At 32.9% G+C, this 72,089-nt stretch overlaps 1 protein-coding gene across 4 annotated transcripts; it reads right to left on the bottom strand.

Moving 5' to 3' along the window:
• Positions 1-16,138: 16,138 nt before the first annotated feature.
• Positions 16,139-70,878, bottom strand: LOC141393950 (uncharacterized). 4 transcript variants are annotated; one of them, XM_073967599.1, is made up of 6 exons: positions 69,573-70,848; positions 37,528-37,978; positions 30,638-30,753; positions 30,051-30,572; positions 17,368-17,527; positions 16,139-16,276 (listed from the first exon to the last, which is right to left on the bottom strand). In XM_073967599.1, the coding sequence occupies exons 1-6, from the start codon at positions 70,050-70,052 to the stop codon at positions 16,212-16,214; spliced, it is 1,794 nt and encodes a 597-aa protein (XP_073823700.1). In that variant the 5' UTR covers positions 70,053-70,848; the 3' UTR covers positions 16,139-16,211. The 4 variants fall into 4 exon arrangements, 3 of the variants coding, with proteins under 3 accessions (XP_073823700.1, XP_073823701.1, XP_073823698.1); XM_073967600.1 differs by lacking the exon at positions 16,139-16,276 and adding an exon at positions 16,325-16,681 and having other exon boundaries at positions 69,573-70,878; XR_012410217.1 differs by lacking the exons at positions 16,139-16,276; positions 17,368-17,527 and adding exons at positions 29,040-29,110; positions 29,304-29,673.
• Positions 70,879-72,089: the final 1,211 nt, after the last annotated feature.

The following is a 72,089-nucleotide window of genomic DNA, read 5'->3' as shown; positions in this document are numbered from 1 at the left end:
AAAATTTCAACAAACGTGGATTTTTTAAATAAAATTTCAACAAACGTGGATTTTTTAAATAAAATTTCAACAAACGTGGATTTTTTAAATAAAATTTCAACAAACGTGGATTTTTTAAATAAAATTTCAGTTCGTTTTGAAAAACGTTGTCAGTTCGTTTTGAAAAACATTACTCTCTGTAATAGAGGGTAATAAATGAAGTTGAGCCAATGGGGGAATACTCCACTCAAACAATCGAAAATGAGATTGAACTTCAACAATAAACAAAACAAACAAAAAACAGCCGAGGCACTGGCGAATGAATGGAGCTTTGTTAAAAAACAAAAAAACAAAATTCCAATAACAACCTCACAGGCAACTGTGTTGGTGTTCTTTTCAACTCACAGAATTCGAAGAATTCTTAGTTGATACGTGCTGACATGTTGCAAAATATTTTGATTTTGGTGTTTCTTTGGAAAAGCCGAAAAGTGAGTGTGATTCTCATTCATATGAGAATACCAGACACTTAAAGAGTTCGGTTTTTCGCTAAAAAGGCATCATTTCAAAAACTGAGAAGCCAATTGATAATTCCCTTCGCCGGGATGAAATCATGATATTGGTAGCGATCAGTAAAATTTTGCAACACTGTCAGTTCGTTTTGAAAAACATTACTCTCTGTAATAGAGGGTAATAAATGAAGTTGAGCCAATGGGGGAATACTCCACTCAAACAATCGAAAATGAGATTGAACTTCAACAATAAACAAAACAAACAAAAAACAGCCGAGGCACTGGCGAATGAATGGAGCTTTGTTAAAAAACAAAAAAACAAAATTCCAATAACAACCTCACAGGCAACTGTGTTGGTGTTCTTTTCAACTCACAGAATTCGAAGAATTCTTAGTTGATACGTGCTGACATGTTGCAAAATATTTTGATTTTGGTGTTTCTTTGGAAAAGCCGAAAAGTGAGTGTGATTCTCATTCATATGAGAATACCAGACACTTAAAGAGTTCGGTTTTTCGCTAAAAAGGCATCATTTCAAAAACTGAGAAGCCAATTGATAATTCCCTTCGCCGGGATGAAATCATGATATTGGTAGCGATCAGTAAAATTTTGCAACACTGTCAGTTCGTTTTGAAAAACATTACTCTCTGTAATAGAGGGTAATAAATGAAGTTGAGCCAATGGGGGAATACTCCACTCAAACAATCGAAAATGAGATTGAACTTCAACAATAAACAAAACAAACAAAAAACAGCCGAGGCACTGGCGAATGAATGGAGCTTTGTTAAAAAACAAAAAAACAAAATTCCAATAACAACCTCACAGGCAACTGTGTTGGTGTTCTTTTCAACTCACAGAATTCGAAGAATTCTTAGTTGATACGTGCTGACATGTTGCAAAATATTTTGATTTTGGTGTTTCTTTGGAAAAGCCGAAAAGTGAGTGTGATTCTCATTCATATGAGAATACCAGACACTTAAAGAGTTCGGTTTTTCGCTAAAAAGGCATCATTTCAAAAACTGAGAAGCCAATTGATAATTCCCTTCGCCGGGATGAAATCATGATATTGGTAGCGATCAGTAAAATTTTGCAACACTGTCAGTTCGTTTTGAAAAACATTACTCTCTGTAATAGAGGGTAATAAATGAAGTTGAGCCAATGGGGGAATACTCCACTCAAACAATCGAAAATGAGATTGAACTTCAACAATAAACAAAACAAACATTTCAACAAACGTGGATTTTTTAAATAAAATTTCAACAAACGTGGATTTTTTAAATAAAATTTCAACAAACGTGGATTTTTTAAATAAAATTTCAACAAACGTGGATTTTTTAAATCAAATTTCAACAAACGTGGATTTTTTAATTAAAATTTCAACAAACGAGGATTTTTTAAATAAAATTTCAACAAACGTGGATTTTTTAAATAAAATTTCAACAAACGTGGATTTTTTAAATAAAATTTCAACAAACGTGGATTTTTTAAATAAAATTTCAACAAACGTGGATTTTTTAAATAAAATTTCAACAAACGTGGATTTTTTAAATAAAATTTCAACAAACGTGGATTTTTTAAATAAAATTTCAACAAACGTGGATTTTTTAAATAAAATTTCAACAATCGTGGATTTTTTAAATAAAATTTCAACAAACGTGGATTTTTTAAATAAAATTTCAACAAACGTGGATTTTTTAAATAAAATTTCAACAAACGTGGATTTTTTAAATAAAATTTCAACAAACGTGGATTTTTTAAATAAAATTTCAACAAACGTGGATTTTTTAAATAAAATTTCAACAAACGTGGATTTTTTAAATAAAATTTCAACAAACGTGGATTTTTTAAATAAAATTTCAACAAACGTGGATTTTTTAAATAAAATTTCAACAAACGTGGATTTTTTAAATAAAATTTCAACAAACGTGGATTTTTTAAATCAAATTTCAACAAACGTGGATTTTTTAATTAAAATTTCAACAAACGAGGATTTTTTAAATAAAATTTCAACAAACGTGGATTTTTTAAATAAAATTTCAACAAACGTGGATTTTTTAAATAAAATTTCAACAACGAGGAGTTTTATAAAAAATTCAACAACGAGGAGTTTTATAAAAAATTCAACAACGAGGAGTTTTATAAAAAATTCAACAACGAGGAGTTTTAAAAAAAATTCAACAACTTGGATTTTTTAAGAGGAAATGTCAACAAGGTGGATTTTAAAAGGAAATGTAATCAAGGTGGCGTTTAAAAAGGAAATGTCAACGAGGTGGAGTTTAAAAAAAACAACGTCGACTTTTTTAAATAAAATTTCAACAACGTACATTTTTTAAATACAACTTCAACAGCGTGGGTTTTTTAAATAGAACTTTAACAACGTGGATTTTTTAAATAGAATTTGCAACAACGATAATATTTTTGACAAATATTCAACACTGTTTATTTTTTTAAATTTCAACTACGTGAATTTCTGTGAAAATGTTCAACACTGTGTTTTTTAATTTCAACATCGTGGATTTATAATTAAATTTCAACAACTTGGATTTTTTATTAAATTTCAACAACTTGGATTTTTTATTATATTTCAACAATGTCTAGTTTAAAAAAAATAAGTTCCTACAAGTTGTATCGTGAACGAGACTCTTGCCGTCTCGTTATTTTAAATGTCTCAATGTCTGTCATTCATTTTGCTCCAGAAAGTATTGGTCATGAAATATTTTTCTTGTTTCAAGCAATTAATCAAAAAATTACTGCAGCTAATCGAACAGCGAAACGGGACAACAAAAAATGCAATGATCAAAAAATTATTGCAACAAGAGAGTGGGAAGAAAAACGTAGAAAAAAGTGCTTGGCAATCAACGATGCCATTTGAACGAGATGTGCATAAAATATGCCTAATTTACCCGCTAAGCAAGCCGGCAGGCATCAGGCACAGACAAACTAAGTAGCTTGCCGGCATTTAACTGCATCATCGCCTCGTCATCAGTTAGTGTAACCAATGAACGATTCTGGAAACCACCAGCCAGCCAAGCCAAGTAGCCAACTATGACACAAACCAGTCGTAATGATATGACAAGCATTGATATGAGACTGAGCAAAAAAATCGGGCGGCGAAAAGGAAACGAAATCAACACTGGCAACCACCAGGGCCACAAGAACAAAAAAGTAAAACCCAAAAAGTAGCAAAAAATTGGCGAAAAATACAATTTAAAATCAATTTGGCTCTATTGCTGATTTGGCGTCTTTTACTCGTTGGTTTCGTTATTTTTTGCCTTTTTGTCTCTGTGGTAATTTTCAAGGGGAGGAGGCCAACGAAATGAAAACATGGCCAAGTCCTAAAGAAATCATAGTAAGTACAACGATAACCAGGCAGAAAGACAGCCAATGGCGAAAAAATGAATGCCAGAAAATTGGTTGTTTTGAGACACACAAAAAACCAAAAGAGCATTAAATGCAAAAATTTAGCAAAAGGGAAAGAAAACAAACCAAAAAAAATCAAAGGCAAATGTTACAAAAACTATGACAATTTTCCATGTCGATAAGCAGTAACAACTGCGGACTGTCATAGGAAAATGCACATAAATCTATAAAGGAAATAATATTTTTAAAATGTGATCAAAAAATTATTTAAAAAGGTTCAGCTTTTGTTGAATACATTTTCTGTTGGAAAATTAACTATTATTATACCCTACACCACTATGTGGAAAGGGTATTATAAGTTTGTTTTGTAACACCGCGAAATTTCGGTCCTAGACCCCAATGTGGTATATCAATCCTCATATCTCGACAACTAACTTATTTTGATCCTATTCGAGTGTCTAAATAGTAAATCCACCAGTATTTTAGGGAAATCCGGAGATAATACCCCATTGGACCTGTAGTACAGTTTTCGGGCAATTTTGGCACAAAATAGGGTTTTATTTAACCTTCTAACTTTCTTTCGAATTTTTTCGGTTGACCTGGATTTGAGGTCTAGAGACTACAATGAGTGATCCTTGATGCACGGGAGTAAAATATAGCATCATGTTATTCATAAATATGGGCGAAGCCTTCATATCCCTGCCCAAATGACAGATCCCCCTTGGGTATAGGACTCATTTCAGTTCACTTGGGTAATTAATCTCGTGTCAATTCGAGTATCTGATATTGAACCCATACAAACTATTTCTTTGAACCCCGCTTGAACCCTACTTTTTATCGCCGAGTCCGAACGACGTGTCCTAAGAAACCGCATGCAGACACGTTTTGAAATACTTAGAAAATGTCACCATCATTACTGAGGGGTAATTTGCCACCGTTGAAAATTTCATGTGGCCTGGCCCGGGCATTCAGCATAAAAGTCGGGTGTACATACCACCACGGTGGCACCATTTTTGAAGAATAGACTTCGGAGCCATTTATTATGTAAAAATAAATATTAAAAATATTTAATAAGTAAACAAAATCATTACGTATCTTCGTTTCTAATATGTATTATTAGAGTGGATCTATATTTCTACTTCACATTCGCCTTGTACGCAGAATGTCAAAATTGCAACGGTGGCAAAATACACTTCAGTAATGTTGGCGACATTTTCTGAGTATTTCAGCCATATAAAACTTCTCCAAAAGTGGTGTCTTAGGACACGCCGTTCGTATTCGGCCATAAACTGTACGTCCCAAGCTTAATGTGATAAGGTGGCAGAATCGACAAAGTTATTTCTTACAATAAGCTTATTTGTTCCATAAATGAATTTAGATTTGATGAAAGCTAATTCCCAGGGGCAGTGGTATAGGGTATCACATGGTCGGCCCCATCCGACTATAACCTTTGCTTACTTGTTTTTATATTAAATCGCGAAAATAGTATCTGACCCCCTTTTTTCTATTTGTTATTAAATAGCTGATAAAAAATAAAAAAGGCAATATAGGATTTTTTTCTATTTCGACCAATATTAAAGATGTTATGAATATTTTTTTGCGTATACCCAGCAAAATGTCCCAGCAAAATGTTCGAAGCCAAAGATGCTATTCAAGAATGGGTGCAAGTGAAACGGAATGTCATTTTTCAGCATCTTCACTCATTCTTTTTACAAGAGCGTGACCCCCAAAAGATGCAATTCATTTTCAGATCCTAAGCATGTCATCTTTACTAACTCGATGGAATGGCATCTTCAACAATTCTTTGGCATGGCATCTATACCAATCCGTTGGCATGGCATCTATACCAATCCTTTGGCATGCCATCTTAACCAATTCCCAAGAATAGCACTTTCACTAATCTTTGGCATGCCATTTTCACCAGCCCTTTGGCATGTAATTTTCTCGTCTTGTTCGGTTAATGGAAATGCTGTATTGAAAAATGATTTTCATTTTTTTATTTTATTAACCCCCTGTTTTTGTAACTAATTTTTGTTCGTTCGTCTATATTCGTAATAATTTAGGCATCCATGGCTCAGCCCCCAGATGACATACGGACCTAATTTTTCGTAGACGCGTTCCAAATATAATTAAGAATTTCTTTTTTAAAAATCAGAGCTCTACATTTGCGCTAAGGCGAGTAAATCGCTCCACAAAATTTGACAATTCGTGTGAGAAGAATTAAAATTTTTACAAAAACAGGGGGTAATTCAAAGGAATTAATGAAATAACTATAATTTATTTATCATCATAAAGTTTACATCTATAATTGCAGTTTGTTCTCGTTGTTGTAACAGTAGTTAATATGTTTGTATTCTCATTTTTCTGCTTAATCTCACTCTGGGTCTATCAGAGTGACAAAGCTGCAAACTTCAGTTTCTTAGCAGGATTGGTAGGGCAATTGAAAAGAAGCAGTGTGTCGTGGGGGCCTCTGCTGTATGCTGGGCAGATGTTTTCCACGGGCAGATGTTTCAGTACTTGCCCTATAGGAATTTTGACGGCTGCACCATCCCGAGCGTATTGACCCAAAACTACTCTGGTTTGCCCTGACAGCTGGCGCTTCTCAGCTGCGATAGATGGTGGATGTTCTCCAAGGACCGCATTCACACAATAACTGTTTACTGCATCTGCGACTGCATTCGTGTGAATGCTACTTAAACCTGGTTGAAAGGCTTGTTGATCTAGAGGTTCTGTTCTCTCTTGTACATTAGACTTCTCTTTCTAGATTATGAAGACCCCCTGGCTGCCTGGGTCTGTGGTCTGAATTCTGCTATCATCGACCATGACATTCAACTCTATTGTTCCCAACTCGGCCGCCCAGGTAGTGAACAGAGTGGCCGTAGATTTATTGGCTGGTATTTGCATATTCCTCGCGTGGAAAAAATGGTAAGATCGGACAAAAAGGAGCTCAGTCTTTCACAAATGTCGTCAGGGAAGGCACCTTACGCCAAGATAGTACAATAATTCGCATACGTTACGAACTCAATGCCGTCTGCAGCGTTTGGAATTCAGAAGAGGGTTTCTTCACTCTACGGGTCTTGGACTTCTTGATCCTAAATTCTACGTACTACTGTCATCCATCGGCAACTGGAAAGTTATTTCTGATGCTGGAGGAACTAAAGCCACAAGGGTCCTTGCTACGGGCGACAAAGTCGGCCTGTAAGATTCACCTTTGCTGGCATCCTTTTCGGGCTTCAGTAGCTGGCCTATTTTCCAGACTTCGGGAACGATGTGTTTGGCAAGCGACAGTTTGTAAATTTAAGTGAGAAACTTGACTTCCGGCCGTCCCAGCTGTTGCAGTCTAAACACCGCCGCTGCACGCAACAGAGTTTACTTCCTCCGCAACAGGTTTTGATTCATCTTACAAAAGGATTTTACTTCCCATCAGTGCAGTGCAGATTTCGACATTGACTCCAACTGCAGATTACTATTTCGTGAATTTTATTTTACAACGTTTTGGAAATGTTTGTTGTTTTGTAGGGATCTACAAATGGACTTGTTGAGCAGGGTTCTCTAGAGCAGGCAAGGAAACCTTTATAATTGGTCAGTTCCTTTACTTTTAAAAATGTTAATTGTTGCAAAAATGGTAAGAGTGGTGAACTGCTCTCATATAAATTGTATGCTTTTAAAAGTAAGGAAACACTTTGCGGGTAAAAACTGGTAACCCCAGGCACGTAAAGGAACACGACTAATACCAAAGAGTGCAGTCCGACTCTACTTTTAGCTCAATGATTGGGACTTCCTAGCATAATAAATCTTACATTGCTTTAAATTTACATATTCAGATAAATAAAAGAATATATACATTAGGGATATAACTTTTTGCACTTTTTTGCAAATATCAAAAATACCACCACATAGCCGTGTAGAGCATGAAAAACTATTATGAAAAAAGGTGTAATTTTTTCTCTATCGCGAAAAAAGTTTCCGCACCAAATGCATGGAAGTTCAGTAATGCATTTTTTAATTTTAGCTGTTATGACAACATATTTGCTTTTAATTAAAATTTTTATTTTTTTGTAATCTAATTTAAAATCATTATCAAAGCTTTCTGGACCAATTTGTTCTCAAATCGCGCTATTTCGGAGCATTTTATGAATTTTTGACACTATTGCAGTTTTTGCTTTTTCTTTATAAACTCGTGAATTTTATGTTTATATTTATTGTACCTATCGGACAAGAGAATATGGTGTCATTTGCAACAAATTCGCGAAAGTTACAGACAGTTTTTAATGACTTTGCCTGTGAGAATTGTATTTTTGTCTATGAATATTTATTCAAACAAAGCAAATTTAAAATTATAAGTAGAAAAAATATCAGAAGGGTTTTAGTAATTACAGTCGGCGCGGAAACTTTTTTCACCGAATCGATCTTAGAAACGCGTTTTCATTATTAGGACAAAATTCCCCACGTGGTACTGGTGTTGTATTTTTGTAAAAAACATATACGATTCTCACAGGCAAAGTCAACAAAAACAGCCTGTAACTTTCGCGACTTCGTTGCAAATGACCCCATATTCTTTTGTCCGGTAGGTACAAAAAATATAAACATAAAATTCGCGAGTTTATAAAGAAAAAGCAAAAACTGCAATGGTGTCAAAAATTCATAAAATGCTCCGAAATGGCGCGATTTGAGAACAAATTGGTCCAGAACGCTTTGATAATGATTTTAAATTAGATTACAAAAAATAAAAAATTTTAATTAAAAGCAAATATGTTGTCATAACAGCTAAAATTAAAAAATGCATTACTGAACTTCCATGCATTTGGTGCGGAAACTTTTTTCGCGATAGAGCAAAATTGACGTCGTATTTCATAATAGTTTTCCATGCTCTATACGGCTATGTGGTGGTATTTTTTTGGTTATAGCCCTAATATACATGTGTAAAAATGAAAACACAAAAGTCATATCTATATGATCGATGGAATGGGTTCAAATGCTAAGGAAAATATCGGATCTACCACGACTTCCTTTGAATTGGTTCAAATGCTGATGAAACGATCGGATCTTTCACGACTTCTTTCGAATGGGTTCAAATGCTGATGAAAAAATCGGATCTTTCACGACTTCATTTGAACGAATGCAAAAGATCCAGTGAAATCATGGCATCTCATGGAACCACTTCCATAAAATTTTGCTGGGGTTCGATGTCATTCAATCATGGGTGCAAGTGATCTGGCATGTCATCTTTTTAGCATCTTCATCGATGAATTTTATATGAGCGTGGACCGCAAAAGATGCTATTCATTTTTGGATCCAAAGCATGTCATTTCCACCAATGCATGTCATTTTCACCAACCCTTTGCAATGACATTATCATTACGACGAGAGTTTTAACAACGTTGGTTGTGATTTCGAGTCACCAACAACATCAAGCCTATTGTAAATAATTAATTTTATATATTTAGAAAAATGTGTATAAATAAAAACTCAAAATTCAACCCTATTGGATCGATGGAATGGTTTCAAAAGCTGATGAAAAGATCAGATCTTTCACGACTTCCTTCACATGGGTTCAAATGCTAATGAAAAGATCGGATCTTTCACGACTTCGTTTGAACCAATGCAAAAGATGTCATGAAATCACGTCATTGCATGGAACCACTTCCTTCAAATTTTGCTGGGTAGTTTTTAAAGAATTCGACTTTTTCAAGGAGCGATAACTCTGGAACCGTTAGCCAAAAAATCTGAAAATATACTGAAATATTTTGCTAATGCTAATTATATTTTTGAAAAATGTCCGATTTCACTTAGAAATCCCCATATATTCTTGATCATCATAAAATTTCTCCTAGGATGTTTGGTATAGAAAATAGTCTACGTTTTGATATAGACTCATTATCACACAGAAATGGCTTAAAGTTGGCATTTAGCCTTCATTGGGGGTTAAACCTTTCCACGTGAAATTTGACGGTATGGTTCCACATCTTCATATAACCCCCATATAAAGGTAAGTCCTGATTTTGAAGATTGTGGCTTAATTTTTTTTATTAAGTCTTCGCTGGTAATATACCTGCCATAGAACGGAACCTCTCGATTTTCGATATTTTAAGGATTATGGTCTCAATATTCTACGTTGGGGGTAAAAAACTTACCGCCTGAAGTTCAGCAGTGTAGGTCCATGTTTTGATATAGCCCCCATAGAACGATACTTCATGAGTTTCAGTTTTTTTCCAACCAATATGGCTGAAATTTGGTATTTAGTCTTTGTTGGGGGGTACAAAACTTCCCACCTAAAATTTGTCTTGATATAGCCCCCATAGAACAGTACATCCCTATTCTCGGTATTATGAAGACTGATGCCTCAATATCCAAACGAAATTGCTGAAATTGTTATTTAGTATTCGTGGAGTATCCAACTTCCCCCTTTAAATTTGTCGGTACTTCCCATTTTTCCCAATAACCCACCAAAATGGCTGAAATTTGGTATTTAGTCGTTGGTGGTATTCAACTTCCCCCCTTCAATTTGTTAGTCCACGCCGTCATATAGCCTCCATAGAACAGTACCTCCTGATTTTTGGTATTTTGAAGGTTGTGGCTTCAATATTCCACCGAAATGGCTGAAATTTAGTATTCAGTCTTCATTGGTGGTACAAAACTTTCCCCCAGAATTTTCTAGGTGCAGGCCCACGCCTTCTTAGGTTCGTTCTTAGGTTGTGGCCACAACAACCCACCGAAATGGCTGCATTGGAGGTAAAAACCTATCGACTGAAATTCGTCGGTATAGCCCCCATAAAACGGTACTTCCCGATTTTCGTAATTCTGAAGCTTGTGACTTCAATGTCCCACTGAAACGACTGAAATTGGTTACTAAGTCTTCCATGGGGTAATACAATATTCCAGAAGAGAATTATCAGTAAAAGTCCACTTCTTAAAAAATCAACGTTTATTGAAAAATATTTTTAAGAAATCCACGTTTATTGAAAAATATTTTTAAGAAATCCACGTTTATTGAAAAATATTTTTAAGAAATCCACGTTTATTGAAAAATATTTTTAAGAAATCCACGTTTATTGAAAAATATTTTTAAGAAATCCACGTTTATTGAAAAATATTTTTAAGAAATCCACGTTTATTGAAAAATATTTTTAAGAAATCCACGTTTATTGAAAAATATTTTTAAGAAATCCACGTTTATTGAAAAATATTTTTAAGAAATCCACGTTTATTGAAAAATATTTTTAAGAAATCCACGTTTATTGAAAAATATTTTTAAGAAATCCACGTTTATTGAAAAATATTTTTAAGAAATCCACGTTTATTGAAAAATATTTTTAAGAAATCCACGTTTATTGAAAAATATTTTTAAGAAATCCACGTTTATTGAAAAATATTTTTAAGAAATCCACGTTTATTGAAAAATATTTTTAAGAAATCCACGTTTATTGAAAAATATTTTTAAGAAATCCACGTTTATTGAAAAATATTTTTAAGAAATCCACGTTTATTGAAAAATATTTTTAAGAAATCCACGTTTATTGAAAAATATTTTTAAGAAATCCACGTTTATTGAAAAATATTTTTAAGAAATCCACGTTTATTGAAAAATATTTTTAAGAAATCCACGTTTATTGAAAAATATTTTTAAGAAATCCACGTTTATTGAAAAATATTTTTAAGAAATCCACGTTTATTGAAAAATATTTTTAAGAAATCCACGTTTATTGAAAAATATTTTTAAGAAATCCACGTTTATTGAAAAATATTTTTAAGAAATCCACGTTTATTGAAAAATATTTTTAAGAAATCCACGTTTATTGAAAAATATTTTTAAGAAATCCACGTTTATTGAAAAATATTTTTAAGAAATCCACGTTTATTGAAAAATATTTTTAAGAAATCCACGTTTATTGAAAAATATTTTTAAGAAATCCACGTTTATTGAAAAATATTTTTAAGAAATCCACGTTTATTGAAAAATATTTTTAAGAAATCCACGTTTATTGAAAAATATTTTTAAGAAATCCACGTTTATTGAAAAATATTTTTAAGAAATCCACGTTTATTGAAAAATATTTTTAAGAAATCCACGTTTATTGAAAAATATTTTTAAGAAATCCAAGTTTATTGAAAAATATTTTTAAGAAATCCACGTTTATTGAAAAATATTTTTAAGAAATCCACGTTTATTGAAAAATATTTTTAAGAAATCCACGTTTATTGAAAAATATTTTTAAGAAATCCACGTTTATTGAAAAATATTTTTAAGAAATCCACGTTTATTGAAAAATATTTTTAAGAAATCCACGTTTATTGAAAAATATTTTTAAGAAATCCACGTTTATTGAAAAATATTTTTAAGAAATCCACGTTTATTGAAAAATATTTTCAAAAAATCCACGTTTATTGAAAAGTATTTTTAAAAAATCCTCGTTTATTGAAAAATGTTTTTAAAAAAATGCACCTTCATTAAAAATATATTTTTTACAAAAATCCACGTTTGTTAAAAATATTTAAAAAGAAATCCACGCTTATTGAAAAAATATTTTTAAAAAAATCCACGTTTATTGAAAAAATATTTTTTAAAATATTCATATTTTTCAAAAAATCCACGTTTATAGGAAAATATTAAAAAACACGTTTATTATTATATTTTTAAAAAATTCACGTTTATTGAAAAATATTTTTTAAAAAAATTTACGTTTATTGAAAAATATTTTTCAAAAAATCCACGTCTATAGGAAAATATTAAAAAAAAAAAACACGTTTATTAATATTATTTTTTTTTTAAAATGCACGTTTATTTAAAATATTTAAAAAAAACCCGTTTGTTGAATAATATTTTTAAAAAAATTCATGTTTTTTTAAAAAACGACGATTAATAAATTTTTTTTAAAAAAATCCACGTTTACTTAAAATATTTTTAAAAAAACCCGTTTGTTGAATAATACTTGAAAAAAAAAATTCATGTTTTTTTAAATGTTTTTTAAAAAAACGACGTTTATTGGACAAATTTAAAAATCCGCGTTAAAAACATTTTTAATTATTTTTTGTTTTTCAAAGTAGTCAGGCTTAATCCCATGGTCGTTGTTTTAATATTTTATTAAAACAACATTCAATTTATTAGTGGGATAAAAATTGGCGATGTTTACCAAGGGGTAAGGCAGGGAAGACTTGTTGAAAAAAAGAAACATCGCCAATTTTTCCCACTAATAAATTAAAAGTTGTTTTAATAAAATATTAAAACAACGACCATGGGTTTAAGCCTGACTATTTTGAAAACAAAATATAGGTCGTCATCCCAAATAAATCAAGTAAGTACGGCATTAAGTTCGGCCGGGCCGAACTGGTTATACCCTCCACCACGATTTGTATTGAAGTAAAATGGAACAATTTCCCTTCGTGTATGAAGAAGACAAAATTCCAACTTTCAGCAATGTGGCTAATTTTCACAATAATCTCATTCAGGTACCGCTCTGTAGAGGCTATATTAAAACATGGACATGTACCGACAAATTTGTGGGGAAAGTTGTATACCCCCAACGAAGTCTAAGCACCAAATTTCAGCCATTTTGGTGGATTATTGAGGCCACAACCTTTAAAATACCGAGAATAGGGTGGTACCGTTCTATGGGGGCTATATGAAGGCGTGGACCTTAACCGACAAATTTCTGGGGGAACGTTCTATACCCCCAACTAAATTTCAGCCATTTTGGTGGATTATTGAGGCCACAACCTTTAAAATACCGAAAATAGGATGGTACCGTTCTATGGGGGCTATATGAAGGCGTGGACCTATACCAACGAATTTCAGGTGGAAAGTTTAATACACCCAACGATGGCTAAGTACCAAATTTCAGCCATTTTGGTGCTATAATGAAGCTAAAACCTCAAAAATACCGAAAATCGGGAGGTACTGTTCTATGGGGGCTATGTGAAGGCGTGGACCTATACCAACAAATTTCAGGTGGAAAGTTTTATACACCCAACGATGGCTAAATACCAAATTTCAGCCATTTGGTGGTATAATGAAGCTAAACCCTCAAAAATACCGAAAATCGGGAGGTACCGTTCTATGGGGGCTATATCAAATCGTAAACCGATATTTCCCATTTTAAATACCAACCATCCTGGAAGTAATAAAAACTTCTGTACCAAATTTTGACGCTCAATCTTAAAAATTGCGTGCTGTATCTTAATTTCAACAGACAGATAGACGGACGGACAGACGGGCATGGTTAGATCGACTTAGAATTTTATGCTGATCAATACTATATATACTTTATAGGGTCTCCGACGAATATTTCGATGTGTTACAAACGGAATGACAAATTTAATTATACCCTCCATATGGTGGAGGGTATAAAAATCCACGTTTATTGAAAAATATTTTTTAAAAAATCCAATTTATTGAAATAAATTTTTAAAAATTCCACGTTTATTAAAAATATTTTTTGAAAAAATCCAAGTTTTTTAAAAATATTTTTAAAAAAATCCCCGTTTGTTGAAAAATATTATTTAAAAAATTCACGTTTTTTTAAAATATTTTTTAAAAATTCCACATTTATTGAAAACTATTTAAAATCAACGCTAAAAATATTTTAAATTATTTTTAACAAATCCACGTTTATTAGAAATATTAAAAAAAATCCACGTTTATTACAAATATTAATTATTACAAATATTATTATTAATATTAAAAATAATCCCCGTTTGGTAAAAAATATTTTTTTAAAAAATACACGTTTATTTTAAATATTTTTTGAAAAATCGTTTATTGAAAAATATTTAAAATCCACGTTAAAAATATTTTTAACAAATCCACATTTCTTACAAATATTAAAAAATCCAGGTTTATTAAAAAAATATTTTTAAAAGAATCCACGTTTATTGAAAAAATATTTTTAAAAAATCCAGGTTTATTAAAAAAATATTTTTAAAAGAATCCAAGTTTATTGAAAAAATATTTTTAAAAAATACAGGTTTATTAAAAAATATTTTTAAAAAATCCACGTTTATAGGAAAATATTTTTAAAAAAAATATACGTTTATTAAAAATATTTTTTTTAAAAATCCACCTTTATTGAAAAACATTTAAGAAAGTCCACGTTTTTTTAAATTATTAAAAAAACAACGTTTATTGAAAAAATATTTTTAAAAAAACGCGTCTGTTGGAGAATATTTCTTAAAAATACACGTCATAAAAAAATTTAAAAATTCACTTTTTTCAAAAATATTTAGAAATGTTTTTTTTTAGTCCACGTTTATTGATAAATAAATTTTTAAAGGAAAAAATATTTATTGAAAAAATATTTTTAAAAAAATCCCCGTTTATTAAAACACTATTTTTAAAAAAAATCCACGTTTATTAAAACAATATTTTTAAAAAGAAAACCACGTGTATTAAAACAATATTTAAAAAAAAAATCCACGTTTATTAAAACAATATTTAAAAAAAAAATCCACGTTTATTAAAACAATATTTTAAAAAAAATCCACGTTTATTAAAACAATATTTTTAAAAAAAATCAGGTGTATTGAAACAATATTTTTAAAAAAATCCACGTTATTAAAACAATATTTTTAAAAAATCCACGTTAATTGAAAAATATTTTTAAAAAATTCACGTTTATTGAAAAATATTTTTTAAAAAATTCACGTTTATAGGAAAATATTTTTAAACAAATATGCGTTTATTAAAAATATTTTTTAAAAAAAATCCACCTTTATTGAAACACATTTAAGAAAATCCACGTTTTTTTAAATTATTAAAAAAACAACGTCTGTTGAAAAATATTTTTAAAAAACGCGTTTGTAGGAAAATATTTTATAAAAATACACGTTATAAAAAAATTAAAAAGTGCACTTTTTTGAAAAATGTTTAGAAATTTATTTTTTAATCCACGATTATGGATAAATCAGTTTTTAAAAAATTCAGCTTTATTGAAAAATATTTATTAAAAATTTAAATATTTTTTAAAAATATAGAAAAAATTATTTTTTATATTTTTAAATTTGTATGTGAATAAATATTTTGTATAATTTCTGTGGAATAATTGTAATCCAGTGTAAAGCTAGTTTTCGGTTATTTGAAAAATTTTTGCCGTTTTAGGTCTTGTGGTTCCAAATTAATATAATTGTTTTGCTATTATTTTTATAATACTTCCAGGCCTTATCTCTCTCCTTCGCCGCAACAGTAATCCTCATACAATTTAATTTCTCGAAGAAAGTTAATCTGTCCAAAACATACATAATGTAAAAAAGTGATTGATACAGATAATTTACCTTAATAAGCCTTTTAAAATAAAACACAATTTTGAAAATGAACACAAAATTTATTTGTCAAAATTAAAATGGGATTTCCAATTACAAAACATGCAATTTTTTTCAATAGTACGGATCTCGAAATTGTGGATTAGAACCATAAGCAACACAACTGCAAGGATAATTACCTAAGAAAAGAATAAGAAATAAAGCAATAAAACGAATCGAACACAAAATGTGGTGGATTAATGAAATATTTATTTAAAAAATTAAATTATATTGCATATTAAAAAATAAACAGATCAAAAAATTACAAGAACAAGGACAAAATTTAAGGAATATCTTAGTTAATATCATTTGGGAATATTGCAAAATGTCACTGGGTAAAATTAAGGCTAAAAAATAAAACTATAAGATTCGTCGCTTTTTTCTGTGTATTCGAGTTTTTGGTGGGGAATATGTGTGGGATCGGAGGGGATAAAAATTGGATTTTCCTACTCAAATTCATAATTGCACAGTATCCGTAATCAATCAATTGTGTATTGTTCCGGGAGCACGAGTCCAAACTACTTGACCTAAACTATTCACAACCACTGTGAATAAATACAAACAATAGAAATTATTATTTATTAAGGGACAATTTTGAAAAAAATACACATTTCTACACACACATAGACAGAGAAGATGCAACATGTTTCTGAAGGAAGACACTAATCGGCGATGCAGTTAAGAAAAGCAATGGGTGTAAGTGAGAACAATTAGGTTACAATATTTTTCATTTTTTATAGATAGCTGTTCAATTACAAATACATAGATACTTATGCGTGTATGCATAGAAGACGAAGTGGGTTAAAATGAAATTGTTTATTTTATTAGAAGACCTATGGATCTTTTCGATAGAATAACCATTAGGTCTTCACATTCAATTCTCATAAGAACCCTTTTCATCAATCTTTTAAAATTCCTCTCTAAAAAAAAACAGAAAAAAATAAATGTGTATATTTAATGTGCGTGCGTGTTGTTGCTTTATATGTATGTGAGAATTACTTCGCTTGCTGTAAATAATGTGTAAATAATGAAATTTTTAACTTATTATTGGTGATATTGTAATATTATTATTGGTGATTATGTAATATCTAATCCCCATTCTTTCTTTTTTTTCATTTTCTTGATGATGATCCAACCCGATTTTACACATTTCGTTTTACACTTTTCAAAACTTATTCATAACGTTCAGAGGCCAACACCCAATAAACACAATCCAAAAATTTCAACTTGCCTCTCGGCTTGCATTGCAAATGATCTTTGATGTACTGGCATGGGCACTGAAATTGTCCACAATGACGTCCTGGTTCCAGTGGTGTTACATCAACCAAACCTCTTATGGCTTCTCGTCCCCAGCGCGATGCATAGCGTAGGAAAACTTGTACTGCTTGTTCCTGGAATTTTATTTATTTATACAGGTTTTGTTTACAGAAGTAAAAAAAATATAAAAGAAATTAACACGATAACAAATTATTAGAATGAGGGTGGTAGTAGGAAATAAAATGTGGCAGAAGATTCTTTTGTTTTTGTGATACCGAAATATGTTTTTGGTGGCAGAACAGTCATGCAATGTGATGAAGATGAAAGTTAAAATTATTATCTTAAAACCAGAAGAGAAGACACGACACAATAACAGAGAAAATAACAAAAAATTTAATACGTACATGTATCCTAAAACGTTGTTTAATACCCAAATCTTTAATTGTTAATAGCCTAAAAGTATGCAGAACACTACTTACAACATACATATGTTATATGATAAAAACCATCTGTATTATCACAAAATCTAAAACTAGGAATACATGGTCTTTCTGAGCTTTCTTAGGTATTTTGTGAAATCCTAGTGTTTTAACAAAATGTCATAGTATAAACTAATAGGTTTCTTGTGCTTAATAGAGATATACACAAGTAAAAAAGTATCAGTCGGCTTTGCCGACAGAGATATACCCTCAGCCTATGTGAATTGAAATATTAATCTACGGACAGATCGAATATATTTCGGGTCTTTTCAGAATTTTGTGGCCATTTTGTACCTTTAAACTTGCCGACGATAATGTGGATTAGGATTAAAGTTTTGCGGAGGGGCTACTTAAAGGAATAGACGACCTAGGAAGTGGATCTGATTTTGAGAGTCATATCTTTTTGATATGTATTGGGCACACTAGTCATTTCAGTGGGTCTTCATTTCCAAAGCATCTTCGAAGAGACCCTAAACTGCATATCGACATGAATGTTGAACTTTTGTGGGGGAGGAACCCTAAGGGGAAGAAGAAGTTCTCGTGCTCTCCAGCGACTACATATAGGGGTTTTTACACCTTTCGGGCTGTTTCCTCAAGAAGAACGAACTTGTCCCTGAAAAAACATTTATCGTCGTAATTGAGGTAGCGAATGCAAGTTGCTTCAACAGAAATCAAAGTGTCTCGAGAGCAGATCTTAAAGTGAACCTATTCGAAATTTTGTGTGGGAGGTATCCGAGGGAGTTGACAAATATAGTCCATATTTAAACCTGATCTATATCTGGTAGATGTATTAAGATGTGTAAAGTATGGACCAAATCGTTCACTCAATTCAAGAGTTATCGTGCGTACAATTTTTCCGAATATTTTTGAACTTTTGTGGGAGAGGTACCTGATGGAATGGACCGATTTGGATTATCTTCGAACGTAAACTATGTTTGGACAAATTATTACGGAAACCAAATTTTGGACTGAATCGGCAGATCCGTTCGAGAGTTATTTGCGCTCAAACCATTACATGCGGTGTCATAGGGGGTTTTCGCGGGGTTTCAGGCTATTTTCTTAGGAAGTATGGACTTCCTTCAGATGAAACTTGCACCGTCGTATAGGGGGCGGTGAATACAAGTTGCTACAACAAAAATCATAGCGATTCTAGACCATGCCCTAAACCGAACTTTTCCGAAATTTTGTTTGGGAGGTGGACCAATCGAGTCCATATTGGAACCTTATCTAATCCTGTTAGAAAATTTACAATATACAAAGTATGGACCAAATCGGTTACTCCCTTCAAGAGTTATCGTGCGCACAAATTTTCCGAACATTTTCGAACTTTTCTGGGGGAGGTACCTGAAGGAGTTTGGACAAAATAATAGGAAGGCCAAATTTTTGACCGAATCGGTTAATCCGTTCGAGAGAGAGAGTAATAGAAAGCTTATGTGCAAATTATGTGCTTTATCTAAGACTGCCTTGCGGACATATTTGTCAACTTAAAATTTTATGCTGATCAAGAATATATATACTTTATATGGTCTCCGATGAATATTTCGATGTGTTACACACGGAATGACAAAGTTAATTTTATCCTCTATATTAAGGGGTTAATTATACCATTAACTTTTATCTCAAATAGTACTTTTTGAACACATGGAACTTTTAGGACATTACTTCTAATTCCTCCTTAATCGTTTTTTTTTTCACACTAATGCAGTATAGAGACATGATCGGCCCTATTATGGCCGACATTTTTATACCCTATACCACAATGTGGAAAAGGGTATAATAAGTTTGTTTTCCCAAAAATTCATGTAACGCCGCGAAATATTCGTCGTAGACCCCTCATGTGGTATACCAAACTTCATATCTCGACGAGATAAAGCGATTTAGCGATGTGTGTCCGTCCGTCCGTCCGTCCGTCTGTCTGTCCGTCCATTAAAAATTGTAATCAAGCTAGAGGCCGCAATTATGGACCGATTGTCACGAAATTTTGTATGGAGGTCGGGTTTGGACCAGAATAGAACTGATTAGTTTTTGGCGATGATCGTGAAATGTTAAAGGGATGAAATGGACCAAAAACAAAATTTTTGCTCGATTTTGTAGCCGCTCTGTAGGTCGCAATAATAGTCCGATCGGCGCGAAATTTTAAACGTAGTTTTGGTTTGAGATGAAGAAGTAGCGTGCAAGTCAACGGTATGATCGGATAATATTTAGCGGGTTAAATTGATCAAAACTTTTGTGTGAAAATTGGTAAAATTTCTAATGCACATCTTATAACTTTATCCCAAGAAGACGCGTTTAGTGGTATAGGGTATCACATGGTCGGCCCCGTCCGACTATAGTCTGTTCTTACTTGTTTTTTTTGTTTTTCAAGAGCAAGTCCATACTTCCTTAAATAATGTCCCAAATACTTAAGAGAATCTGATTTCACTAAATAAAATTATAATGAGGACAATTAAATAAGAAATGAGTATTGGGAGTAAGCACGTCCTTGCACTCAGATGGTCTGTCTGCTGTTCAATCCTTTATAAGAACATCAACATTTTCGGGGGTGGCAAATCCCCTCAGAGTAATGTTGGCTTACATTTCCGCCACGAAAAATTATCTACAGGCAGTGTCGTTAGACAAGCCGTTCGGACTTGGCCAAAAAATTATGCCCCATATAATTTAGTTAATATGAATCGGCATGCACTCATTGATATGACAGAAGCTCCCTTGTCACTTCGGTGGGATGATATGTATATATTTGTTGCCTCATAAGGAATCCTTTAAACATTTGTGACTCAGACTCAGATTTTAGTATCACAAAGTCGTTTAAAACCGCTTAAAATGTGAAGGCTTCGCATTGGCAGTCGGTTTATGATCTTCTAATGCAAACCTTGGCAACTTCTATAGAAGACATTCTGAACTTCATCATGAGGATCTTCTATATAAAGATCTTCTGGTATTTTATACGAAGAGTTATAAGCAGGGGTTTGGTCTCATATAAGAAGGTCTTCTTCATTAAGAACACATTCTGCTTATAAAAGACCATACGGCCTTTTATAGGATGACAATATGCTTAAAAAAGACAACCTGGTAATCTTCCAAAAGAGCTTCAGCCAACAGACGACCATCTGGTCTTCTACAAGATTCTCACAGAAGACATTCTCAAAGAAGGTATTGTGGCCTTCTATAAGAAGACATTCTGGTTTACGGTAAGAAGAACATTCTATATGAAGACCATCTGGCATTCTATAAGAAGACCATCTTCTATAATAATACCTTGTGGTCTTCTATAAGAAGACCTTGTGGTCCAATATAAGAAGAACTATTGGCCTTCTATAAGAAGAACTTGTGGTCTTCTATATAAAGACCATCTGGCCTTCTATAAGAAGACCTTGTGGTCTTTTATAAGAATACGTTGTGGCCTTCTATAAGAAGACCTTGTGGCCTTCTATAAAAAGATTTGTGGTATTCTATAAGAGGACCTGAATAATTATAAGAATATCGTCTGATCTTCTACATGAAGATCTGATTCTGATTATATCAGGTCTTTTTTAGGAAGTTGAAGACGATCCGATTTTTCCGAATATATAACACTTTCTCACAGAAGTCATTCTCAAAGAGACCTTGCGGTCTATTATAAGAAGAATTTCTCATCTATTATAAGAAGATCTCCTGATCTCATAGGAAGACTTTCCGTTCCCCGAGGAAGACCTTCTGGTCTTCTGTAGAACACCTTCTGGTTTTCTAGAAGAAGGCCTTCTGGGCTTATATAAGATGTCTGGGTTGCTTTATTACGACCTTCTGGTCATCTATAAGAAGAACTTTTGTCCCTGTAGTAGAAGACCATGTGACTTCCTATAGGAAAACTCTGTGTTTCTGTTAGAAGACATTGTATCTTCTTAAAAAAGTCCTTATCTTCTAGTCTTCTATATGTCTTCAGTCAGTCTTCCATTAGAAGACCCTCTGTTCTTTTACAAGAAGAACTACCGGACTTCCATTGAAGGTCCTACTAGTTTTCATAAGGAAGAACTTCTGTATTCTATAAGAAGACTTTGTTTCTTCTACAAAAACTACTTTCGGTCTTCTTATGGAAGACCACAAAATCTTCTACAAGCCTCCTTAGAAGACATTGTATCTTCTTAAAAAAGTCCTTATCTTCTAGTCTTCTATATGTCTTCAGTCAGTCTTCCATTAGAAGACCCTCTGTTCTTCTACAAGAAGAACTTCCGGACTTCCATTGAAGGTCCTACTAGTTTTCATAAGGAAGAACTTCTGTATTCTATAAGAAGACTTTGTTTCTTCTACAAAAACTACTTCTACAAGCCTCCTTAAAGTTGTCTTAATTGTTGGCTTTAAGATGACTCTTTGGTATTTTATACGAAAACCTTATGCTCTTCTTACTGATGACCATGTGGTCTTCTATAGGGAAACCATGAATCTTCAGTCAGAAGACCTTGTCTCTTCTATGAGAAGACATTGCGTTCTCCTTGTAGAAGACTCACTTCTTTATGAAGACCTTCGGGTCCTCAAACAGATTACTTCTAGTTTTCTTTATGAAGACATTCTATAAGATAACCCACAAAAAGATAACCTTCCAGTTCTCTTAGGAAGACCCTCTGGTCTTCTGTAAGCAGATCTTGTGACTTTCTATTAGAAGACCTTTTGAACTTAAATAAGAAACCTTGTTTCTTCTGTTCCCCTATAATAAGGTTCCCTTGTCTTTTTTGGAATGATCTTTGATTTTCTCTTTGAAGATATTCTAATATTCTGTGAAAAGACCCTTCTAGTTTTCAATGAGCAGAATTTACAATCTTAAGTCGGAGAAGGCCTTATTTAAAAATAACGTCAATGATAATATCATCTGTGAAAAGACTTATTGCATTGTATGGAATATTCTGATCGTTTTTTTGACCTTCTGATCTATAAGAACACAATTATATGTTACATAAGAAGTCCCCTCCCTGTCTTTTATAATGGATTAATATGGATACCTTTTGATCTTCTACAAAGAAACCTTCATTCCTCTACAAAAAACTTATTATCCAGAGTCCAGAGATTCTAACTTTAATGAAGAATAATGTATAATATTTTTTGAGAATATTTTCATTTTATATGTGTTAGTTTTATAAGTGAAGAACTTCTGCTCTACTATGAGAAGACCTGCTCTTCTTCTTTTAGCGCCTTTTGTTTCTTTAAAAATACTTAGTGTCATCTGTTCTTTTCATTTAAAAAAGTTCGTGAGAAGGCCTACTGATCATCTTTGATTTTTAGGTCTTCTGAAAACGTTCTTCAGATAAGCTTCTGGTCTTCTATAAGAACGTCTTGTCTAAAAAAGGTCTTTGGTCTTCTGTGAGAGTATCTTACAAACTTCTGTAAGAAAGTTTTCTTTAAAAATGCCTTCTAGTCTTTTATGAGAAATCCATTCCATCTCGTATAGAAACTGTGATCATTTGAGCATCTGGTCTTCTAAAGAATAAAATCTGCTGTAAAAGATGCTGCATATTCGTCTGATCTTCTGTAATAAAACATCTGATTTGCTATAACATGATCAATCACCTCTGCTATGTGAAAACCTTTTGGTCCTCTCTGATAAACTTCATGTCATCTTCGCGAACTCCTTCAGCATTCTTTAAGAATACCGTTTCTTTTGGTTTTCAGTGAATAAGTAACTTCTCTTATAAGAAAAAAATGTGGTCATCCTTGAGAAGCTTAACAGAATAAATCCTTCCTACCTCGTGTAGGGACTGTGACCTTTTGAGCATCTAATATACTATGGGAGATACTTCTGGTCTTCAATAGCATATCCGTCTGATCTTCTATAATATAACATCTTTTGGTCTTCTCTGATAACCTTCAAGTCATGTTCGTTACCTCCTTCAGCATTTTTTGAGAATACCTTTCTTGGCCTTCTCTGAATAAGTACCTTCTCTTATAAGTAAAAATCTGGTCATCCTTGAGAGGCTAACAGAAGGCCAGAAATTGTAATATTGTGGTCTTCTAAGGAATTCTTTCTATTTAAGATTATTTCCTTTCTTCTATACAAATGTCTACCTACCGTAAAAATACCTTATGTTCTCATTGGAACTTCTTTTTTTTCTAGGAACACCTTTCTTAAGAGGAGGTACTTCTGGTCTTCTGTAAATATTATATCTGGATTTCTATAGCACGACCCACATATCTTCCCTACGAAGGCATTTTCAGATTCTTTGATAATACTTCGGATGAGAAAACATTCCTGACTAATATGAGAAAATAGAGGTATTAGAGTTCTTCTGAAGCTCCGTGGGAAAACATTCTGAACATTCTCTCGAGACCACTGTGACAAAACATTTGTGATGCTTGGTGTCTCATTGAAAATTGTGAAAAATATATTCCACAGAATCCCCTTATGACGTCACCGATTTTAAATTGGTAAATGTTTAAGTTTAAATTTTTTTGAATTGTAAGTTGGTAAAATCCGCTTTACGCTACCGGGCTACTGTAAAGCTGTACCAGATTAAGTGGAATTTTAGGGCCGTAATGAATTAAAAACAAGTAAAATAGTGTCAGTCGGCTTTGGCGACAGATATATGTATACCCTCAGCCAATGTGAAATGAAACTTTCACCTACGGACAGATCGAATGTATTTAAGGTCTCTTCAGAATTTTGTGGCTCTTTTTGGACATTTGAACTTGCCGACAAAAATGTGGATTAGGAATTAACAGCACTATGACACAAATGTTGAACTTTTGTGGGGGGAGGTTCCCTTAGAGAGGACCGATATGGGCCATCTTAGAAGTTGAAACTAAGTTTGGATATAATATGACGAAGACCAAATGTTGGACCAAATCGGTTGAAGAGTTCGAGAGTTATCGTGCTCTCCGACCGCCACATATGGTGACATAGGGGTTTCTTAAACCTTTCGGGCTGTTTTCTCAAGAAATATAGACTTGCCCCAGAAAAAACTTTTACCTCGAAATGGAGGTAGCGAATGCAAATAGCTTCAACAAAAATTATAGTGATTCGAGAGCAGGTCTTAAAGTGAACTTATCCGAAATTTTGTGTGAGAGGTACCAGAAGGAATAGACAAATATAGTCCATATTCGAACCTGGTCTATATCTGGTAGATATATTAGGATGTTCAAAGAATGCATTACATCGGTCACACCCTTCAAGAGTTATCGTGCTCACAATTTTTCCGAAAAATTTTGAAATTTTGTGGGGGAGGTACCTGAATGAGTGGACCGATATGGCTTATCTTCGAATTTAAACTAAATTTGGACAAAATAATACGAAGGTCAAATGTAGCCTCCACATCGGCAGATCCGTTCGAAAGTTATCTTGCGCTTCAACAACTACACACGGTGTCATAAAGGCTTTTTGCATCTTTCATGCTATTTTCTCAGTAAGTATGGACTTGCCCGTGATGAAACTTGTACCGTCGTATGAGGGGAAGTGAATACACGTTGTTACAACAAAAATCAAAGCGATTCGAGAGCAGATCCTAAACTGAACTTTTCCGAAATTTTGTGTTGGAGGTACCCGAAGGAGTCAACAGATTGAGACCATATTGGATCCCCATTAAAGTCTGGTAGAAATTTCCCGATGTGCAAAGTATGGACCAAATCGGTTATTACCTTCAAGATTTATAGTGTGCACAAATTTTCCAAACATTTTCGCACTTCTGTGGGGGAGGTATCGGAAGGAATCGACCGATATAACTTATCTTGGAACTTGAACTAAGTTTGGACAAAATATTGGACCGAATCAGTTGATCCGTTCGAGAGTTATCGTGCCCTCCAGCCAGCCAGACAGACGGACGGACTGACATGGCTAAATCAACTCCAAATTGTCTGAAATGGATTTCGTCCAAACATTCTTGGGGCCTAAGACCATTATTATTTTGATGAGGCACATTTTGCCCGTATGAAAATGTATATGGCGAAAAACAAAAATTTTTTACAATCGATGAATCCGAGTTTCACCCTTTCAGAATTCGCGAACTGTTAACATATTCTATATAGTATGATATACATTCTTTAAACTGAAGTGTTTTAGGAGGAATCCCATAAGGTCGACCATTGAAATTAATTTACGTGGAAGCTGTGTTGGCATCAATATAGAAATATAGGTAAAAATGGGTTGAAGCCAACAAGTTTTTTTATGCTCCCTTCCGATTTTAGGCTTAACCTTACATTTTATAGACATATGCCCAAAGAAAGACTCAAAGAATACTTCATGGGCAATATGATACTGGTGTATCATTTTTCGATATATCCACTGCATCCACCTAAAATTGATGCTGACATTTTGAAGCCGGAATTTCGGGGTTTTTTTGAATTGTTTTAATAATTCGGACGCGCAACAAGATAATATTCAAAACTCACATTAGGATTATAAAACTCGTGATTTTACGTCGTTTGGTGCATATCTCATGGGTGTGCTCCTTACAGCATCCTAGTAATTGGAGTCTAAAGGCCAATATTTGATGCGTGATTTTTTTTAAAAACCTTTTTTTTGCGTTTAAAATTTACAAGTGCCATTCAATTTCCTTTGTACCCCGCGTGAATTTAGTTTTTTTTACGCGACGGATCTAATGAGACCTTCCGCGATCGAATCCATCCACTAAAACCGCGGATATAGATACCCTGAAAATAGGAAAAGCAGCAAAAAATTATTTCGACAAATCCGCGTACTAAACCGCGATTTTCTTGAAATTTTTTTACGTAAATGGAATCCTTTATACGCGATTATAATATTTGCGAAAACGCGTGTCATAAATTACAGAGATTCGCGTGTAATATGGGTTTTTCACCAAAAATAGAATGTGGAGGCACATCCGCGGTTCTTGAAGAATCTAATTAAAATTGGTATATTTGGACGTATTTTTGATAGGCGCTGACGAAACCGGATGCGCATCAAAATCGTATGCACATTGCGCGACTTTTACCAACTTTAAGGTTTTTTGCAGTGTATGATGCAACTGGTGGCACACAATGGCCCCTGAGTGAAACATCGAAATATGCATAAATTTTGACAGAGATTGATTCGCTGTATCCAAAAACGGATGCGCATCAACCGACTTTAACTAATTCGCGAATAACAGGCTTTTTAATTATAATATTAATTGAATGATTGTAATTTCAATATTACTCTTAATTTCCTACCCTTATAAGTTATCACAGTAATCAGTTAAACTCTTGCGATGGTAAACCATATGTTTTGATGAAGTTTTAACAGTATACATTCATTATTCTATGGGATTTTAGCAAAATAGTTGGAGAACTCCCAAATATTTTTTCTAATTTTTAGAATCAAACCAAAAAAATATTTCCAACAATATTTTCCAACAATAAGTTTTTCTCTTTTGTTGTTGCTATAATATGCAATTTATGTACCCAATCTCTATTAATTTGGTATCATGTTTTTCTACGCATTGTCTAGATTCCGCATATATTCTTTAATTTATTTTTTGAGGGCTTGTACGGATTCTGGGACAGGATAATTTGGATTTACTTCAAAATTTTTTTATTATTTGTTGACTTTCCGCGAAAATAATAATAAATTTAATAACTATTTAATTATCTACGAATAGATATGGACTGCTGTTAACGATTTATGCATACATTTTCTCATAACAACAAAAAAGATATTTTTAAATATTCTTTCTTTATATGAAAATAAAAACCGCTATAACTTTTGCGCGCATTGGCCAATTTCGTGAACGCGAGCAGATTTGAAACCGGATTTTTTTCCTTTACCTCTGTACCAAAAATCGTAGATGTGCTCGTAAAAAAAATTTTTAATTTTTTTCAAATGGAATTGTAAAGGAATTTTGTTATTCGCCATATACCCTCATTAGCATAAATGCTGAGAGTATAATTAGCTTTCTATGATGGTATTCCATGAGAACAAATTCTGCTATGAGAGACTGTTTTACGTGCGCTTCTATGTAAATTATGTAGGTCTTCTTTTTTAATTTTCTGGACTTCTGAAAGTAATCTTTCCAGTCTTGTACGAGAAGGAGAGAAGACCTAATGATCGTCTCTTCTATGGAAGACCTTCTATAAAATGGGCTTCTATGAAAACGTCGTGTGGTGTTCTAAGAGAAGGCCATTGTTCTAAGAGAATGTCTGCTGTGAACAGATCTTCAGATCTTCTATGAAACCTTCCTCATCTAGAATGAAAACTCTGATCAGTTGACTTATGGTCTCCTATAAAAGAAACTTCTGTTCTTATGCAATTGAAAGACATTTTTCTTCAGTAAGTACTTCTTGTTTAAGTAGGAGACCTTATTCTATTGACTAGCCGTGTGTTCTTCTGTGAGAATAACTTGTGGTATTTTATGAGAAAAACTTCTCTTCATTTAATGGCCTATTTTACTTTTCTATGGGAAGACTTTATGCACATCTATGAAAAGATTATCCTTCCTGAGATAGTTTTGTAACCTTATGTGGGAAGATCTTATGGTTATGGGCAAGAGGACATTATAGTCTTCTACGAGATTCCATCTTCTTCTTCTTCTAAGAGGAGAACTTCTAGTCCAATGAAAGCACTTCTAAGCTTTCTATGAAAAGGCTTTTTGGTCTTTTATGAGATATCAACAGCAATAATTTTTTCTATGAAAATGCCTTATATTGTTCTGAACAGACCTTCGCGTTACTGGTTTTATCTTTATAGTGGTCTCTTTGTGATATTTCTGAGATGACTTTTGGCCTTCTCGGTTACATTAAAAAACACTGTAGTCTGTGAGAGAAGCAGTTAGTTCATATAGAAGTTCATCTATGAGAAAATCATATGGTCTGTGGTTGGAAAACCCCTCATCATAAGGTTGTCCTATCTGCAAGCGGTATTATTAGATACGATGTTTGGATTCGGAGATAAAAAGGAGGTCACATATCATAACTAAATATAAAATCGGAATTCATTGATATAAGAAAAGTCTGCCCTTATCCCTCAGTGATCTTCGTGAGAAACAATTCGTTTTGTTTCCTATAAGAAAGTCGATTTATCTACTATTGCTTCATTTTTTGGTCTACTAACTTAAGATATAGATACCCTACTAAAACTATAAATGTGTCACCCATATTTGCTTTTATATTCAAGCCTAAAACAATGCACCACTCATTGCATGTTATTCTACCACCATTACCATATGAAACCTAACACCTTTTTTTTGGTGAAAATTTTAAATAAAGCCATAATGTATTTTTGGTCCATAATATATTTTTGCATTTTTTGGGTTAAAATTTAAATATTTAACATAAATAGTGTAACGACTACATATAATATGTTTGTAATATAGTAAAAGGATAAATGTGAAGAATAAAAGAAATAAAATATAAATAAATGAAAAGAAAATAATTACGAAACAAAACACAAATGAGAGAAAAGAACAAACCAACAAAAAATAGAAAAAAAAAACTTTAACTTATTCTTGCGTGTGTTATTTTCTTTCTTTAGTGTTTTTACTTTTGTTTAGCAATTCCGTGCGATTTTGCGTGTTTGGTTTTAGTTTAGTTTGTGATTTTTTTGTTTTAGCATTTCTTTTTCAATTGTTTTGCTGAGCTTCGTGTCTTTTGTTTGCGGTTTTGGTTTTGTTGTTATTTCTTTACAACCAACAACTCAGACAATTAAGGCCGCAACATTGATTGCGTTGCAGGTGAATTTTGATTTTATTGCGTAGAACTTCTTCCTCATATTGACAGGGGCAGATGGATGATTGCAGATGACGAGGCGTTTCATGGACGCCAGCCTCTTGAACAGTCCAATCGAGACGACGTCTTAAGAAGTCTTTGCCCCAACGTTGCAAATAGCTGAGGTAAAGCTCTTGGGCCACAGCCTAAAGATTTGTAGATAATAATATAATACAAATAAAGGTGGTAGTGATTTGATAAACATTTTTTTTGGGCAATAGAAAGTTAGGAGGTTAGGAAGCAGGGCCAATGAAAGCAGGGTGCATGGCCTCATAAAGAAACAGTGTCATCCCTAAGGAACCCAGGTTCCACAAAAATGACAATGTCCTTTTAATATGAGAAGCACCATGCCTTCAATGGTCCTGCATCTTAAGAGAGATAATAATAATTTTTTAAAAATATTAACATAAAGAGGTTAAAAGCTTTGAAATTTTGGTGTGATTGTTTTTGTGCGAAAATATTATTTACAATCAGAAAATAACCTTATATCTCAAACATAAAAAAAATCAAATTCTCTACACACCTGTTTCCTTGAGACCCTCACTGGTGTACTGCCCTGTATAACAATGTCATTCAAATCAATATCCAATTTCGACTCCCAGCCAGCCTTAATGCGTTCACCACCATTCTGCTCGGTATGCTCCAAAAATTCATTGAGAAAACTCACACAGGGTCCCGAATCGAAATACAAGAAACACAAATTCACCTTATGACACGAAATACGACCACGATCATCCAAAACCAAAAGGATTTTATGTTTTATCAATTGCTTGTTAACCCGGGCCAGACATTTTTCTAAGCCACGAGCCAAACGCAACTTCACCCACATACACAAAAATATGGCAGCAGCATTTAGGAATAGCCAACTAACACCCAAGGAGAATAGAGCTACTCCTTGTAGGCCAGAGAAGAGGAGAGTCAGAAGAACGGTGAAGGCAAACAGAATCCAAACAACCAATATTCGCTTATAGCAAATATTATACATTGTAAAGCGATAATCATTAACCAATGTTTCCATGGCGTGAACATATTCCTCAACGGTGAGCTGTAAGGAGGGAGGGGAAAATTAGTTATTATTTTATGTTTCAGGCGAAATGTTCGAAATCTTACAGTTAATCCTTGAGCCATAAGCTCTTCAGGTACCAATTCAGGTCGGAAAATTGCTGGTGTCACCCATGGAAATTTGGTATTGGCCGGTAGCAGGGTTACAATCACATCGCCATTAGCTGGAAATAAAAAGAGAATGTTATATAGTGAGAACCTAAAAAGTTAGACAATGAATTGGTCTGAGATTCGTCTCCGAAATAAACCCCCCATACAATCTGTAAAACCGAAGACCTTCAAAAGCAGTGAAACCTCCTCTTAAAGGAATTCTTTACGCAGAAGGAATTAAAAAGTCTCAATTGCCATAACAATAACACCATCATAGAAGACCTATAATGGTCCAACAATTATCTTCAAGAGCTCTCAAATGCCCAGAAATGAGTCCCATAATACAATATACATTGCACAGTGGTCCCACTTGAGTGCCAACAATAGTTCTAATCGAGCTACCGCCTAAAATTTTAAACGTTGGTTTATAACAAGCCGAAAAGATAGAAACCCATTATTAGTGGATGTAGGTCCATATTTGGCTATAGCTCCCATAGAAAGGTAACGCCCGATTTTTGGCATTTTGACGATTTTTGCCAAATTTATGATTTGGATGTTATTTTGCATTTTAAGTTCTGAGTGAATAAACTACCTCCTTGCAAAAAATATTCAATATAGGTCCACGTTTAGGTATAGCCCCCATATAAATGTATCCTCAGATTTTTGGTATTTTGAAAATCTTAGCGAAATTTTCCAACTGATTTGGCTGTTATTTGGCATTTTGAGTTCTGAGTGAACCAAATACCTCCATCCAAAAAATGGTCAATATTGGTCGGTTTAGGTATAGCCCCCATATAAACGTACCTCCCGATTTTCGGAATTTTGACAATTTTACAGACGTGGTATATAAGGAATAACTTAGCGGGTGAAGGTGGGGGCAGCTGGAGTTTTTTTTAATCCTAAGCTAGAGACTATCCCTTACTTACTTACTTAGATGGCTTTTATATTAAACAGAACGTCTTGTTCCATAAGCCGAACTAAGAATAGATTTCCAAATGCACCGATCTTTTACTTTACTTCTACAATTTTGGATGCCATGTTTTGTGATATCTTCTTTAACTTGGTCTTTCCATCGGAGTTTTGGCCTTCCCTTGGGGCGTATACCGTCGAGTGGCTCGTATTCAAATGCCTTTTTGGCGGGGGCATCTTTATCCATCCTACTGACATGGCCAAGACAACGCAATCGTTGTAGTTCGATACGTTCTACTATATCGATGTCGGTCGGCTGGTATAGCTAGGGGTTCACCGTCATTATCGGGACAAGCAGTTTCGTCTTCCAGCATGTGAGTCAGTTGAGCAGAATAGGCTTGTGCTATATGTTGTGTTTGCAGCTTCTCAACATCCAGCTTCCATCCTGTGTTAGATCGCACTTTTGCCGCAACATTAAGGCGAGTGCGTACCTTTGCTCCTACAAGGAAATGGTCCGAATCTATGTTCGCTCCTCGAATCCATCGGACATCTAACACACTGGATGAGTGTCTTCCGTCTATCACAACATGATCAATCTGGTTTCTTGTTTTCCCATCTGGGGATATCCACGTGGCCTTGTGTATGTCGAGGTGTTGGAATCTGGTACTGCTCACTACCATGTTTTTGCCGCTGCAAAATCGATCAACCGTTGTCGGATGTTACCTCATGAAGGCGGAACTCTCCTATGAATATTGTAGTTTCAGAATAAGCAAAAACTTCCCAGGTGTAAGCACCTTCCATTTAAAGTTGGTTCAAGAGCACCGTGTTTTGTATGTGAATGATAAAATATTTGAAAAATGTAGGTGAACAATTTTGAGTCTTGTAAGGACTCCATATGCTTGTCCCTATGAATGAAGCATAACCCGGACAGAAACCACTTTAAATGAAAAATGTATTAATTTACAATGATATAAAAGTGGAAAAAGACCTAACGGATGCATATTTTCCATTGTTGTTGTACTCTTATATCGTCGAAATTTACGATTGATTAAAAAATTATCACGTTCGATTATTTCTCTCCACTATATTACATCAATGTACGCGAACCCAGGAAATTATTGCTAATTAATAAATCCTTCATTTAAAGTGCTTTCTCTCCGTTTTATGTTACTTTCCTATCGAAAAGGATACGGAGTCCCTATAGGACTCAACCTTTTTCGTCTAAACTTTTCAAATATTTCATTATTTCCCATTTGACTCAAATTTTTATACCCTCCACCATATGGAGGGTATAATTAAATTTGTCATTACGTTTGTAACACATCGAAATATTATTGATCAGCATAAAATTCTATGTCGATTTAACCATGTCCGTCTGTCCGTCCGTCTGTCTGTTGATACATCAAGATACAGCTCTCAATTTTAAAGATAGGGAGTCAATATTTGGTACAGAAGTTTTTATTACTGGCAGGATGGTTGGTATTGAAAATGGGATATATCGGTCCACGTTTTGATATAGCCCCCATAGAACGGTACCTCCCGATTTTCGGTATTTTGGAGGTTTTAGCCTGATTATCACACCGAAATGGCTAAAATTTGGTACATTTGATTGGTGGTATAAAACATTCCCCCTGAACTTTGTCGGTATCGGTCCATGCCTTCATATAGCCCCCATAGAAAGGTACCTCCCGATTTTCCGAATTTTGAAGGTTGTGGCTTCAATATTCCACCAAAATTGCTGAAATTTGGTATTTAGTCTTCAACGTGATATAAAAATGCTCGCCCAAAACTTGTCTGTACAGGTCAACACTTTCATATTGACCCATTTCCAACTAAAATTCGTCGGTATAGGTCGACGTTTCGTTTTAGAACGGTACTTCCCGATTTTCGTAATACTGAAGATTGTGACTTCAATATCCCACCGAAGTGGCTGAAATTCGTTATTTAGTCTTCCAAGAGTTATAAAATATTCCAGAAGAGTATTATTAGTATAGGTCCACGTCTTCCTATATCCCCATAGAAGCTTACTTCTCGATTTTCGGTATTTTTTAAGTTTTAGCCACATTCTCTTACCGAAATATAGGAAATTTAGTATTTAGTCTTCTTTGAGTCTAAAAACTTTCCATCAGGAATTTGTCGGTATAGATCGACGTTTTGAAATAGCCCCCATAGAACTGTGCCTCACATTGTTTGACCGAAATTTAGTATTAAGTCTTCTTCATACACGAAAGGAAACTAATTATTCCATTTTACTTCAAAACAACTTGTGGTGGAGGGTATGACAAGTTCGGCCCGGCCGTTCTTAACGCCGTTCTTACTTGTTGTTCATTATTATTGCATTTAATATTATTTTCCTCCAGAATGCGAACATTGTGGTAAATATTTATGGGTAAAAACGATGAAAGTATGCTACGAAATGTCACCTGGGATAAGTCAAGAAGTAAGGTCATGTGTTTCAAATTTTGTTTGGAATGTGGTAGGGTAAGATTCGAAAATACCAGTTACTAGTCCAATGTGACATGCAAAATTAATAAAAGTTTATTATTTCCGATTAAAACTCAAGCGTATCTATTATTCTGAGCAGCAAATGTACTGACGTTACATTTATTAATTTCAAATGAAACTTACGTTGGTTGTTGATTACTATACTTTTATGACATTGAAGACATTGAAGAAAATCATATTCCAACTTCTTTAAATAAATATAACCGTTCTTTTGAACTTTCAATAAGAATAAGCAACATGTATCTATTATTTTGAACAGGTGTGTACTTCTCGTATTCAATATTTGTTTCTTCTGGTGTGACCCTCAAGTGTTCTATGTACATACCCTTGGTTCTTCTGTATAAAACTTTTAAGACTACCTTCTCGTCTCGTTGAGCTAACACGACCTAAGCAGTTAAGAGTCTGTTCGAAGATCCTTTGGAAGTTTATCCTGTTTACAGCAATATTATGTTTTCCGTGGAGAAGTTCATGCTTCCTGGCATACTAGTCCAAAAGTTAAATATTGACCCACTATGACCACTAATGACTAGTGGGCGATATGACTTCCAAATCAGATCCACTTCCATAATGGACTATGTCGGTACATTCCTTAAGTACCTCATCCGCAACACTTTTCAACTTTAATCCTAATCCACATTTTTGTCGACAAGTGCAAATTTCTAAAAAGGGCTACAAAATTCTGATCTGTCCGTAGATGAATGTTTCAATTCACATAGGCTGAGGGTATATTTTTATCGGCAAAACTGACTGATACTTTTTTTACTTGTTTTTACAGTCTTTGGTTTCGAAGTTTTTCGAGCACAAATTACAGCTACTTCGGTCAAAATCCTCAATTGTTGAAAATTGTTGGTGGATGAGTTTTGTGACCACCGCACAGTAGATGCGCCCAAAGAGAAAAATCAAAAAGTTCATGCCATCATTTTAAATAAGATGCAAATCGCTTCTAAACATTCCAAATTTTTCAAACTCAGCTCGTTTTATGCCGTTATCAAGGAGCAAAAGCCCTCAAACATGACTAATTTTGGACCAGTTTTTGAAACAAAGGGGTATTGCTCACGCTTTAACTCGAGTTGAATGGTTTACTAAATTTCCTAAGCATCATTTTCCTACTTATAAAAATACCTCTAATTTACAAGGGTTGCCAAATATTTTAGTTTTAATATTGGGCAAAATAAAAATATTTAATATAGATGTATCCTTAATGTTTTAGTTACTTTCCAAGCATATGCAAGAATCGCCTCTTGTACCAAATTGAAGTCGAGGGTAGATCTCAAAACTGTTTAGACTTTTTGCGGTCATTTGCGGTTTAAGTAGTTTAATATGCAGTAACAAATCTTGGTACCGTATTTTAGAAAATCCGGTTGAACAATGGTAACAGTAAAATACTTCAATTCAGGATGATTCGTTACATGGAAACCACGCGAAAACGTTTTGTAGGTCACTAGAGCCCATTGACAAAAATGTCAGTTCGATATATTATCTAGAAGTATTTTTGTCACACCTTCCCATGTAAGTACCACCACTGTGCACTGGGAACCTCACATGCAAAAATCCCCCAAGTACCTCCGGAGGTATCGTTACATGGGGGCTGTACCAAAACAAGGCCCGATACATGGAACACGGGCAACCTTAAATACCGAATTACAACTAGTTCGGTTAAAAATTATAACTAAAATCCTCAAAAGTTTTGTGACCACTGGGAACCTCAAATGTCAAATTATTTCGGACAAAAAACCGACTAAATTCCTCAAAATACCTGAAATCCGGATCCAAAACCTGAAAAGGTAAAGCAAATCTTCGATCTATGGAACATGTAAAATATAGCGTTCTAGCTCTATTATTGTGGACGCTAGAGTGATTACAACAGATAGACGGATGGACATTAGGGTTATAACTTTTTGCACTTTTTTGCAAATATCAAAAATACCACCACATAGCCGTGTAGAGCATGGAAAACTATTATGAAATCCGGTGTCAATTTTTCTCTATCGCGAAAAAAGTTTCCGCACCAAGTGCATTGAAGTTCAGTAATGCATTTTTTAATTTTAGCTGTTATGACAACATATTTGCTTTCAATTAAAATTTTTATTTTTTTGTAATCTAATTTAAAATCATTATTAAAGCGTTCTGGACCAATTTGTTCTCAAATCGCGCCATTTCGGAGCATTTTAGGAATTTTTGACACTATTGCAATTTTCGTTTTTTCTTTATAAACTCGCGAATTTTATGTTTATATTTATTGTACGTATTGGATAAGAGAATATGGTGTCATTTGCAACAAATTCGCGAAAGTTACAGACAATTTTTAATGACTTTGCCTGTGAGAAATGTATTTTTGTCTATAAATATTTATTCAAACAAAGCAAATTTAAAATTTTAAGTAGAAAAAATACCAAAAGGGTTTTAGTAATTACAGTCGGCGCGGAAACTTTTTTCACCGAACCGATCTTAGAAACGCGTTTTCATTATTAGGACAAAATTCCCCACATGGTACTGGTGTTGTATTTTTGTAAAAAACATATACGATTCTCACAGGCAATGTCAACAAAAACAGCCTGTAACTTTCGTGACTTCGTTGCAAATGACCCCATATTCTTTTGTCCGGTAGGTACAAAAAATATAAACATAAAATTCACGAGTTTATAAAGAAAAAGCAAAAATTGCAATAGTATCAAAAGTTCCTAATATGCTCCGAAATGGCGCGATTTGAGAAGAAATTGGTCCAGAACGCTTTGATAATGATTTTAAATTAGATTACAAAAAAATAAAAATTTTAATTAAAATCAAATATGTTGTCATAACAGCTAAAATTAAAAAATGCATTACTGAACTTCAATGCACTTGGTGCGGAAACTTTTTTCGCGATAGAGAAAAATTGACAACGGATTTCATAATAGTTTTCCAAGCTCTACACGGCTATGTGGTGGTATTTTTTTGGTTATAGCCCTAATGGACATGCTATATCGACTCAGAATTTTATCCTGCTAGAAAAAACACCAACATTGTTTATTCAATCTTTCTCAGAAGGAACAGCGTTCATATACCTCTTTCTTATATAGCAGACCTTAATAAGTTTGTTTCCTAAAGAAAATCTATAGCAGTTAATTTTCCCCTACAGAATATTAAAATATCTCCTTACTATGGAAGACCTTAAAATTATCATCTTTCAAGAGAAGATCTTTTGAAAGGTTGTTTTGTACAGAAGACATTTCCCACAAGTCTTCATTTACAGGAGGATATGAGTGAGTGACCTTAAAATATTGAAACATTTCGGGTCCATACCTTGACCTGATCATAAACGGGTAGCTCTTGTGATAATAAAATGTCAACACGTTCCAAGAAGTGCCATTAAAGTGGATTTAAGCGATAAACATTACAACACGATGTTATTGCAGTGCATCGTAATGTAACTTCCCCAAAAATATACAACTTACCGAAACCTTCTCGTATCCGTCCAGTAGATAATTCAATTGTCCGCATTGGTGGTTGAGATTCGACAGGAATTGTGACATTATTGGTTCCTGCTACAGCAGCAGATGATGATGAGTGTGATGGTGCAACACCCAATGGTCCAAGCTTATTACTATAATTTGGTTGATGATGTTGCTGTTGGTGATTATGATGGCCGACAATATTGTTATTGGAAGACGTTGTTGCATTATTCTGAATGCTAGCCGAAGCATTAGGAATTGTGGATTTTTGGTGATGTTGTTGTTGTTGGTTATTATTTTGGTAATGTTGTCTTTGTTGTTGCTGGTGTTGATGTTGTTGTGGTGATGTTTTAACGGAAGCATTCAAATCGACATGTGTACTTTCAGTTGTTAAAACGGCTGGGGCAGCAACATCCGGTATAGAATGTGATGAAGACGAAGGTTTTGGGTGGTGCTACAGGAAATAGAAATGGAAAGAAAGTTATGAAATAAATCAATAAAAAGTGCATTGAAGTAATTACAATGGTTAGGTGAATTCAAGTGCCGATGACAAATCCCCATAAATTCATAAATGCAACCAACATAAGTGCATATGTGGCCCCGCTCTACCTTGAACTATGCCATTTTCTTTTTATGGTCTTTATTTCTTTTTTGGTTGTATTTTCATTTTATGTTTTTGTTCCTATGGCCCTCTAAGGGAAAGACACCGATTTCTCTTTAAATCAATATTATTGATTTCCCATTTGTCAAGACCTTCGAAACGTTTTACATATTCGTCTGCATGGTCATTTTTGAATCACTGCACTTCACTGTAAAATTGCATTGGCAGAACGTGCCATATGGGACATGGAAACAAATAAAAACGAAAGATTTAACATGTACTTTTATGGAAATATTTTCGTAATGGAATTTTAACCTTTATGTCAGCCTTTTGAGTCTAGACGCAAAAACGGTAGATAGAATACAGTGTGTGTACATTCTACGCATCCATGAAACATATTCGTAGCATGTCTAACAAGTTAATAATGGTGGATTTTTTAAAGAATATGTTTTCATAGACCAATGTACCAAAAAAAGTGGATTTTTAAAGAATAATTTTTCATAGACCAGCAGACCCATAATGGTGGATTTTTTAAAGAATATTTTTTCATAGCCCAACAGAGCAATAATCGTGGATTTTTTAAAGAATATTTTTCCTTGGACTAACAGACTAATAATTGTGGATTTTTTAAAGAATATTTTTTCTTAGACTAACAGCAAAATAATCGTGGATTTTTTAAAGAATATTTTTCCTTGGACTAACAGATCAATAATCGTGGATTTTTTAAAGAATATTTTTCCTTGGACTAACAGATCAATAATCGTGGATTTTTTAAAGAATATTTTCCCTTGGACTAACAGATCAATAATCGTGGATTTTTTAAAAAATTTTTTTCCTTGGACTAACAGATCAATAATCGTGGATTTTTTAAAGAATATTTTTCCTTGGACTAGCAGATCAATAATCGTGGATTTTTTAAAGAATATTTTTCCTTGGACTAACAGATCAATAAAAGTGGATTTTTTTAAGAATATTTCTCCTTGGACTAACAGAAAAATAATCGTGGATTTTTTAAAGAATATTTTTCCTTGGACTAACAGAAAAATAATCGTGGATTTTTTAAAGAATATTTTTCCTTGGACTAACAGATCAATAATCGTGGATTTTTTAAAGAATATTTTTCCTTGGACTAGCAGATCAATAATCGTGGATTTTTTAAAGAATATTTTTCCTTGGACTAACAGACCAATAATCGTGGATTTTTTAAAGAATATTTTTCCTTGGACTAACAGACCAATAATCGTGGATTTTTTAAAGAATATTTTTCCTTGGACTAACAGACCAATAATCGTGGATTTTTTAAAGAATATTTTTCCTTGGACTAACAGACCAATAATCGTGGATTTTTTTAAAGAATATTTTTCCTTGGACTAACAGACCAATAATCGTGGATTTTTTAAAGAATATTTTTCCTTGGACTAACAGACCAATAATCGTGGATTTTTTAAAGAATATTTTTCCTTGGACTAACAGACCAATAATCGTGGATTTTTTAAAGAATATTTTTCCTTGGACTAACAGACCAATAATCGTGGATTTTTTAAAGAATATTTTTCCTTGGACTAACAGACCAATAATCGTGAATTTTTTAAAGAATATTTTTCCTTGGACTAACAGACCAATAATCGTGGATTTTTTAAAGAATATTTTTTCTTGGACTAACAGACCAATAATCGTGGATTTTTTAAAGAATATTTTTCCTTGGACTAACAGACCAATAATCGTGGATTTTTTAAAGAATATTTTTCCTTGGACTAACAGACCAATAATCGTGGATTTTTTAAAGAATATTTTTCCTTGGACTAACAGACCAATAATCGTGGATTTTTTAAAGAATATTTTTCCTTGGACTAACAGACCAATAATCGTGGATTTTTTAAAGAATATTTTTCCTTGGACTAACAGACCAATAATCGTGGATTTTTTAAAGAATATTTTTCCTTGGACTAACAGACCAATAATCGTGGATTTTTTAAAGAATATTTTTCCTTGGACTAACAGACCAATAATCGTGGATTTTTTAAAGAATATTTTTCCTTGGACTAACAGACCAATAATCGTGGATTTTTTTAAAGAATATTTTTCCTTGGACTAACAGACCAATAATCGTGGATTTTTTAAAGAATATTTTTCCTTGGACTAACAGACCAATAATCGTGGATTTTTTAAAGAATATTTTTCCTTGGACTAACAGACCAATAATCGTGGATTTTTTAAAGAATATTTTTCCTTGGACTAACAGACCAATAATCGTGGATTTTTTAAAGAATATTTTTCCTTGGACTAACAGACCAATAATCGTGAATTTTTTAAAGAATATTTTTCCTTGGACTAACAGACCAATAATCGTGGATTTTTTAAAGAATATTTTTTCTTGGACTAACAGACCAATAATCGTGGATTTTTTAAAGAATATTTTTCCTTGGACTAACAGACCAATAATCGTGGATTTTTTAAAGAATATTTTTCCTTGGACTAACAGACCAATAATCGTGGATTTTTTAAAGAATATTTTTCCTTGGACTAACAGACCAATAATCGTGGATTTTTTAAAGAATATTTTTCCTTGGACTAACAGACCAATAATCGTGGATTTTTTAAAGAATATTTTTCCTTGGACTAACAGACCAATAATCGTGGATTTTTTAAAGAATATTTTTCCTTGGACTAACAGACCAATAATCGTGGATTTTTTAAAGAATATTTTTCCTTGGACTAACAGACCAATAATCGTGGATTTTTTAAAGAATATTTTTCCTTGGACTAACAGACCAATAATCGTGGATTTTTTAAAGAATATTTTTCCTTGGACTAACAGACCAATAATCGTGGATTTTTTAAAGAATATTTTTCCTTGGACTAACAGACCAATAATCGTGGATTTTTTAAAGAATATTTTTCCTTGGACTAACAGACCAATAATCGTGGATTTTTTAAAGAATATTTTTCCTTGGACTAACAGACCAATAATCGTGGATTTTTTAAAGAATATTTTTCCTTGGACTAACAGACCAATAATCGTGGATTTTTTAAAGAATATTTTTCCTTGGACTAACAGACCAATAATCGTGGATTTTTTAAAGAATATTTTTCCTTGGACTAACAGACCAATAATCGTGGATTTTTTAAAGAATATTTTTCCTTGGACTAACAGACCAATAATCGTGGATTTTTTAAAGAATATTTTTCCTTGGACTAACAGACCAATAATCGTGGATTTTTTAAAGAATATTTTTCCTTGGACTAACAGACCAATAATCGTGGATTTTTTAAAGAATATTTTTCCTTGGACTAACAGACCAATAATCGTGGATTTTTTAAAGAATATTTTTCCTTGGACTAACAGACCAATAATCGTGGATTTTTTAAAGAATATTTTTCCTTGGACTAACAGACCAATAATCGTGGATTTTTTAAAGAATATTTTTCCTTGGACTAACAGACCAATAATCGTGGATTTTTTAAAGAATATTTTTCCTTGGACTAACAGACCAATAATCGTGGATTTTTTAAAGAATATTTTTCCTTGGACTAACAGACCAATAATCGTGGATTTTTTAAAGAATATTTTTCCTTGGACTAACAGACCAATAATCGTGGATTTTTTAAAGAATATTTTTCCTTGGACTAACAGACCAATAATCGTGGATTTTTTTAAAGAATATTTTTCCTTGGACTAACAGACCAATAATCGTGGATTTTTTAAAGAATATTTTTCCTTGGACTAACAGACCAATAATCGTGGATTTTTTAAAGAATATTTTTCCTTGGACTAACAGACCAATAATCGTGGATTTTTTAAAGAATATTTTTCCTTGGACTAACAGACCAATAATCGTGGATTTTTTAAAGAATATTTTTCCTTGGACTAACAGACCAATAATCGTGGATTTTTTAAAGAATATTTTTCCTTGGACTAACAGACCAATAATCGTGGATTTTTTAAAGAATATTTTTCCTTGGACTAACAGACCAATAATCGTGGATTTTTTAAAGAATATTTTTCCTTGGACTAACAGACCAATAATCGTGGATTTTTTAAAGAATATTTTTCCTTGGACTAACAGACCAATAATCGTGGATTTTTTAAAGAATATTTTTCCTTGGACTAACAGACCAATAATCGTGGATTTTTTAAAGAATATTTTTCCTTGGACTAACAGACCAATAATCGTGGATTTTTTAAAGAATATTTTTCCTTGGACTAACAGACCAATAATCGTGGATTTTTTAAAGAATATTTTTCCTTGGACTAACAGACCAATAATCGTGGATTTTTTAAAGAATATTTTTCCTTGGACTAACAGACCAATAATCGTGGATTTTTTAAAGAATATTTTTCCTTGGACTAACAGACCAATAATCGTGGATTTTTTAAAGAATATTTTTCCTTGGACTAACAGACCAATAATCGTGGATTTTTTAAAGAATATTTTTCCTTGGACTAACAGACCAATAATCGTGGATTTTTTAAAGAATATTTTTCCTTGGACTAACAGACCAATAATCGTGGATTTTTTAAAGAATATTTTTCCTTGGACTAACAGACCAATAATCGTGGATTTTTTAAAGAATATTTTTCCTTGGACTAACAGACCAATAATCGTGGATTTTTTAAAGAATATTTTTCCTTGGACTAACAGACCAATAATCGTGGATTTTTTAAAGAATATTTTTCCTTGGACTAACAGACCAATAATCGTGGATTTTTTAAAGAATATTTTTCCTTGGACTAACAGACCAATAATCGTGGATTTTTTAAAGAATATTTTTCCTTGGACTAACAGACCAATAATCGTGGATTTTTTAAAGAATATTTTTCCTTGGACTGACAGACCAATAATCGTGGATTTTTTAAAGAATATTTTTCCTTGGACTAACAGACCAATAATCGTGGATTTTTTAAAGAATATTTTTCCTTGGACTAACAGACCAATAATCGTGGATTTTTTAAAGAATATTTTTCCTTGGACTAACAGACCAATATTCGGGGATTTTTTAAAGAATATTTTTCCTTGGACTAACAGACCAATAATCGTGGATTTTTTAAAGAATATTTTTCCTTGGACTAACAGACCAATAATCGTGGATTTTTTAAAGAATATTTTTCCTTGGACTAACAGACCAATAATCGTGGATTTTTTAAAGAATATTTTTCCTTGGACTAACAGACCAATAATCGTGGATTTTTTAAAGAATATTTTTCCTTGGACTAACAGACCAATAATCGTGGATTTTTTAAAGAATATTTTTTTTTTTTTTGGACTAACAGAAAAATTATCGTGGAATTTTTAAAGAATATTTTTCCTTGGACTAACCGAAAAATAATCGTGGATTTTTTAAAGAATATTTTTCCTTGGACTAACCGAAAAATAATCGTGGATTTTTTAAAGAATATTTTTCCTTGGACTAACCGAAAAATAATCGTGGATTTTTTAAAGAATATTTTTCCTTGGACTAACCGAAAAATAATCGTGGATTTTTTAAAGAATATTTTTCCTTGGACTAACAGACCAATAATCGTGGATTTTTTAAAGAATATTTTTCCTTGGACCAACAGACCAATAATCGTGGATTTTTTAAAGAATATTTTTCCTTGGACTAACAGACCAATATTCGGGGATTTTTTAAAGAATATTTTTCCTTGGACTAACAGACCAATAATCGTGGATTTTTTAAAGAATATTTTTCCTTGGACTAACAGACCAATAATCGTGGATTTTTTAAAGAATATTTTTCCTTGGACTAACAGACCAATAATCGTGGATTTTTTAAAGAATATTTCTCCTTGGACTAACAGACCAATAATCGTGGATTTTTTAAAGAATATTTTTCCTTGGACTAACAGACCAATAATCGTGGATTTTTTAAAGAATATTTTTCCTTGGACTAACAGACCAATAATCGTGGATTTTTTAAAGAATATTTTTCCTTGGACTAACAGACCAATAATCGTGGTCAATCAATCAAGGTCAATAGCCGTGGATTTTTAAGGATATTTTTCCTCGGACTAACAGACCAATAATCGTGGATTTTTTAAAGAATATTTTTCCTCGGATTAACAGACCAATAATCGTGGATTTCTTAAAGAATAATTTTCCCTGGACTAACAGACCAATAATCGTGGATTTTTTATAGAATATTTTTCCTTCGACTATCCGAAAAATAATCGTGGATTTTTTAAAGAATATTTTTCCTTGGACTATCCGAAAAATAATCGTGGATTTTTTAAAGAATATTTTTCCTTGGACTAACCGAAAAATAATCGTGGATTTTTTAAAGAATATTTTTCCTTGGACTAACAGATCAATAATCGTGGATTTTTTAAAGAATATTTTTCCTTGGACTAACAGATCAATAATCGTGGATTTTTTAAAGAATATTTTTCCTTGGACTAACAGATCAATAATCGTGGATTTTTTTAAAGAATATTTTTCCATGGACTAACAGATCAATAATCGTGGATTTTTTAAAGAAAATTTTTCCTTGGACTAACAGTCTAATAATCGTGGATTGTTTGAAGAATAGTTTCCCTTGGACTAGCAGACCAATAATCGTGGATTTTTTAAAGAATATTTTTTCATTAAACAACAGACCAATAATCGTGGATTTTTTAAAGAATATTTTTTCATTAAACAACAGACCAATAATCGTGGATTTTCTAAAGAATATTTTTTCATTAAACAACAGACCAATAATCGTGGATTTTTAAAGAATATTTTTCCTTGGACTAACAGACCAATAATCGTGGATTTTTTAAAGAATATTTTTCCTTGGACTAACCGAAAAATAATCGTGGATTTTTTAAAGAATATTTTTCCTTGGACTAACAGACCAATAATCGTGGATTTTTTAAAGAATATTTTTCCTTGGACTAACAGACCAATAATCGTGGATTTTTTAAAGAATATTTTTCCTTGGACTAACAGACCAATAATCGTGGATTTTTTAAAGAATATTTTTCCTTGGACTAACAGATCAATAACCGTGGATTTTTTAAAGAATATTTTTCCTTGGACTAACAGGTCAATAATCGTGGATTTTTTAAAGAATATTTTTCCTTGGACTAACAGACCAGTAATCGTGGATGTTTTAAAGAATATTTTTCCTTGGACTAACAGACCAATAATCGTGGATTTTTTAAAGAATATTTTTCCTTGGACTAACAGAATATTTTTCCTTGGACCAACAGACCAATAATCGTGGATTTTTTAAAGAATATTTTTCCTTGGACTAACAGAATATTTTTCCTTGGACCAACAGACCAATAATCGTGGATTTTTTAAAGAATATTTTTCGTTGGACTAACAGAAAAATAATCGTGGATTTTTTAAAGAATATTTTTCATGGCACAATAGACCAATAATAGTGGATTTTTTAAAGATTATTTGTCGTTGGACTAACAGAAAAATAATCGTGGATTTTTTAAAGAATATTTTTCCTTGGACTAAACGAAAAATAATCGTGGATTTTTTAAAGAATATTTTTCCTTGGACTAACCGAAAAATAATCGTGGATTTTTTAAAGAATATTTTTCCTTGGACTAACCGAAAAATAATCGTGGATTTTTTAAAGAATATTTTTCCTTGGACTAACCGAAAAATAATCGTGGATTTTTTAAAGAATATTTTTCCTTGGACTAACAGATCAATAATCGTGGATTTTTTAAAGAATATTTTTCCTTGGACTAACAGATCAATAATCGTGGATTTTTTAAAGAATATTTTTCCTTGGACTAACAGATCAATAATCGTGGATTTTTTAAAGAATATTTTTCCTTGGACTAACAGATCAATAATCGTGGATTTTTTAAAGAATATTTTTCCTTGGACTAACAGATCAATAATCGTGGATTTTTTAAAGAATATTTTTCCTTGGGCTAACAGTCTAATAATCGTGGATTTTTTGAAGAATAGTTTCCCTTGGACTAGCAGACCAATAATCGTGGATTTTTTAAAGAATATTTTTTCATTAAACAACAGACCAATAATCGTGGATTTTTTAAAGAATATTTTTTCATTAAACAACAGACCAATAATCGTGGATTTTCTAAAGAATATTTTTTCATTAAACAACAGACCAATAATCGTGGATTTTTAAAGAATATTTTTCCTTGGACTAACAGACCAATAATCGTGGATTTTTTAAAGAATATTTTTCCTTGGACTAACAGACCAATAATCGTGGATTTTTTAAAGAATATTTTTCCTTGGACTAACAGACCAATCAATAATCGTGGATTTTTTAAAGAATATTTTTCCTTGGACTTACAGACCAATAATTGTGGATTTTTTAAGGAATATTTTTCCTTGGACTAACAGACCAATAATCGTGAATTTTTTAAAGAATATTTTTCCTTGGACTAACAAACCAATAATCGTGGATTTTTTACTAACAGACCAATAATCGTGGATTTTTTAAAGAATATTTTTCCTTGGACTAACAGACCAATAACCGTGGATGTTTCAAAGAATATTTTTCCTTGAACTAACAGACCAATAATCGTGGATTTTTCAAAGAATATTTTTCCTTGGACTAACAGACCAATAATCGTGGATTTTTAAAGAATATTTTTCCTTGGACTAACAGACCAATAATCGTGGATTTTTTAAAGAATATTTTTCCTTGGACTAACAGACCAATAATCGTGGATTTTTTAAAGAATATTTTTCCTTGGACTAACCGAAAAATAATCGTGGATTTTTTAAAGAATATTTTTCCTTGGACCAACAGACTAATAATCGTGGATTTTTTAAAGAATATTTTTCCTTGGACAAACAGACCAATAATCGTGTATTTTTTACAGAATGTTTTCCTTGGACTAACATACCAATAATCGTGAATTTTTTAAAGAATATTTTTCCTTGGACTAACCGAAAAATAATCGTGGATTTTTTAAAGAATATTTTTCCTTGGACTAACAGAAAAATAATCGTTGATTTTTTAAAGAATTTTTTTCCTTGGACTAACAGAAAAATAATCGTGGATTTTTTAAAGAATATTTTTCCTTGGACTAACCGAAAAATAATCGTGGATTTTTTAAAGAATATTTTTCCTTGGACTAACCGAAAAATAATCGTGGATTTTTTAAATAATATTTTACCTTGGACTAACAGACCAATAATCGTGGATTTTTTAAAGAATATTTTTCCTTGTACTAACAGACCAATAATCGTGGATTTTTTAAATAATATTTTACCTTGGACTAACAGACCAATAATCGTGGATTTTTTATAGAATATTTTTCCTTGGACTAACAGACCAATAATCGTGGATTTTTTAAAGAATATTTTTCCTTGTACTAACAGGCCAATAATCGTGGATTTTTTAAAGAATATTTTTCCTTGGACTAACAGACCAATAATCGTGGATTTTTTAAAGAATATTTTTCCTTGGACTAACAGACCAATAATCGTGGATTTTTTAAAGAATATTTTTCCTTGGACTAACAGACCAATCAATAATCGTGGATTTTTTAAAGAATATTTTTCCTTGGACTAACAGGCCAATAATCGTGGATTTTTTAAAGAATATTTTTCCTTGGACTAACCGAAAAATAATCGTGGATTTTTTAAAGAATATTTTACCTTGGACTAACAGACCAATAATCGTGGATTTTTTAAAGAATATTTTTCCTTGTACTAACAGACCAATAATCGTGGATTTTTTAAAGAATATTTTACCTTGGACTAACAGACCAATAATCGTGGATTTTTTATAGAATATTTTTCCTTGGACTAACAGACCAATAATCGTAGATTTTTTAAATAATATTTTACCTTGGACTAACAGACCAATAATCGTGGATTTTTTAAAGAATATTTTTCCTTGGACTAACAGACCAATAATCGTGGATTTTTTAAAGAATATTTTTCCTTGGACTAACAGACCAATAATCGTGGATTTTTTAAAGAATATTTTTCCTTGGACTAACAGACCAATAATCGTGGATTTTTTAAAGAATATTTTTCCTTGGACTAACAGACCAATCAATAATCGTGGATTTTTTAAAGAATATTTTTCCTTGGACTAACAGGCCAATAATCGTGGATTTTTTTAAGAATATTTTTCCTTGGACTAACCGAAAAATAATCGTGGATTTTTTAAAGAATATTTTTCCTTGGACTAACCGAAAAATAATCGTGGATTTTTTAAAGAATATTTTTCCTTGGACTAACCGAAAAATAATCGTGGATTTTTTAAAGAATATTTTTCCTTGGACTAACCGAAAAATAATCGTGGATTTTTTAAAGAATATTTTTCCTTGGACTAACCGAAAAATAATCGTGGATTTTTTAAAGAATATTTATCCTTGGACTAACAGACCAATAATAGTGGATTTTTTAAAGAATATTTTTCCTTGGACTAACCTAAAAATAATCGTGGATTTTTTAAAGAATATTTTTCCTTGGACTAACCGAAAAATAATCGTGGATTTTTTAAAGAATATTTTTCCATGGACTAACCGAAAAATAATCGTGGATTTTTTAAAGAATATTTTTCCTTGGACTAATAGACCAATAACAGTGGGTTTTTTAAAGAATATTTTTCCTTGGACTAACCGGGAAATAATCGTGGATTTTTTAAAGAATATTTTTCCTTGGACTAATCTAAAAATAATCGTGGATTTTTTAAAGAATATTTTTCCTTGGACTAACAGACCAAAAATCGTGGATTTTTTAAAGAATATTTTTCCTTGGACTAACCGAAAAATAATCGTGGATTTTTTAAAGAATATTTTTCCTTGGACTAACCGAAAAATAATCGTGGATTTTTTAAAGAATATTTTTCCTTGGACTAACCGAAAAATAATCGTGGATTTTTTAATGAATATTTTTCCTTGGACTAACCGAAAAATAATCGTGGATTTTTTAAAGAATATTTTTCCTTGGACTAGCAGATCAATAATCAAGAATTTTTTCAAGAATTTTTTTCCTTGGACTAACAGACCAATAATCGTGGATTTTTAAAGAATATTTTTCCTTGGACTAACCGAAAAATAATCGTGGGGTTTTTAAAGAATATTTTTCCTTGGACTAACAGACCAATAATCGTGGATTTTTTAAAGAATATTTTTTCATAGACCAACAGACCAATAAACGTGGATTTTTTATAGAATATTTTTCCTTGGACTATCCAAAAAATAATCGTGGATTTTTTAAAGAATATTTTTCCTTGGACTAACAGACCAATAATCGTGGATTTTTTAAAGAATATTTTTCCTTGGACTAATAGACCAATAATCGTGGATTTTTTAAAGAATATTTTTCCTTGGACTAATCGAAAAATAAACGTGGATTTTTTAAAGAATATTTTTCCTTGGTCTAACCGAAAAATAATCGTGGATTTTTTAAAGAATATTTTTTCTTGGACTAAACGAAAAATAATCGTGGATTTTTTAAAGAATATTTTTCCTTGGACTAACCGAAAAATAATCGTGGATTTTTTAAAGAATATTTTTCCTTGGACTATTAGAAAAATAATCGTGGATTTTTTAAAGAATATTTTTCCTTGGACTAACAGAAAAATAATCGTGGATTTTTTAAAGAATATTTTTCCTTGGACTAACAGACCAATAATCGTGGATTTTTTAAAGAATATTTTTCCTTGGACTAATAGACCAATAATCGTGGATTTTTTAAAGAATATTTTTCCTTGGACTAATCGAAAAATAATCGTGGATTTTTTAAAGAATATTTTTCCTTGGTCTAACCGAAAAATAATCGTGGATTTTTTAAAGAATATTTTTTCTTGGACTAAACGAAAAATAATCGTGGATTTTTTAAAGAATATTTTTCCTTGGACTAACAGAAAAATAATCGTGGATTTTTTAAGAATATTTTTCTTGGACTAACAGAAAAATAATCGTGGATTTTTTAAAGAATATTTTTCCTTGGACTAACAGAAAAATAATCGTGGATTTTTTAAATAAAATTTTACCTTGGACTAACAGAAAAATAATCGTGGATCTTTTAAAGAATATTTTTCCTTGGACTAACAGAAAAATAATCGTGGATTTTTTAAAGAATATTTTTCTTTGGACTAACAGAAAAATAATCGTGGATTTTTTAAAGAATATTTTTCCTTGGACTAACAGACCAATAATCGTGGATTTTTTAAAGAATATTTTTGCTTGGACTAACAGAGAAATAATCGTGGATTTTTTCAAGAATATTTTTCCTTGGACTAACAGACCAATAATCGTGGATTTTTAAAGAATATTTTGAATTTTTAATCTAATATTTTCCATTGACTATTCATCATGGAAAACATATGGCCGACCATCTACCCCCAATAAAATTCCAATTCATCGCAAATACAAATTCCGAAGTCGCCTGTCTGGCTTGGACTTTGACAACAGTTAACATTTTTCCTTTGAAACCACAAATTTGATTTGACATTATTTCCAATTCATTCATTCGTTGTTATTCATGGCAGCAATAAGAACAGCTAACAACAACAATCGCGAGAAATAATAAACAGACTTAACAGAAGTCAAGTTCAGCTCAAAAATAAACAGGCTGTTAGATGACTGCCAAGTTATTTGCAATGTGGCTTTTTAAAATACTACTCAGGCAATAACAAAAAATAATTATAGTAAAAAATAGAAAGAAGAGAAAAAAACAACACTTAAGTAAATAATTAAAAAATAAACATAACAAAGATAACAACTACATTGGCAAAATATTACACTCAACGCGAACTTGAAACTTGATTTAAGGAGACAGATTTAATCACATGTGTTTCAATTTTTTTCTTTGCGTTCTGCTGTTTTCTACAAATTGTTTTTCTTAATGACTCAATTGCCAAGTGTTTTTTGTTGGTGATGATGGGAAGAAGGTACGGAGGGAGAGTTGGCCAAACAATTTGTTAGGCATTCGGCTTGTGTGTTGGCATACAAAATAGCTCGTTAAAAATATCTCATGATATGGAAATAGAAAAAATACAAAAATTAAAAGAACAGGTATTTTGGACACCTTTTCGATCTTAACAGTAGTGATACAAAAACAATTTTTGAAAAGATGGTGAAATATCCATAGGAAACATAAAAATCAATTTTTTCCTTTTTATAGGAATAACATAATGATAACCAAATTAAAATCTTTAAAAGGCGAAAACATCCCAATAGTAAGACTCTGTGGGAGGGATTTTAAAACGCAAAATTAACTAATTTTGAGGCGTTAAAAATATAATTTTCATATTAAAAGTTAATGAAAAGAGAGCCCTCATTCATGTTTAATGATCACTTTTAACTTTAAGTTAACCGCAACGCTATAAATCTGATCGAAAAATCCAAACTTAAAAAAAGACTTATAATAATGCAGGTAAAGGTGTTAACTACAGTACAATATAATAAATACATCAATATATAGAAGGACTCTTTTTTACTGACACTGAGTGCAGAATTCACAGTCATCGGTTTTGCCATTGTACGCTCACACTCTGTACCACCGTTACTCATTACTTTGAAGTGAGAAAATAAAAAAGTTTGACTTGCGAAATAGCATCTTTGCATTACCTTATAATTGGCTATTCAACTCATTTAGCTTCCAAATTTTTGCTAGAATATCAAAAGTTCGAAGTTTTTAGTAATTTTTTTTCTAATATTTGCAACAGATTTTTATTAATATTCTGAATTTGTTCTACAGTGTGATTTAAAATAAAATTTTGATACGAATTGAAGAATAAAAATTTAATATTAAATTGAAATAAAAGAATTAAACATTTTTCAAAATGTTCTTGTCTACATTGTCTTAGCCTTTTGAGGTCGTATAATCCTTTCAGTTTGATCATGATGACAGCCAAAACATATTTTATGCCTTTTTAGAGAGAAAAATTTATATAAACGTATTCGAAAAGAAATCACGATTTTTTTTGGCTAACTTTAAAACTGGTTTCAATTAACACACAATTATCTAACATAATAACACGCACACTGAGCCCCATCATGTACATTAGAGGTATAATATCAAAATCTAAAAATAACAAAAAACGGGATGCTAATTTTTCACTACGTTAATAAAGTTTTCACACCAAAAACGTTACAGTTTTGTAATGTATTAATTATTCTTCGTCAGTGCGATAAGCTACTGTTATTTATATTCAAACCGGGGATAAAACATAACTTCAGTTAACTTCCATTGTATTTAGAACATTTAGCATTCAAAAAGTATCATTTTGAAAATTATTCAAATTTGTTATTATTCATTTTTTTTCCAATTTTCAAAACCAACTACTCATTTCAACCCTGCGCATCCAAAAGTTAGCATAACACTAGTTTTCCAGCTCTATCCCTTTATCCAATACACTTTCGGACGCTTGTAGTTCGATTTTCTAAAGCGACCTTACCTAATCGCAATACACCAATAGTGTAGCTCTATACCTTCAATTAGTCCAAATTGGACCAAACTTAGTACTTGTCGTACAATTAAAATATGTACGCTTATAATATGTAGTTCGGATTCAAGCTCAATCCCTACCCTTTTCATGCGTTTTCAGTATGTATCTCCGAAACTTTCTCCGTATCTCCACTATACACAGCAAAATTGATCCCAATATCAAAATTCAGAACTTCAGCTATATCCGTTTACCATTACAAAATGGTACCAAATTAAGTGCTAAAGCCTCCCCTGTATCTCAACCTTATTTGCTAATAGTGAACATACTATAAAATTTTAGAATTCCAGCTCTCTTCATCCAAACCCGAACTTACAAAAAAGACTTTCAATGACAAAACAAAAATCCAAACTAAAGGGTGATCCTACTAGAAGTACTTTTTAAAAGGCCTTTTTTGACTGATCACGTGTGAGTCGAGTCATGGTATTATGTTATTTTTGTTGAGTATTATTTGGCATTTTATCGTGGAAAGACTTACGATTGAAAATTTTTTGCAAATCGTTCAACTTTATTACGAAAAATCACTTTCTTTGAGGAATGTGTTTCGACCCAAATTTTGTTCAGCAATGAGGCACTGGCTTAATGGGTATGTAAACAAGGAAAGTAGCCGCATTTAGGTTTAGAGTAACCTAAGGAGATTCACGAGGTGTCCCCTTATCCACTAAAAACAAAGGTTTCGTGGGGGTTGTCTGCTGGTAGGACCATCAGCCCATATTTCTTCAAAAATTATATCGGTGAGAACTTAACCTTCAATGAGGACAATGAAAGCCGCCTATGCGATACTTGAAAATGAAGTTCGTGATCTCGACTACATATTGGTTTCAACAAGACAATGATTATTCTTCACATGACATCAATCAATGGGTTTATTAAAAGAATACTTCGATGAACAGACAATTTCAGGTTTTGGGACTGTCGTGTGATGTCACACCGTTACACTTTTTCCTATGGGGATATATAAAGTTTAAAGTGTTTGCGGACAACCCCGCTTCAATTCAGACCTTGGGGCAAAAAATCACACGCGGCATTCGTCAGTTACCGGTCGAAATGTTCGAACGATTCAGCGAAAATTGGACTCTACGGACAGACCGTCTAAGACGTAGACGCGGCCAACATTTGATAGACATGAACGTAAAAAACATAAATGCCAAGGAATTTTCTATAAAATATTAATAAAAATTTCCCATTCAATTAGAATTTTCTTTGTGTTTTTTTTTTTTTAAGTTAGGAACCACTAGTTGGATCACCCTTTATTTTCGAACTGCACTTAATCGAACATTTTGGACTTTTGTGGTGGAGGTATCCAAAACGGGGAACAAGAAATATTACGATGAACATACTAAATTAGGGCAAATCGTTTACTTCCTTCGTAAATTATCATATTATCCAGAAAAACATACGAACGGATGGCTATGCATAGATCGATTCCAAATTCTCTGAACGGATTTGGAGGCGCATTTCTTATATTGACAGAGAATCCATACGCTCTATAGCTTTATGGCAACCACCTACCTAATACGAGGTTAGGACAACGAGGCACATTTTACCCCACAGCCTCCATGGGGAAAAGAAGCTGCTAGACTTCGCAGTTGCGAATTCTAGTGAACAGTACAAGATTCAAGAATATTAAAACGATTTTTCAGTGCTCAAATACCAATGATTCCCTCTTACGAATTAATAGTACGAACATTTTAGTAAGCTTTTGTTAGCAAATATTGCCAGCGATGAAAAAGATAGAGGAGAACCGGCCAAACCAACGCCAGAAGATGATACCACCTGGGCAGATGGCTGAAAAGGTCGTATGAGGTGGAAAACTAACAGCCGAACTGTTTAAGACGAGTAGTAAAGCTCATCAGCGCAATATTAAACTCGATTTATAACTTCCCTAACACAATAGAGGAGAGTAGAATGTAGTTGTCAACATGAGAGTAATAAGTGCAGCCCAAATTCAAAGAGGTTCCATGCTATTGCAGGGTGTGGTAAGATTGTTAAGCTTATGCTGGATAAATTGAATTTATTCAAGAATAGAAATAAACTTTCCGAGCCATTGACCGCCAAAAAAAGTGTTGGGCAAGGCAATAATGACCAGTTCAAAAGGTGTGACTTCTGTCGTGTAAAAAAGAAAGCTAAATCATATGATATGGGACTTATTTTTATCGGTGAACGCTGAACGGGTTGTGATACCTAGTTCCACAAAAGCCATAGACAAATTTTGCATGACTAAAATACTAAAAAAGGTAACCAACATAACTGTATGGGATTCAACCATCACCAAGAAAAACATGATGTTGTCTTTTTGTACCAAGCGGTCACGATAGGAAATGTGCTAATTGAAATAATGGTTTCAGATACTTTAGAGTCAATCTAGCCATGTCCGTTTTTTGGTCTGTCTGTTTGACTGATAACTCTTGATAATAAGATAATATTAAGATAATTCTTTTATGGAGAAACCTATTTGGTCCGAACATAGTTAATTGTCTTTTTTCAATCTTAAATCAAGTTCGACTACATACTATATTAGCCTCACTTTCGAGTACCTCCCCCACAAAAATTCAGAAATGATTGAATTCGTGCAAGGCCTGTTCGAGAATAGCTTTGGAGTTTTAAACAAAGGTAGTTCTTGTGTTTCGTTAACGCTGATAAAATCAGTTTTGTTGGCAAGTGTATACTTTCTGATAAAATGTCAAAAATGTATTAAAAACATGCCGATGTCAACACAGTTTAGGCGGTTCGAAGATATTTCTTGTGATGCCGATTACAACGATCTTTATACCCTAAACCAAAATGTCGAAATTGTATTATAAGTTTATTTTGACAAAACTTCATATAGCACTGCGAAATATCCGACGAGATAAATTAACCAATGTTTGTCCGTCCGACCATTATACATTGTAATCAAATTCCAGGCTGCAATTATGGACCGATTGTATGGAGGTCGGGTTCACACCATTATAAACACCTATTATTATTATTACCATTACGATCGCAAAATATTCACCCCCTTGCGATCGTAATGGATTAAAAACATAATTATTATCCGATATTGTAGCTGTTCTGTAGGTCGCAATATTAGTCCGATAGCCTTGAATACATTTTCGTAAAGTAAGAGTAAAGGCATGACAGAGAAATTCAAAGTTGTTGCATCATTGCAAATTACGTGGAGCCTTAGAGCAGGGCGGCTCATTTCTTCACGTTAGCGTAAATTGAGAGTAAGCATCAGTCGTTGTTTGGCCTGCAACGGAGAAACACATCTTCAATGTGAGCACCCCTACCTTAGAGTATTAATTGTCCAATATACTGTAGCATGGGGTCGCTTCGCCACCTTTTTGTTCAAAATAATCTCTAAGCCACAACTTTGAAGTTTTTCCGCGCATTTTCTGCTATTCGAAGAATATACATCGTAGACATTTTTTTGATGAATGCGAGAAATCGTTACATTTCGTTTCTCAATTCTTATTTCTAATATTACGCCTTTGGATATAAAGCAATATCTCAGCTTAATAAATTTGTCATTTGAAGTGATAAGGTGGCGGAATCCACAAAGTAATTTCTTACAGTAAATTTATTTGTTCCATAAAGTAATCCGCGGAATGCTAATCCCCCAGGGGTTGTAGTGTAGGGTATCACATGGTTGGCCCCGTCCGACTATAGTCTTAGCTTACTTCTTTTTTTTTTTGTCCAAGTTTATGTTTTCTTCTGGGTTTAAAATACTAACGCCATATTAGCAACAGCTTTGCCCGCTAAAATTTCTTCGAATTGTGTTTAGCAACAACTACAACATGTAGCAACCCATTTCACAGAAATATTGTTAGCGAAGCTAATGCTATTCGATATTGTTGTAATAAAACAGCATCAACAGTAGTTTTTGCGATTCTCTAACTCATTTTTTGACTTAACGACAAATGTCAGTAAAATTAAAAAGCAAACTTATGAATGAAAAGTTCAAGTAAAAAGTGACAAAACTGTTACTATCGGTAGAACTTTACGACTACTTTCTTTTGGTCGCTAACTTACCGAAAAAATATCGTTAATTACCGAATTTATAAGCATTTTAATTTTACCGATTTTCGCCGGTAACTCAAAAAGTGCAAATCACCGTAAAGACACAAATGGGACAAAAATCTTGTCAAACAGAAGAAGATGGAAATTTCTCCAGCAATATTCAAACCAAACTAACAAGAGATGAGACATTAAATCCGAATTTCTTGAAAAATATCCTGTAACTTGGCCACAGAACATTTATTACCAGGAGTAACAGGAGGCGTAAAAGATGGTTAACAACTTGAAAATTGTGAACGAAAAAGCAAGTAGTCGAGTTCATCACCAAGTAGTCATCTGTACCCAGATGACTCCAAAACCACATTATGTCAGTCCCAAGAACTAACTTAAATATGAACAAAATGTAAGCGTTTGTCATGGAAGACATACAACGAATGGACAAATATCCTTCTTTGTAAAAACAAAATTGCATTTGGAAGAGGAAAAATTTGATGATATCGAATCCATTCCACTGCCGATATGTCTGATGAGATTGTACTAAAGGCGAAACTTGTTAAATAGTGGTGGTTGTGTGGGTTCCTTTTTCCTTTTTCACTTGCAAAAATCATTTATTAAGTCATTAAGCTCGACTCCAACGAGAAATAAATTAATATTAAAAATTATCTTCGCTTTAATATGCAAAATGTTCAAATAAAGTAAAAGACATTTGTTTTTATTTCAAACATTTATAATATAGGAAGAAAGAAGTTTTTTTCGCAATGGACTCCATGTTTGCTCTAAGGCAAGAAATTTTTGCGAACAGAATGACTTTTAATTTAATGCATAATACGGGCACATAGCTTTAACCATTCCAGTGATATGGGTCGAAGCCCTAGTGGCACGTGCTAACATATACCAATTGTGCAGGGACGTAACCAGGATTTCATTTCGGGGGGGGGCCCACCTGACCAAAATTTTGAAAGTTCATGTTAGCGAAAATGTCTTATTTATCAAAGATATAAACCTTATTTTAGACTTATTTTACTGATGAAATAATTTTCATTACTATTTTTAAATACAAATGGCGTAAGACCTCTTGGAAAATTTTATCTTGTTTTTAGAACTTTTTTGACAATATGTCACAGTTAATATATGGTCAAAACAATGAATATATTAATAATCCCATATATTTTTGGGCGTATCATTTATCAAATAATTCACAACTACAGTGAATGTTATGAAATTCAGTTATATCACTTCGGTAAGACCAAAAGAAAGCGAATACAATCGGAAAACCTTAGAAATATCATAACATTGAATTTTCAAATATCTTGTTATAATTTTCAAAAATATGCAAAAATCCGATGTCTACTTATCACAAAGAATTTCTGAAGGCCGAGAACTAATGATAGTTAGTCTATCCATAAAAGAAATTCTAGCACCTAATCGCGGCTATGTAAATGACAAATTCTGTCGCCAAATCGTGCATCTGTTAATAGACAGCCTTTAGCCAAAATGTGCCTCATCGAAATAATGGTTTTAGGGCCAAAGTGTGTTTGGAAGAAATCTGTTTCAGAAAACTGGGAGTCGTCTTAGCTATGTCCGTTCGTCTGGGTAGCTGCCAGGAGAGCACGATAATTCATTCTCAAACAGATCAACCGATTCTGTCCAAAATTTGGCATTCGTTATATTTTGTCCAAATTTTGATCAACTTCGAAGATGTGTCATATCGATCTACTCTTTCGGGAAGCTTCCGCAGAGTATTTCAAAAATTTTCAGCGAAGTGCAGTTTAAGACATCTCTGGATAAGCTATGTAAGCTTAATTTAATTTAGTTATAAGTAGACAGCGGAATTTTATGCAACCCCTATTTTTGGTCCGATTCATGTCAAATTTTGGGACTGGGCATATTTTTGGCTTCTGATTATATTGCAATCGAAACATATGACATATGCAAAATGCATACATTTTTGCATATGCAAAATTTATGCATTTTACATATTTTTTTATGCAACAAATATTTCAATAATAGGTACAAAAATGTTTGTGTGTACAATTTTTATACCCTCCACCATAGTATGGAGGGTATATTAAGTTTGTCATTCCGTTTGTAACACATCGAACTAATCATTTGCGACCCCATAAAGTATATATATTCTTGATCAGGATAAGATTCTAAAACGATCTAGCCATGTCCGTCTGCCCGTCTGTCTGTCCGTCTGTTGTAATCACTCTAGCGTCCGCAATAATTGAGATAGAGTGCTGAAATTTTGCACCCGAGAATCTTTTTTCCATAGGCAGGTCAAGTTCGAAGATGGGCTATATCGGTCCACCCTTTGGTATAGCCCCCATATAACGGTACCTCCGGATTTGAGGTATTTTGACGTTCTTCGCCACACTTGCATACCGAATTAGCTATAATTTGGCACTTAGGGTTCCTAGTGATCAACAAACTTATATCCCAAAGGATATGGGCATAGGTCCATGTTTTGGTATAGTCCCCATATAACGGTACCTCCCGATTTTCGGTATTTTGAGAATTTTAGCCACAATTTGTAACCGAACTATCTGCAATTTGACATTTGAGGTTCTCAGTGATCATGAAACAGCTCCACCAAACATCGTGAACATAGGTCCATGTTTTGGTATAGCCCCCATATAACGGAACCTCCCGATTTTCGGTATTTTGAGCATTTTAACTACAAATTTTAACCGAACTAGCTGTAATTTGTCATTTGAGGTTCTCAGTGGTCAGAAAACATCTCCAACGAAACAACGTCAACATAGGTCCATGTTTTGGTATAGCCCCCATATAACGGTATCTCCCGATTTTCGGCACGGAATATTCCTCTTGGGGAAGAAAGGTCTTGGTGAGTATATTATGAACCCCGAAGGACAGATCCGCCGTGACTCGAACTTCCGCGTTATGGCGTGATGAAGTTTTTGCAAGAGACCCTGTAAGCCATCAGGAATTAGCGTTATATCTTTGTTCACTGTTGCTTAAGTGCTCTACAAAAATAACAAACAAAGATATAATGCTAATTCATGATGGCTTACAGGGTCTCTTGCAAAAACTTCATCACGCCATAACGCTGAAGTTCGACTCACGGCGCATCTGTCCTTCGGGGTTTTTAATATGCACACACTCTGCCCCAACATTTGTGTTCACAGAGTAATTTAAGCAATAGTGGGAGGCAGTAGGAGTCTATCATTTGTCGAAAAGTTGTTCCACCTAAAATTGTGAAAGGACCCTAATTATTCCATTTTAATTAAGACTATTTTATGGTGGAGGGTATAAAAAGTTCGGCCCGGCCGAACTTAACGACTTTTTACTTGTTCTGTTTAAAATTCTCTTCAGACAAGTCAATAAAATAGAGAAATGTATAACCACAGCCACAACCTTCAAAATGCCGAAAATTGGGAGGTATCGTTCTATGGGGGCTATATGAAGGCCTGAACATAAACCGGCCAATTTGTAGGTGTTAATTTTTTTACCCACAACGAAGACAAAATGCCAAATTTCAGTCATTTCGGTTGGATATTGAGGCCATAACCTTCAAAATACCGAAAATCGGGAGGTACCAATCTATGGGGCTATATGAAGACGTGGACCTATACCGATAATTTCGGAGGGATATTGAGGGCACAACCTTCAAAATACCAGAAATCCGAAGGTACCAATCTATGGGGGCTATATGAAGACGTGGACCTATGCGGACAGATTTCAGTTGTAAAGTTGCATACCCCTAACGAAGACTTAATACCAAATTTCAGCCATTTCGGTGGGATATTTAGACCACAAATCCTTGAATATATTTTTGCATATGCTTTTGCATATGCTCATTTTATACAGATATGTACAAATATGTCAAAATATGCACGATATGCAAAAAATGCAAAAATTTCTGGGCCTAATTCGAGTTTCTGTCTAATCAAATTTACTCTGCGACCATCCTAACCATATATGCATTTGCATAGGATTCCGCTGTCTACTTATAACTTAAAATATGAAATAAATAAATTAATAAATAAAAAGAACTCTCTGGAAACCCTTTGCTGTTTTGCAACAAGTGTTTTCGGGCCCCTATTACTACAGTACAAGTTTTTCAGAGGCAAGTCTATACTTTCAGAGAAAATGGCCCGAAAGCTGTAAAGATCATGTGTAGTGGCTAGTGCGCACGACAACTTTCGAACCGGATACTGTGTTGGTCCAAACTTTGTTTCTCGCAATATTTCAGCGAGCCTCAAATTTCAAGAATTTTAACTAAAGTGGTATCCGCGAATTTTCTTGAACAGAGCAACAGATTTGGTCCAAACTTTGGATTTAGTAATATTTTTTTCCAAATTTAGTTTTTGCCCGAAAATGGGCCATACTGGGGTAGCTCCCTCATAAACCTTCAAAATAGTTGTTTAAGTGCAGTATAAGGTATATTTGAGGATATTTAAAAAATTTACTGAAGGTATTCCATGTGTTTAGAGCGGTATTATGTTTTTCGTGTGCAAGTCCATGACATAAGGATCCAAAAGGTGAAAATTATACTGTGGCGAACTGAAATGACTGGTGGGCGCAATATCTTTTAAAAGGAATGACTCTCAAAATAAGATCTACTCCCAAAATGAACTATGTCGGTACGGTCCATTTCTCCATACCTCCTCCGCAACATTGGTGATCAATGATACAAATCCATATTTTGTTTGCAAGTTCATACGTCCGAAAATGCCTACACAATTCTGAAAATCTCCTAATACATGTGTGGCCCCTATTCGATCTATCCATAGATGAAAATTTCAGTTCACACAGACTCAGGGTATATTCCTGTCCGCAAAGCCGACTGATTCTTGTTCAGATTTTGACGAAGAAGAGAATCTGTTTCCGATCAGTTTTTTTTTTTTTATTTCGTTTGTCGTCACAAAGTCCTTTGTCAAAGCAGAAAAAAGGGACATTTCTACAAATGTGCATCCATAACTCCCAAAATACAATCAAAGAGTAACACTATGGAACACTGAAAATGCAAACAACTTCTAGTATGAATTTTTTGAAAATACATATTTAGACTACAAAAACCCTAGTAGGGTTTTGTCCTGTCAGATCCAGTTCGGATTTTAAGGCCTCATCTAAACCGGGCTAAATCTACACGTTTTTGCATTTATCAGGCCTTTATCTCAGAAACGAATAGGAATTTGGCCTTGCTGTCTTTAGCAATATTGTAGCCCTGTACTAGTAGAACTTATCTTCTGAAAAACATAAGAAAAACTCCATCTACGGCATCAAAATCTATAAAATATAGAAAATTTTACATAACTGCTGAAATTCTGGTCAGTATTGGGAGTTGAACCAAGTAACCTTTTGCAAAAATCATCCAAATAAAGTTCTCAACAACTCTTTAGAACATTCTGAAAATGCTTACTTCATGTTGTTTCAGCTGTATTTTGCATCATATCTTTTACAACACGTATTTCAAACACAGTTCACACCAACAGTTTATTCTCCCATTTCGGATTTCACTACATTATTGATATTTTTATTAAATCGTCGTTGAAAAATGTACTGAAAACAACAGCATAGAGGCATTTTACAACAATGACATGTTCTGAAGAGTTGTGTATTACATTCCAGAGAATATATTTTCAAAAGAAAATATTCCGAAAAAATTAACGGTTGTGGAGATACGGTGCGAAAGGTATAAAAATTGTGGAATTTTTGCATATATTTTGAAGTTTGAGGCAATAAATGCAGTTTTTCGAGTTCATTATTTCTCCAAATATTTTATTCTTGTCCTTATCTACAAATTTGCTTCAGAGGTCAGAAGAAGTTTCGCATTGGTTTCAGAGATATAGCGCCGAATTTCTTTAAAAACTCAATATTTAACCGTGTTTAGATGGGGCCATAAAATCCGAGCTCGATCTCGCACAACAAAACCCAACTAAGGTTTCTTGTCGTTTGGGTCTGTACTTTCAAAAAATCATCAGTTCGAATTGTTTGCACAAGATCACATTAAAAATGTTGCACAGTGTAATCGACAGAAAAAAATCCCTGAAGTTGAAATTCAATGTAATTTCGAAATATTGGAAATAATATGCCATAAATAAAATATAAATATTGACCTCAAGCTCATTAATCTTGGTTTTATTAACATTCGAAAGGTAGTACAAAACATAAAAGTACGACAGAAAAATCCTTTTTTGTACAATAGACATTTACTAATTTGTAACAAGGGACCAGTTTATAATAATCTCAACGAACGAGACTGCGGTGGAACAGAAGTTTTAGCATAACAAATGGTTGGTATAGTTCTTTTTTTTTGCAAATTTGAAACATAATAAAGAATAAGGACCACAAGTATGTTTTTTCTAGATATTGTTTACAAGCCAGTAAACATCTTGTTCTGAACTTAACAACACTTAGAGTCAGCCTAAAATTACTATTAAACGCTTAAACAACACCTTAAAACATACCAACAACTATGCAGAAAATTGCTCAAAAAACCTAAGTTCTTCATTATTTCATACTTTCAATAAGTAAACCAATGTAGTTGACCCAAATACTTTACATATTTCTTTAAAAATCTAAAACATTTTAAAATTTGACTCAAAAATTAAAAAAATGTGTAGCATAAGGTAATATCCTATGGGAACGAAAATCATTTCGGGGGGGGCCCGGGCCCCCCGGCCCCCCCCCCTGGCTACGTCGGTGCAATTGTGCTCAAACGTTGACAATCTTAAAATCTAACAACACTAAACACTTTAGTGGGTGCCGCATAAAAAATCTGACATCGATTTTTCCCCTTTGAGTTAAAACTAGCCTAATGCAGCAAATGTAGACAAAGAAAATGTTGAATTTAGTTTAATAATAAAAAATGGTATTACAATATACATACGAGTATAACTAGGGTGACCAATGTTTTCAGATGAAAATAGAGTACATATACAGATTGATGAAAAGTTAAAAGCTAAAAAAGAAGACGGGTATTTTGTAATACTTTAACAAAATATTCAACTAACTTAAAAGCTTTTGTTCATAAAAACTTATCTTCCAAAGTTTTAAAATCGGAACAACTAGTGATTTTTTAAACCAAGACTATGTTTTGTTTAATTTCTGCCTAGGGTTCTCCATTTATTAGTGATATAATTTGCATCAAAGGAAGGTCAAGAGTTGGTTTTCAAGTTTCGTGTTCGTAATTTGTCGGAATATTCCCCAAAAATTTTAAACTTAGACCAAATTTAAATTTGGATATTTTCCCATAATGGTAAATTTCCCCGCCAAATACCATCCAATTATTTTTCAAAATTATTGGCATTTTTCTTGACCAAACCTCTTACTTCGTGCAAAAATTTGTCACTATTAAAATAAACTGTAATCACGGTTACACGACACACAATTAAAACTGTAACTACATATGTTATCTGACCACGTACATTATCATAATTGGCATCAATGGAAAGGTCAAGAGTTCCTCTTCTAAATATAACTTAAAGTGGTAGAATATAAGACTGCAATCATTACACTAAAAATTTCACCAATTTTCACACAAAAGTTTTGGTCTATTTCACCCGCTAAATATTATGTGATCATCGTGTTAATTTGCAAGCTTCTTCTTAACATCATTTCTTCTTCTTACTTAAAATTTTGCGTCAATCAGATCATCATTGCGACCTACACTGTCTTTACAAAATCGGATAATTTTTTTTTTTTGTTTCACTTCACTCCCTAAATATTTCACGATTACTACCAAAAAATAATCGTTTCTATTCTGGTGGGAATCCGACCTCCATACAAAATTTTGTGACGATCGGTCCATAATTGAGGTCTGGAGTTTGATTACAATTGTTAATGCACAGACGGACACGCGTCTCAAAATTGCTTTATCTAGTCTATATATGAATTTTGCTATACCAAAAGGGATGCCCACGACGAATATTTTTCGGTGTAACATACATTTTCGGGAAAACAAAGTTATTATAACCTTTCTTCATTGAGGTGTAGGGAATAAAAAGAGGACAAATAGAGTACGTTAAAAAAATAGAGGACGGACACCTAAAATAGAGTACTGTACTCTATAATAGAGTACGGTTGGTCACCGTAAGTATAACCATATATTGTGATAAGGGGTCTCAATAACACAATAATCTGCTAAAAATAAAACGACGTTAAACGGCCAAAAATTTGAAGAAAAGGATTTGTTGAAGATTTTTGATGATTTTTCCAACTTTGATTGACAATTTTACGACTTTTATGACGATTTCCACCAAAATCTGTTTACATATTTTGCATATTTTTTGCCTATGAAAAATATAGGAACACTTTTCGATTAAAAAGTGGTAAAACTTGAAAATTTGTGCACGTAAAGGAACAAAGCTATTATGTGCTTCCTTTTTCATACTATTGGCAAATAACAATTAGCAGAACAATTTATTTTTGTTTCCACACTATTTCTAATATGTTAATTAAATAATTACAAGGTAAATCACGTAAGTCTAGAGAAACAATATTTCATACAAATGTCATCCGAGTTGTACCTGCAATGGGAGTGCTAAACTAGAGACGTGCTCCCAAACTTTTAAACACATGTTTATTAATTTAGAAATATGCAAACCAGACACAAAACTCGGAAGAATATAGAATAACATCGTATGGTCGAAGGGGCCAATCACTAAGTATTTACCACTGCATCTATGAAAAATTAACATAGGAAATAAGTAGTTGTGTTGTAACGTAATAGTGGTTTGTTATTTATTTTAATATATGTATGTAATATTTTTAATCTCAGTAAATATATTTTATCCATTAAATCGACATCGACCAGACGACATGCCAAGCAAATTGATATCAGTCGACAGTCTTTACAGCGAATTTTGGTACAAGATTTGAAGATGTTTCCGTACAAAGTCCAGACGGTGCATCAGCTGTTAGCTGCTGACCGCCAATCGCGTCTAACATACGCTCAAGCCATCCTTAATCACCACCAAGAGGAAGATGATTTTTCATCAAAAATAATCATGAGTGATGAAGCGCACTTCCATCTTAACGGGTACGTAAATAAGCAAAATTTACGCTTCTGGTACACTGAAAATCCGCGTGTAACCTATGAAGAGCCATTACACCCGCTCAAAGTCACTATATGGTGAACCTATCGCCGGAAGTTTTGGCCAAATTGATGGAAAATGCCATAAAAAGGGCTCAAATGACAATAAACTGTGGCGGCGGCCATTTATCAGGCATCATATTCCCGACTTGATGTAAAAAAAATTAAAAGCCCAAATAAAAATAATCCACAAGAAGAATCAAAGTTTTTAATTTTTTTAAATTACAGGCAAAAAAACATAGGAAGTTTACTTTTGCGCCACCTTGTATATCCGCATTGGAAATAAAATTCCATAAATTGAGATATCTGAGCGTCTTTTTCTATATCTCAAGTATTTGGTCACTTTCGGTAACGCAATCGGAATCAATATAAAGTCAAGAAAGTCTTAATTATTATAGGCCACTTTTGCCGAAATGCGTCCAACAAAATCTGGGGTGTCCTCATTACAATTCAAGTAAGAAATGGTACAACAACCTACTTTACATCATTGTAATTTTTTTCTCTTCCATTTACAGGCCTTGCTTACCGAAGCGGATATATTCCCATATGAACTTCACGTTCGATTTTTGCTTTTGGAAGGCCACACATCAAAGCTTTGATATTCGTCATTAGAGATAAAATCCCACAGATGGAAAATTGGGTTGGATTAGCGATATCTTTGTTGTTTGTCCACCTACTCTAACATACTTTACATTGTTGTAACGGTGAAGTTTTCTTCTTTCATTATCAGACTTTGCTTTTCGAATACTCTTAACAGAAGCGGAGATTTTCGCATAGGAATAAAACCTAGATTTGTTCTCCTCAGATGTTTTTTGCCGATTCCGAACCTTGAATATGATCTTAGTACCACCAAAATCAATAGGCCTCTTCACCTCCATGTTGATGGGGGTCAACCCCCAAAATTTCGTGATGAACAGATCAAATTTGCAACCTGTAGCGTGATAAATAAAAATGAAAAATGGGATGTATTATCGACTACTGCGATATCTTCGGTGTTTTACCACTTGCGCTAACCTACTTTGCATCATTGTAAAGGTGGGATTTTGGCTTTCATAGTCAGGCTTTGCTTTTGGAAAGTCCCCAAGCAAAGCTGTGATATTCGTCATTACAATTAAAATACCAAAAAATAAAATTTTGGGTTGGTTTAGCAACTATTGTTGTTGTTGTTTACCACCTACACCACCCTTTTGACGCCTGAGTATTACCTGACCAGTACCAAAATCAATAGGCTTCTCCCCCTCCGGCACCAACATCAACCCAGAAAATGTCGTGACGATCCGATCAAAATTGAAACCCGTAGCGTGATTACAAAGTTTAAATATACGGACGGACGGACACACATTGTCAGATCGACTCAGTTCAGCGAGACATGAATTTTGGTGTATATAAGTATGTATATAGGTCTACGACCATTATTTCGATGTGTTACAAACTTTTTGGACATAACCAACTAATAATACCCTTCCGCTAAAAAAACACGATCCAGTCCCATTATGCAAAAAAAAAATCTTGAAATTCATCAAAAATATTCCTAATAATCAATTGAAACACCCTAATAATATATACGGTCTTGAGAGCGTAAACTTTGAGAAAATGTTCTTAACAACGCATGATCCTCGATCCTCGACCCAGAAAATTATATAAAAAATATTCAAAAAAAAGTGAGAGAGGGCTATAGTCGGACGGGGCCGACCATATTCTGCATAATTGTGCAAAATTTATGGTTACACTACACACAATCAAAACTATGGGATCACTGTATATATGGGCCGTAGCTCTGTTATCTGACCACGTACATCAACATTCAACTTCGAAATATAACTCAAGTGGCCGAAATATGTCTTCCAGAAAAAAACATATAACCATTATATTAAAAATTTTAACAATTTTCACACAAAAGTTCTGGTCGTACACCCAAACCTTGCATAAAATTTCGCGCCGCTCAGGCTACTATGGCGACCTACTGAGCCGCTACAAAATTAGATAAAAATTTTGTTTTTGGTTCATTTCACCCACTAAAAATTTCATGAGCATTGCCGAGAAGATTGGTCCATAATTGCGGCCTGCAGTTTGATTATAATTTATAAATGGACGGACGAATGGACACACATATGAAAATCCCTTTATCTAGTCGAAAAAAAGTATTACAAATTTTTTTAAAAAATCCAATATCGTGAAAAGTCGTCAGAAAATATTAAAAAATTCACCATCATGAAAAGTCTTAAAAAAACGTTAAAAAAGTCCACGATCACGAAAAGTCTTCCCATAATTAAATAAAAATCCACGTACACGAAATTATCTAAAAAATATTTTAAAAGAATCCACGGTTTTCACAAATAATATTTAAGAAAATACACCATCATGAAATAAATTTAGAAAAAGATATTTAAAAATCATCATGAAATGTCTTCAAACATATCTAAAAAAAAAAATTAGGATCATGAAAAGTCTTCAAAAATATTAAAAAAAAATTTACGACCATAACAAGTCTTCAAAAGTTTTTCAAAAAATCCACGATCATGAAAAGTCTCCAAGAATATTTCAAAAATACACGATCTCGAAACGTCTTCAAAAAATATTATAAAAACTCACGATAAAAATAGTAAAAAAATCCGTAAAAATCCACATATGAGAAAAATCTTCAAAGAGTATTTAAAAAAATCATGTTCATTAAAGAAAGTCTTCAAAAAATATTAACAAAATCCACGATCATGAAAATTGTTCAAAAATATTTTAAAAAATCATCAATAATGACAATTCGTCAAAACTATTTTTAAAAAATTCACGATCATGGAAAGTCCTCAAAAAATATAAATAAAACTTCACGTTCATGAGAACAAATATTTAAAAAAAAATAAGAAGTCCACAAAAAATATTAAAAAATAAATTAATTAAAATAATCGAAGGTCATGAAAAGTCTTAAAAAATATAAAAAAATAAAATCTTAAAAAAAAGAAATCCACGATCATAAAAAATATTTTTAAAAATCCACGATCATGAAGAGTTTTCACAAATAATTTTAAAAAATCCACTATCATGAAAAGTCTTCAAAGATATTTAAAAAATCCATGAATATTAAAAGTCCTCAAAAAATATTTAAAAAATCCACGATTATTAAAAGTATTAAAAGAATCACCATCCAAAGTCTTCGAAAAATATTTTAAAAATAATCCAGACCATTAAAATTCTTAAAAAAATATGAAATGAAATTCATGAAAAGTATTCAAAAAATATTTTAAAATATCCATGGCCATGAAAAGACTTCAAAAATATTAAAAAAATATATATTTTTAAGAAATCCACGGCAATGAAAAATCTTCAAAAAATATTTCTAAAAAAAATCGATCATTAAAAGTCTTCATAAAAATATTTTTAAAAAATTCACGGCCTTGAAAATTTTTCAAAAACTATTTTTAAAATCCACGGCCAAGAAAAGTCTTCAAAAATTTTTTTTTTAAATCCACGATCAAGAAAATCTTTCAAAAGTATTTTTTAAAAAATCCACGATCATGAAAAGTCTTTAATAAATATTAAAAAAAAAAAATCCATGAACATGAAGAGTCTTTAAAAATATTTTTGAAAATTCCACGATCATGAAAATTTTTCAAAAATACTTATTTAAAAAAAATCTGCCTCCATACTGTCCGTACGGTTGTCAGATTTTAAGAAGATACTTTGGAAATGTTGGCCTAAAATTTCAATCCATTCAAGTCTTTCTAGAACTTCAAAAAGCACATGTTTTCATTGCTCCCAAAAATATTGGCATATCTACGAACGTTTTCACGATCATCCAACTCCCTCTTTGCGAGAGAAAATGAAGTCAATAAAATATCTCCCTCCACAAAAAAAAAAAACACTGTAAAAACAAAACAAGCCCAACAAATTGTTATTTATCTTTTCTTCTTTCTCTTGTTATTGTTGTTCTTTTTGCATTTCATTCATTCTCAATTGTTTTCTGTTTGCGTGTGTTGTTTTTGTAATTCCACTTACCTGTTGTTGTACAGGTGATGTTGACGCATCCAATTGAGCGGCATGCAGCTGTTGTATTGTGCCACTCTCCAGCTGAGTTGGAGTTCGTGGACCTGCAGCGGGACCCGATGCAGCAACCACATTGGCTGAATTTCTCTTGACATTTGTTGGTGGTGGTAGGGGTGATGGTGTTAACCTGTTTGCTGTCGACGCAGCGTCAACGACTGTGGCTGCAGCACTGCTTGCATTCATGGGCAACTCGTTATCGTGGTGTGTGTTTTGGTTGCTGTTGTTGTTGTTGTTGGTACCTAAAATACCTTCATTGACGTCGTCATCAAATTTAACCCAATTTTCTTTATTCACATTTTTTGTTGCCCCAGTTGGTGGGGAAATATTTTCATTGCTGGCAAATGGAGATGATGCCGCTGTTGGCTCAGACGACAGATCAACATCCTGTAAAGGATGTTGAGTAACGGTATGATTTAAATCACTGGAGGACATGATCACAATACAAGAAAGAGCCGAGAGGGAGGGTTAATATTGGTATTGTGATTGTTAGTGGAAGGTGTGAAATCCGTTGTGATGTGTTGTTTTATGTTTTTTTTTTAATTATTATAAAAAATATATTTTTTGGGCACTTTAGGGGATTTTTGTTACGACATTTATTATAAATTTTCCAAAATATTCTGTACATCAACACATTTTTTCAATAATTTTTGAAATTACATAATTTATATTTTTTTTAATTTATTTTTTAACACTTATTTATTTCTCTATTTTTTTAATATTTTCTATTTTCTTCCACAAATTCTTGCGCCCCGTTTCTCCTTCTTCCACAGTTTGGTATTCCGTCTCGTTTCGAAAATTTAGCCGTATTTTGTTTTTTGTCTACATTAAGTGTCGAATAGCAACTGAATTTTAAAGTCACACCCAGCTTTAGAGGCAGCTTGAATTTTTATATTTTATTTTTTGTTTTGTTGTTTTTCGTCGGACCTTTCGTTTGTTGTTGTTTTGTTTTTTTCGTTTAGCAGCAGTTACCTAACTCAAGCTTTGTGGCCTAAACCCATACACTCTCATTGTTGGTTGGGTCTTGACTTTGTGTGTCTGTTGTTTGTCTCAATTGAATTGGTTTTAACTGCTGCTGTGTTTTTTGTTTTGTGGGTTCTCTCTCCCCACGCTGTCTATTCACGACTGTTAATCGTTCGTCTTGAAGGTGAGTAAACCGTTAAACATTTATTTTTGTTTTTACCTGTGTCTAGCTCAATTTGTTGTTCTCTTCTCTGCTCTTTCTTAATCTGTAGACGTTTATCATACAATTCGATACTTTGCATACGTTTCTTACAACCGAATAAAAGTTAAATTGAAAACGGTGTTTATAGTAGGGTTGCCAATATACTACCGTAATTCGTATTAATAAGGGAATTTTTGTATTATGTCCGTAGGAGTTCGAATTTTCGATATATGAATATTTATGTATGTACATACATATGTACATATGTGCATTAAAGAGACCTATTTTATTGTTGTTTTGTTTTTTTTTTTTTTTGTATATTGCCAAAGATTCATTTCCACAAAAATTCTCTAACGGCCGCAGTAATGGCCCAATGGATGAAAAAACTTTAACAGTTTATTCTTGTGGCTAAAAAAAATTGTTAAAATCGGATCGGATTTTGATATATGTACATAGTTATATAGGGCCCAAAACACCCAAAATTAGCCAAATTTGCATATTTGAGGCATATCAAAATGCGATCCGATTTCCAAAACTGTTTTTAGGATTCGTTTTTTAGCCACAACAAAGTTTATTCATCGATTATACTATAATTGTGGCCTTTAGAGAATTTTCCTTAAAAGGCATCTTTGGTCCACGCCTTCATATTGCCCTCATAGAACTGTACCTCCCGATTTTCAGTATTTTGAAGGTTGTGGCCTCAATAAATAAATGGCTGAAATTTGATATTTAGTCTTCGTTTGGGGAAAAAAACTATCCACCTGAAATTTTTCGATATACATCCACGTCTACATATAGCCACCATAGAACGGTAACTCCCTATTTTCGGTATTAAAAACCTCAATATCACATCGAAAAGGCTGAAATTTAGTATTTAGTCTTCGTTCGGTGTACAAAACTTTCCACCTGAAATTTGTCGGGATAGGTCTATGCCTTCGTGTAGGCCCAATAGAAAGGTACTTCCCGCTGTTTTTATACCCTCCACCATAGGAGGGGGGGTATATTAAGTTTGTCATTCCGTTTGTAACTACTCGACCCCCCAAATATATATTCTGGATCAGCGTGCAATGCTACATCGATATAGCCTTCTGTCCGTCTGTGGAAATCACTCTAGCGTCCGAACGGATTGAAGTAGGTGGATGAAATTTTGGTAAAATCTATTATATGTATGTAGGACTTTTGGTATTGAAAGCGGGCTATGTAGGTCCACGTTTTCGTATAGCCCCCATACAAACTGACGTGTGACGCGTCGCACTATGTCGCGAGTTCATATTAACTGTGGCCAAAAATAGAAGGAGTTGTCGTAG

This window comes from Musca autumnalis, unplaced genomic scaffold (assembly GCF_047663935.1).
Source record: "Musca autumnalis isolate F117 unplaced genomic scaffold, ASM4766393v1 scaffold_2, whole genome shotgun sequence".
Classification (NCBI taxonomy): domain Eukaryota; kingdom Metazoa; phylum Arthropoda; class Insecta; order Diptera; family Muscidae; genus Musca; species Musca autumnalis.
The sequence above is the reverse complement of the archived record's forward strand: the minus strand, read 5'-3'. Positions and strand labels throughout refer to the sequence as shown.

What these genes read in the sequence shown, in the direction of transcription:
- LOC141393950 (XM_073967597.1), bottom strand. Translation starts at nt 70,052, where the DNA reads ATGTCCTCCAGTGATTTAAATCATACCGTTACTCAACATCCTTTACAG. An exon ending in ACGGATACGAGAAGGTTTCG is followed by an intron (nt 30,754 to 37,527) that starts GTAAGTTGTATA and finishes TTTTATTTCCAG; the next exon opens with CTAATGGCGATGTGATTGTA. An exon ending in TGAGGGTCTCAAGGAAACAG is followed by an intron (nt 29,674 to 30,050) that starts GTGTGTAGAGAA and finishes ACAAATCTTTAG; the next exon opens with GCTGTGGCCCAAGAGCTTTA.